A 65,216-nucleotide genomic window follows, 5' to 3' on the forward strand; every position below is an offset into this window, starting at 1 on the left:
AAATATATTACATAAGACATGTGACTTGCACAGCTAGGTCATTGGCTCTTAGCTAAGATGATAGAACTTATAAGCATCAAACAAATATTAAACACATTTGTATACAAATGAAATCATCTGCCTTTGGCTTTTTCCACTTGAGATCCCAATGCTCTGACTGCTCATAAAATGTGTTTGCTTTGAAATGTAAGAGTTACACTTTAACTTACTGATTGATTTCTCCTTGGAGATAAGTACAAGCAATGGGAGATGGAAACAGGAATTTGAAAAGAAGCACTGCATTCCACCAGGATGTCTATGAAATGGATTTCAGTTCTGCTGCTGCTACAGCTGAGCTGTTACTTCAGCTCTGGGAGTTGTGGAAAGGTGCTGGTGTGGCCCACAGAATACAGCCACTGGATCAATATAAAGACAATCCTGGATGAACTTGTCCAGAGAGGCCACGAAGTGACGGTTCTGACATCTTCAGCTTCTATTCTTGTTGATCCGAGCAAATCATCTGCTATTAAATATGAGGTTTATCCTGCACATTTACTTAGAAATGATTTCGAGGATGTTTTCAGAAAACTGCTCGACACATGGATATATAATCTGCCAAGAGATACGTTTTGGGCATATTTTTCACAAATGCAAGAAATGATGTGGGAATATTCTGACTGTATTCAAAAGTTCTGTAAAGATGTAGTTTTGAACAGGAAACTCATGACAAAACTACAAGAATCAAGGTTTGATGTCGTTCTTGCAGATACTGTTGGACCCTGTGGCGAGCTGCTGGCGGAGCTACTTAAAATACCTTTAGTGTACAGTCTCCGCTTCTCTCCTGGCTATGCGTTTGAAAAGCATAGTGGAGGACTTCCATTCCCTCCGTCCTACGTGCCTGTTATTCTGTCAGAATTAAGTGATCAAATGACATTCATGGAGAGAGTAAAAAATATGATATATGTGCTTTATTTTGACTTTTGGTTCCAAGCATTTAATGAGAAGAACTGGAATCAGTTTTACAGCGAAGTACTAGGTAAGTCATGTTTTTAATTGGTAGCATGAGGTTGTAATTCTTAGCGCCTTGGAAGGTGAGTTTGTATAAATACAAACCAGAGGAGTTTGTCTTTTATAAGTGAAATGATGTAAATACAAAATGATCTCTCAATCTCACAAATATTATGGAAAGACTTATATGACAGGGCCAGTTAGAACCCTGTGGTCCGTTATTTAGTACCTTACACTCCACGTAGTCAATAACCACAAATTAAAGCTCTGAGAATTTCTTGAAGCAATTGCATATCTATTCTTTGTGTGTTTCTTTGTAATACTTAAAAAAAAATTTTTTTTTTACTTTTTTCTGGATAAAGTGTTTTAACCTTCTTTTGTTATTTATTAAATCCAGGGTGAAAGTATTACTTTTGATGTGCTTTACTTTTTAGAATAATTTTAAGTCACAGCATATTGAGTCAAGATTTCCTACATAACCCTTGCCCACACACGTGCATAACGTCCCCCATTACGAACATCCCCCACCAGAGTGGTACATTTGTTACAACTGATGAACCTACATTGACACATTATTACCATCCAAAGTCCATAGTTTACATTACAGTTCACTCTTGGTGTTTTACATTCTATAGGTTTTAACAAATTTAGAATGATACGAAAACACCACCATTACATCAGGGTAGTTTCACTGCCTTAAAAATCCTTTCTGCTGTGCCTATTTCCTACATATCCATTTTACTTTACTTTTTCCATTTAAAAAAAAAAGGCATTCAAGGACTGCCTGGGTGGCTCAGTTGGTTAAGCGTCTGCCTTCAGCTCAGGTTATAGTCCCAGGGTCATGGGATTGAGCCCCATGTCGGGTTCTCTGCTCAGCAGGGAGCCTGCTTCTCCCTCTTGCTCTGCCTGCCACTTCCCCTGCTGTGCGCTCCCTAGCGCGCTCTCTCTTTCTCTCTCTGTCAAGTAGATAAATAAGATCTTTTTTAAAAAACACATTAGATTCCCAGAGTCCACAGTCTCTCATGGTTCATTCCCACTTCTGTTTAGCCCCCCTTCATTCTTCCCTTCCTTCTTCTACCAATCTTCCTATTTCTTATGTTCCATAAATGAGTGAAACCAAAAACTAAGGATATACTGTATGGTGACTAACATAACAAAATAAAAATTATTAGAAAAGAAAAGAAAAACTTTAAAAAAAATAAAAATAAAAAGACATTAGAAACTTCACTATCCTTATGAAGCAGACATGTTAAGTGAGGAGTCACGTATTTCTAGTACAACTGTCTATAGAGCATTGAGGATATTATTTTCACTTGTTTCCCTTCTTTAATTTAAAAATGTAAGTGTTTTGTCGTATTACCTGAAAGAGTCCTTCAAAATTGGAAGAAATGGTGGCTATATCCCAGACTCAGGAATCTATAATACGAAGTTTCTAATGATTACATATTCTTTCACCAGGGCTTATAAATCATGATGTAAAGGTCTAAAATCTTGTTGAAGGGTACACACACACATTAATAGTTCACATTTTTTAAAAACTATGTTACTCCATTAAAGAAAAATGACCCAAAACTAACAGTGCACATATGTATTTCCATACTTGATGAAAATATTCCAGTTGTTATTTGCAAATATTATTTAATACACAAATATTATTAGAGCTCCTAATGTGAACCAAATGCAATGGTAAGTACAAAGAATCAAGGCATACCTTCAAAACCTCACAGTTTTCTTGGAAAATCTAGGATCAAGGGAATAACTTGCTAAATTATAAAAATGAGACTTAGTACTCTAGGGAAAGGTGTTTCCATTGGTTAATTGATTGGGGAGCTCAAATAATTGTTTACATTTGCATCTGTTACTTTTGCGGCATTTCAGAGTAAACAAATGCATGTTTAATTTGATACTGGCTTAGGTTTAATGATTGGTTATGATTGTGAATATACTACTGTGATGTTAGAAATGAGTCTCTTACACTTTGTCTTTCATATATACGTATGAATGATATATATATAAAGATGTAAATATATATTTGCCTCATTATACATGTTTGTATCATATATGTGTTCCATTATCAAACTGCAAATATTTTGAAACATTTTTGACTACATTATTCCAAACTCCTTTCAGAAAATCCCCTAGTATATTCACATTGCATTACTCTCATTTCCTCTACCTGTTGCTTTTTGTGGGGTTTTCTACTGATTTATTTACTCTTATTTTTCTATTAAGTTTTAATTTTAATTGCAGTATAGGTAAGAGAGAGTGTTATATTAGTTTTAGGTGTACAATATAGTGATTCAGCAATTCTGGACATCACTCCCTGCTCATCACAACTAGTGCCCTCCTTAATCCCTATCACCTATTTGACACATCCCCCTACCCGCTGCCCCTCCAGTAACCCTCAGTTTGTTCTCTACAGTTAAGAGTCTACTTCTTGGTTTGTTTCTCTCTCTCTTTTTGTCTTTTGCTTATTTCTTCGGTTTCTTAAATTGTACATATGAGTGAAATAATATGGTATTTGTCTTTGACTTATTTTACTTACCATAATACTCTCTAGTTCCTTGCAAATTGCAAGATTTCATTTTTTTAAAGATTTTATTTCTTTATTTGAGAGAGACAGAGAAAGAAAGTGAGTGAGAGAGAGAGGGAGAGAGAATCTGAAGCATACTCCACACTGAGCGCAGAACCCCACTCAGGGCTCCATCCCATGACCATTAGATCATGACCTGAGCCAAAACCAAGAGTTGGATGCTTAACCAACTGAGCCACCCAGGTACCCCAAGATCTCATTCTTTTTTATGGCTGAGTAATATTCATGATAAAAATATACCACTTCATTTTTAGCCATTCATCAGTTGATGGACACTTAGGCTGCTTCCATAATTTGGCTATTGTAGATAATGCTGCTATAAACACTGGGGTACGTGCATCCCTTTGAACAATTATTTTTGTTTGCTTTGGGTAGATACCTAGCAGTGCAACTGCTGAATCATAGGGTACTTCTATTTTTAACTTCTTGAGAAACCTCCACACTTGTTTCTTGTGTCTGTTGGCCATCCGTATGCCTTCGTAGGAGAAATGTCTGTTCATGTCTTCTCTCCTTTTTTAAATTGGATTATTTGGTTTTGGAGTATTGAGTTGTAGAGTTATTGTTTTGGATACTAACCTTTTTTCAAAGGTCATTTGCAAATATCTTCTCCCATTCAGTACGTTGCCTTTTAGTTTTACTGACTGTTTCCTTCATTATGCAGAGGTTTGGTTGTTTTTCTTTCTTTTTTTTTTTTTTTAACTTTGATGTAGTACCAATAGGTTATTTTTGCTTTTACTTCCCTCCCCTCAGAAGATATATCTAGAAAAATGTTCCTATGGCCGATGTCAGAGATATTACTGCCTGTGCTCTCTTCAAGGATTTTTATGATTTCAGATTTCACATTTCGTTTTTTAATCCATTCTGAATGTATTTTTGTGCATGGTGTAAGAAAGTAGTCCAGTTTCATACCTTTGCATGTAGCTGTCCAATTTTCCCAACACCATTTATTGAATATGCTATCTTGTTTCCATTGGATATTCTTTCCTCCTTTGTCAAAAATTAATTGACCATATAAATGGGTTTTCTATGCTGTTTCATTGCTCTATGTGTCTGTTTTTGTGCCAGTACCACACTGCCTTGATGACTAGAGCTTTGTAGTATAACTTCAAGTCTGGAATTGGGATAGCTCCTGTTTTTTTCTTTCTCAAGATTGCTTTAGCTATTTGGGGTCTTTCGTGGTTCTATACAAATTTTATTGCATTAAAAGTATAGATTGCTTTGGGTAGTATATACAGTTCAATATTTGTTCTTCTAATCCATGTGCACAGAATGCCTCTCCATTGCTTTGTATCCTCTTCCATTTCTTTCATCAATGTTTTATAATTTTCAGAGTATAGGTCCATCACCTCTTTGGTTAAGTTTATTCCTAGGTACTTTATTATTTTTGATGCAATTAAAAATGGGATTATTTTCTTAATTTCTCTTTCTTCTGCTTCATTATAATTAGTATATAGAAATGTAACAGATTTCTGTACATCGATTTTGCATCCTGTGACTTTAATGAATTAATTTAACAGTTCTAGCACTTTTTTGATAAGTCTTTAGGGTTTTCTACATATGGGATCATGTCATCTGCAAATAGTGAAAGGTTTGCTTCTTCCTTACCAATTTGGATAGCTCTTATTTCTTTTGTTGTCTCATTGCTATAGCCAGGACTTCCAATATTATTTGGAATAAAAGTGGTAAGAGTGGATATCCTTGTCTTGCTCTTGACCTTAGGGCAAAAGCTCTCAGCTGTTCCCCATTGAGTAGGATGCGCACTATGGGTTTTCCATGTAAGGTCCTTATTTTGTTGAGGTATGCTCCCTCTAAACCAACTTTGTTGAGACTTTTTATCATGAATGGATGTGTACTTTGTCAAATGCTTTTTCTGCATATATGGAAGTGATCATATGGTTTTTATCCTTTCTCTTATGGATGTGACGTTTGGTTTTATCCCTTCAGGAAGACCCACTACATTATCTGAGTTAATGGGGAAGGCTCAAATATGGCTCATTCGAACCTACTGGGATTTTGAATTTCCTCGCCCACTCCTACCCAATTTTGAATTTGTTGGAGGACTCCACTGCAAACCTGCCAAACCCCTGCCTAAGGTAACTGATTCCTGTTTCTTGTTTTATTTGCTCTGAGGCATTTCACTAGTATTCTAGCTTAAAAAGACCATTCCTCAACAATGTTTGTGTGTCCCAACGATATCTGCAGGCAAATCCAATGTTTACTTGCTGTCACTCCAACATTTACACCATTCCTCGTCTGAGATCCCAAGGTTTGACATTTTAAAGCATTAAATTGTTTGTGTAGCCTATGAGAACATGTGTTTTCTGCCACACACCTAAGCTGGACAAAATCTCAGTAAAGAACATTGGGGGAGCAGTGTTCTCATCCTTAGAGCTGACTGACAAAATGAGCACAGAGAAAACTACACTGTGTATATAATAAGGACCATAAATTTTTTTTAATAATTTTTTTACTATATTATGTTAGTCACCATACAGTACACCCCTAGTTTTTGATGTAAAGTTCCATGATTCATTACTTGCATATAACAACCAGTGCTCCATGCAATACGTGCCCTCCTTAATACCCATCACCAGTCTATCCCATTCCCCCACCCCCCTCCCCTCTGACACCCTCAGCTTGTTTCCCAGAGTCCACAGTCTTTCATGGTTCATTCCCCCTTCTGTTTAGCGCCCCCCTTCTTCTTCCCTTTCTTCTCCTACCGATCTCCCTACGTCTTATGTTCCATAAATGAGTGAAACCATATGATAATTGTCTTTCTCTGCTTGACTTATTTTGCTTAGCATTATCTCCTCCAGTCCTGTCCATGTTGCTGCAAATGTTGAGAAATCGTTCTTTCCGATGGCTGAGTAATATTCCATTGTATATATGGACCACATCTTCTTAATCCATTCATCTGTTGAAGGGCATCTCGGCTCCTTCCACGATTTAACTATTGTGGACAATGCTGCTATGAACATTGGGGTGCATATGGCCCTTCTCTTCACTACGTCTGTATCTTTGGGGTAAATACCCAGTAGTGCAATTGCTGGATCATAGGGTAGCTCAATTTCTACCTTTTTAACAGACCTCCACACTGTTTTCCAAAGTGGCTGTACCAACTTGCATTCCCACCAACAATGTAGGAGGGATCCCCTTTCTCCACATTCTCTCCAACATTTGTTGTTTCCTGCCTTGTCAATTTTTGCCATTCTTACTGGTATAAGGTAGTATCTCAACATGGTTTTCATTTGAATTTCCCTGATGGCTAATGATTTTGAATATTTTTTCATGTGTTTGTTAGCCATTTGTATGTCTTCTTTGGAAGTGTCTGTTCATATCTTCTGCCCATTTTTTGATTTATTTGTTTCCCGTGTATTGAGTTTGAGAAGTTCTTTGTAGATCTTGGATACTGGTCTTTTATCTGTAGTGTCATTTGCAAATATCTTCTCCCATTCCATGGGCTGCCCCTTAGTTTTTCTGACTGTTTCCTTGGCTGTGCAGAAGTTTTTTATCTTGATGAAGTCCCACAGTTCATTTTTCCTTTTGTTTCTTTTGCCTTTGGAGATGTGTCAGGAAAAAAGTTCCTGTGGCCAATGTCAAAGAAGTTGCAGCCTATGTTCTCCTCTAGGATTTTGATGGATTCCTGTCTCACATTGAGTCTTTCATTAATTTGGTGTGAGAGAGTGGTCAAGTTTCACTCTTTTGCACGTAGCTGTCCAATTTTCCCAGCACCATTTATTGAAGAGACTGTCTTTTTTCCACTGGATGTTTTTTCCTGCTTTGATTGCTTTATCAAAGATTAGTTGCCCAAAAAGCCGAGGGTCCATTTCTGGGTTCTCTATTCTGTTCCTTTGGTCTATGTGTCTGTTTTTTGTGCCAGTACCATGCTGTCATTGTGATCAGAGCTTTGTAGTACAGCTTGAAATCTGGCAACGTGATGCCCCCAGCTTTGTGTTTCCTTTTCAACAATGCCTTGGCAATTCGGGGCCTTTTCTGGTTCCACACAAATTTTAAGGGCTCTTTGTTCTAGTTCCTTGAAAAACGTCTTTGTTATTTGATTGGGATGGCGTTGAAAGTGTAGATTGCTCTGGGTAGCATAGACATTTTAACTATATTAATTCTTCCAATCCATGAGCATGGAATATTTTTCCATCTTTTTGTGTCTTCTTCAATGTCTTTCAGGAGTGATTTATAGTTTCTAGAACATAGATCCTTTACGTCTCTGGTTAAGTTAATTCTGAGATAACATATGATTTTTGGTGCTATTGTAAATGGGATAGATTCCTTAATTTCTCTTTCTTCAGTCTCATTGTTCATGTATAGAAATGCAACTGATTTCTGAGCATTGATTTTGTATGTAGCCACATTACTGAATTGCTCTATAACTTCTAGTAGTTTGGGCGTGGATTCTTTTGGGTTTTCCATATAGAGTATCATGTCATCTGTGAAGAGAGACAGTTTGACTTCTTCTTTGCCAATTTGGATGCGTTTTATCCCCTTTTGTTGTCTGATTGCTGTTGCAAGGACTTCTAGTACTATGTGAATAATAATGGTGAGAGTGGGCATCCTTGTCGTGTTTCTGATCTTAAGGGAAAGGCTTCCAACTTTTCCCCATTGAGAATGATATTCACTGTAGGCTTTTCATAGATGGTTTTTATGAAATTGAGGAATGTACCCTCTATCCCTACACTCTGAAGGGTTTTAATCAGGAAAGGATGCTCTATTTTGTCAAATGCTTTTTCTGCATCAATTGAAAGGATCATATGGTTCTTGACTCTTTTCTTGTTGATGTGATCTATCACACTGATCAATTTGTGAATGTTGAACCACCCTTGCAAGCATCCCAGGGATGAATCCCACCTGGTCATGATGGATAATCCTTTTAATATACTGTTGGATCCTATTAGCTAGGATCTTGTTGAGAATTTTGGCATCCAACGTCATCAGGGATATCGGTCTGTAATTTTCCTTTTTGATGGGGTCTTTGCCTGGTGTGGGGATCAAGGTAATACTGGCCTCATAGAATGAGTTTGGTAGTTTTCCATCTGTTTCAATTTTTTGAAACAGTTTCAGGAGAACAGGTATTATTTTTCTTTGAATGTTTGGTAGAATTCCCCAGGGAATCCGTCAGGCCTTGACTCTTGTTTTTCGGGAGGTTTTTGAGAACTGCTTGAATCTCTTCATAATTAATCTGTCTGTTTAAAAAAATCAATTTCTTCCTGTTCAGACTTGGTAGTTTATAGGTTTCCAGGAAGGCATCCATTTCTTCCAGGTTGTTTGATTTATTGGCATAAAGCTGTTGATAAAAGTTTCTAATGATCCTTCCCTATTTCATTGGTGTTGGTTGTGACCTCTCCCTTTCCATTCATAATTTTATTAATTTGGGTCCTTTCTCTATTCTTTTGAATAAGTCTGGCCAGTGGCTTATCGATCTTATTTATTCTTTCAAAGAACCAGCTTCTAGTTCTGTTGATCTGCTCTACTGTGCTCCTGGTTTCTAATTCATTGATCTCCGCTCTAATCTTGATCAACTGCTTTCTTGTGCGTGGGTTTTTCTGTTCCAGCTCCAGCTTCTTGAGGTGAGAATATAAAAACTGCATTTTAGATGTTTCTATTCTTCTGAGTGAGGCTTGGATGGCTATGTATTTTCCCCTTAGGACTGCCTTTGCAGTGTCCCATAGATTTTGGACCATTGTGTTTTCATTCTCATTGGTCTCCATAAATTGTTTAAATTGATTTTTAATCTCCTGGTTCATCCAATCATTCTTGAGCAAGATGGTTCTTAGTTTCCAAGTGTTCAAGTTTCTTCTAAATTTTTTCCTTGTGATTGAGTTCCAATTTCAAAGCATTGCAGTCTGAGAATATGCAGGGAATAATTTCAGTCTTTTGGTATCAGTCGAGACCTGTTTTGTGACCCAGACTATGGTCTATTCTGGAGAACGTTCCATGTGCACTCGAAAAGAATGAGTATTCTGTTGTTCTGGGGTGTAGTGTTCTATATATATATATGAGGTCCATCCGATCTAGTATATCATTCAAAGCTCTTGTTTCTTTGTTGATTTTCTGCTTAGATGATCTGTGTATTGGTGATAGTGGAGTGTTGAGGTCCCCTAGTATTAACGTATTTTTATCTATATGTCTCTTTATTCTGGTTAAGAGTTGGCTTGTGTAAGTTGCTGCTCCCCAGTTGGGGGAGTAGATATTTATAATTGTCATATCCACTTGTTGGATACATCCTTTAAGAATAATAGAGTGTCCTTCTCTATCTCTAACTACAGTCTTTAGTTTAAAATCTCATCTGATATGAGAATTGGTACCCCAGCTTTCTTTTGAGGTCCATTGGCATGAAAATGGTTTTCCATCCCTTCACATTCAGTCTGGATGTATCTTTAGGTTCAAGATGAGTCTCTTATAGACAGTAAATGGATGGGTCGTGTCTTTTTATCCAATCTGCAACCCTGTGGTATTTTATGGGAGCATTTAAGCCGTTCACATTGAGAGTGATTATTGAGAGATATGATTTTAATGATGTCATGTTGCCTGTAAAGTCTTTGTTTCTATATATTGTCAATTTCTGTTCTGTATCACAATTGGGGCCTTTCTACTTTTATAGAACCCCCCCCTTAATATCTCCAGAAGGGCTGGTTTCGTGGTTACAAAATTGGTCAGTGACTGGCGATCTTGGAAGGTCCTTATTTCTCCATCAATTCTGAATGACAGCCTTGCTGGATAAAGGATCCTTGGCTGCATGTTTTTCTCAGATAGAGCTTTAAAAATGCCATGCCAATCCTTTCTCTCATTCCAGGTCTGTGTAGACAGGTCTGACGTAATCCTGATACTTTCACCTTTGTATGTGAGAGATTTCTTTGCCTGGCCGCTTTCAATACTGTATCCTTGGATCTAATATTTGCAAATTACACCATGACATGACGTGGCGTAGGTTTGTTGTGGTTGAACTTGGGAGGGGTCCTTTCTGCCTCTTGGACACAAATGCTTGTTTCCTTTGCTAGATTAGGGAAGTATTCAGCTACAATTTGTTCAAATATCTCTTCTAGACCTCTCTCTTTCTCCACGCCCTCAGGGATGCCGATGATTCTGACATTGGAACGTTTCATTGAGTCAGTAATCTCCCGTAACCTACAGTCTTGAGATTGGATTTTTTTGAGCCAAGTTTCTGTTTTAACTTTCTCTTCTACCATCCCATCCTCCAATTCACTAATTCGTACTTCTGCCTCATTTACCCTGGCTGTCAGAGCATCTAGTTTTGACTGCATTTGATTCATAGCATTCTATATTCTGCCAGATTCACTCTCATTTCCACCCTTAGAGATTCTATATTCTCGTTAATATTTTCATTAATATTTTTTTCAAGTCTACACATCATCTTGACCATTGTTACTCTGAACTCCATTTCTGACAATTTGCTTATATCCATATCCATCAGTTCTGTGGCAGAGGCCACAGACTCATTATATTTTCTTTGCTGGGGGCGATTTCTCCTTCTCGTCATTCTGATGAGGAGAGGTTGTGGGGTTGCCCACTGCCCAAATTATTGACCAGGAGCCAGGCAGTGTGCATTGTTTTATAGGGACATTAGGGATGTGGGCTTCTTGATTTTTCAGCCTGCCTTCTGGGGGAGGGGCCTGCCACGCTGATATTCAGGCAACCCTGTTTGGGTAGAGTCGCCCTGTCCCCTGTGAGGGGGCGAAGGGGATGGGCACAATGTAAGCCAGTATTCCCGGGCTTTTGTTCTCTGGCAGCTTGACCTGGTGGTTTTCCGTGGCTCTTCTGAGAATCAGAGCAGCAGTGGCCACATCCTAGCCTCTGTCTCAGAACAGAGAGATCACAGTCCACTCTCCACTGAGCTCTCTTGGCCACCTTAACTCTGTTTCTGTCAGTGCTGCTAAAAACCCTGCAGCGTTCTGGGTTGTGCACCCCACAGCCAGCATTGCAGCCCTCATTTCCAGGGCCCACACGTCTCTGTCCTTTGTGCTTCTAACCCTGCCAGCCGCCCCCTGATCCCATGCGCGCTCCCGAGTTCTCTGTTTCAGTGTGGTTTGCACACACTCCGGAGCGCCAATTTTCAGTCTGGTCGCGTGAGCACTCCCAAACTCCCGGTTTCAGCCTAGTTCGAGTGCACGCTCCGGAGCTCCGGTTTTCAGTCTGGTCACATGCACATTCCCAGGCTCACATCTCAGTCTGCTCTCTCGCGGGTGCCAGTCCGTGAGTCCACCCGCTCCCCCATGCAGGTGGCTACTGCTTCCCGGCACCCGAGCACGGCGGCTCCCTTCCCCTTCTGTTTCTCTTCGATATCTGTGAGAGGATTCACAGCTCCCCGCTTCGTACCTCAATACTCAGCGCTGGAGATGTTCATTTGTAGAGACCCAGATGTATCTTCCTGCATCTCAGGCTGATTCCGTGGGTGTTCAGTATGGTTTGGTACCTATCCAGCTCAACTTGGGACCGGCTGAGAAAGGGGACCCCTACTCCTCCGCCATCTTAACTCCTCCCCTCAGGACCATAAATTCTGCATAGTTAATAAGAACAAAATAATTTCAACCACTTATATCTGAAAAAAACCATAGTATAAAATTGCAAAAGAATTCTGTTAGCGTATAAGATGATATTCTTTACGAAAGAAAGCAATAATGTAATCCATTTTAAGCTGATACCTTTAAGACATAATTGAAAAACAATCATCTTTTATTGAATGATTTTATGATCTCTTCAACATTTTGTTTGTCTGCCTTCTTATTGCTAATAAGATGAAACTAAGATCTTATTTGATGGTTAACCTAATACCAATTTTGATTACAAATGTGTAGGTGTATATAGTACTTTCTCAAGGTCTAAATCCTGAGGCAAAGCTAGCAAAAGTTCTGTTCAGTCTAACCAAGTGTCCATCACAGATAAATCCATATACAAAATGTATTTTATACACAATGGAATATTAGTCATAAAATAGAAGAAAATTCTAACACATACTCCGACGTGGAAATATTTCAGGACATTATGCAAAGTGAAAGGGGGCAATCACAAAAAGACAAATACTGGGTCACCTGGCTGGCTCAGTTCTGAAGTGTCTGCCTTTGGCCCAGGGCGTGATCCTGGCATTCTGATATTGAGCCCCGCATCAGGCTCCTCCTCTGGGAGCCTGCTTCTTCCTCTCCCATTCCTCCTGCTTGTGTTCCCTCCCTCACTGGCTGTCTCTCTCTGTTAAGTAAATAAAATCGTTTAAAAAAAAAGACAAATACTGAATGATGCCACTGATATGAGGTATGCAGATTAGTCAAATTCACAGAAATACAAAGTATAATGATGGTCACTAAAGATGGTGAAGGAGGAATGGGGAATTGCTATATAATGGGTACAGAGCTCCAGTTTAGCGAGATGAAAAATTTCTGGTGATTGTTTACGCAACAGTCTAAATATACACATTATGGAACTGCATACTCAGGAATAGTTAAATGGTAAATTTTGTGTGTTTTTATGACAATTTAAAGATAAAAACAGCCATTACTCTAATAACTCTGATAATATTTGTTATCACTCTTTAGCTGTTTGTAGAAATTCTTTTTTTTTTTTTTTTTTTTTAAGATTTCTTTCTTTATTTGAGGGACAGCAGTGGGGCTGGGGGAGGAGCAGGGGAGAGGGAATACCCAGCAGATTCCTGCTGAGTGTAGAGCCAGACTCAGGGGCTCAATCTCACAACCCTGAGATCATGACCTGAAATGAAATCAAGAGTCAGGCGCAACGACTGACCTACCCAGGCACCCTGTAGAAATTCTTTTCATAGTGTTTGCTGTGCTGTTCCTCTGTTGTGATGGAGTAAATTCTTTCTTCACAGGAAATGGAAGAGTTTGTCCAGAGCTCTGGAGAAACGGTATTGTGGTGTTTACTCTAGGTCGATGATCAAAACCATGCCAGAGGAAAGAGCCAATCGATTGCATCAGCCCTTGCCCAGATTCCACAAAAGGTTACATAAAGTAACTTAGTCCTATACAATTACTTAATGATGTATTAAACTGTGTAAGGGCTATACCCTTTCCTTCATGACACGGAAACCATTATGATAGTTCCAATTGATCTCAGACATAAGCAAAATATACATGCCAAATGCTAAAAGTGTACAGAAGGTGTTTGCGATAACTTTGGCATTAACATTGAGATCAGAAAAAATATATTTAGGAGGTATATATTTAGCAGGGTGAGGGGTAAAGTTTGCTATTATAATGTATCATGGACAGATACAGAAATCACCAAATTCTGTCCTGTCATTCATTTCTTTTCCTATGGGATTTCCAAGAGCACTGAATATCTCATAGATGTTCTCAGAAAGGAGCTAAATTTCAAGTTGTGTTCAGCAGGAACCGATAAAAGTCTGAAAAGCATCATGCAGTTTACACTTGCCGGATGCTCCGAGTTCCTTTCCCTTCCCTAAATTTTGGAGATAAGCCTATTCAGTATGTTGTTCAGAGAAAGGATGGTCAGGGCTCACCAAGCTATGTCTAGGCATCCATCCAGCCTAGATGATTTAGAGAAAGAGAAAACTGACATGACTGTGGAGTGGGCCCTATTAAGAGTAAAAGAGTAAGATAAATGAAAAGGGGGAGATGGGTCCCTCCCTCAAGGTGACCTGTGCTTAGTTATGTGGTTCCAAAAGGACTTTAACTTATCAGAATAATATCTCCTCCTGATTAAGGAAGGAAATGGAAATATATTGAGTCAACCAGAAACAAGCCTAGCATGGGAAAGTTTTAGATCCTCTTTCTACATGAAACAGAGAAGTAAATTATTTTCAGTATATACAAAACACCTGCAGTATTTTGGTTTTGTCAACTACTTTTTAGTTTACTGATATAGTCTCTCTCTTATAATGTTTGCTTAATATCTAAGTTACTTAAACATTCACATAGCAAATATATGTTAACCAATGTAAATTATTATCCAGTTTATGAGGATTGCTGGGAACTCTAAAATCAATCTATTTTGGTACTGGGAATGGAAATTGTTTGGTATAGATCTCATATTAATCAATTGTGTCAATGCTTTGTGATCCACCATTGACGTGTTAACAATCAATTAAGTAAAAATTTGCAACATCCAGCTTTGGATTTTTCAACAGCTACACTGTTATTTCTGGAAGTGCTAACAGGCTCTTCTTTGTAACATTTAAAGAACTTCCAAACCAAGAAATAGTAATAATAATCTGGATTCATGTAAACATGTAATTATTTATATTAATAAATTACTAATAAAAAGATATGTATTTTTGCACAAGCACCAGGATGGCATAATTATAACTTTAAGCGATTATAATAGATAAAACAAAACACATGTGTAGATTTAGTAATTTCCCCTGGTTTGAGGTAGAATTATAATAACTGCCTAAAAATTTCTTAAATACTTGAATTTGTCACTGATTCTCATTTGTCTAATCTCCATGTGTGAAACATCATGATTACATTCATACTTGATTGAATATAAAAAGAAGAACAAAATGTGGGTATTTTATTATACCATTGCTTTAGTAGCCTCATTTTTTAATATCTTTTGTCCTTATTCTCACTCAACTAAAGGGGTCTAACTAGATTATCTCTTAATTTCCTTAAAATTCTATCATGCTAGAACTTCAAAGTTCAACTCATGAAATAAGGTATTGTCTTTAACAGGTTCTATGGAGATTTGATGGCAAGAAACCAGACACCTTAGGGCCAAATACTCGGCTGTATAAGTGGATCCCCCAGAATGACCTTCTTGGTAAGAATCTGGAAGACACTGAATTGAAAGTAATTCAAACAAAATGATAAGAGTTCCCAAGGGGCAAATTGATTGAACATTTATTATTGAAAACCTCAAAAACAAAACTTAACTTCCTTACATTTACTTTGCAGACTTACGGGAGATAAGATACGGCATGTTATTATACACAGTACATTCCTTATGGCCAGAATCAAAGTATCTTTATTTCATGTGTAATTTCTTCTCAAAGGTCTTTTTTTATTTTTAATTTAAATTCAAATAGCCAACATATAGTACATCATATAGTACATTCAATATAACAGTGCTCATCACATCACGTGCCATCCTTAATGCCCATCACCCAGTTACCCTTCGCCATCCACCTCCCTCCACAACCCTCAGTTTGTTCCCCATAATTTAGAGTCTCTCATGCTTTGGCTCCCTCTCTGATTTCTTTTCATCTCTTTTCCTCCCTTCCCGGGATCCTCTGTGCTATTTCTTATAGTCCACATATGAGTGAAACCGAAAGATAATTTCTTTCTCTTGATTGACTTCTTTCATTCAGCATATACTCCAAGTTCCATCCATGTCAATGTAAATGGAAGTATTCATCCTTTCTGATGGCTGAATAATATTCCATTACATATATATACCACATCTTCTTTATCTAGTCATCTGACCATGGTATCTCAAGCTCCACAGTTTGGCTATTGTGGACATTGTTGCAATAATATTAGTACTTGGTTTGCCCTTTCAGATCACATTTTATATATTTGGGATAAATACCTGGTAGTCAATTGCTGGTCATGGGAGTCTATTTTCAACTTGTTGAGGAACCTGAAACTTGTTTCCAGAGTGGCTGCACCAGCTTGCATTCCCACCAACATTGTAAGAGGGTTCCCCTTTCTCCCACATCTTGCCAACATTTGTTCCCTGTCTTAATTTTAGCCACTCTGACTTGTATAGGGTGGTATCTCATTGTGGTTTGATTTGTATTTCCTGAAGTCAGGGTGTTGAGCATTTTATCATGTGTCTGTTGGCCATTTACATGTCTCTTTGGAGAAATGTCTATTCATGTCTTCTGCCCATTTCTTGACTGAATTTTGTTTTTGGGGGGTGTTGAGATTGATAAGTTCTTTATAATCTTGGATACTAGCCCTTATCTGATATTGTCATTTGCAAATATCTTCTCCCATTCCTAGGTCCTTTTTAGTTTTGTTGACTGTTTCCTTTGCTGTGCAGAATCCTTTTTCTGAGGAAGTACCAAGAGGGCATTTTGCTTTGTTTCCCTTGCCTTTGGAGACATGTCTAGCAAGAAGTTGCTGTGGCCTAGGTTGAAGAGGCTGCTGCCATGTTCTCCTCTAGGATTTTGATGGATTCCCATCTCACAGTTAGGCCTTTCATCCATTTTGAGTTTATCGTTGTGTATGGTGTAAGGAAATAGTCCAGTTTCATTCTTCTACATGTGGCTGTCCAATTTTCCCAGCACCATTTATGAAAGAGGCTGTCCTTTTTGCATTGGATATTCTTTCCTGCTTTGTGGAAGATCAGCTGATCATAGAGTTGAGGGTCCATTTCTGGGTTCTCTATTCTGTTCCACTGATCTATGTATCTGTTTTTGTGCCAGTACCACACTGTCTTGATGATTACAGCTTTGCAGTATAGCTTGAAGTCTGGCATTGTGATGCCCCAGCTTGTTTTCTTTTCAACATTCCTTGGGCTATTCGGGGTCCTTTCTGGTTCCATACAAATTTTAGGATTATTTGTTCCAGTTCGGTGAAAAATGTTGATGGTATTTTGATAAGGATTGCACTGAATGTGTACATTGCTCTGGGTACCATTGACATTTTACCAATATTTAGTCTTCCAATCCATGATCATGGAGTATTTTTTTTCCATTTCTTTGCGTCTTTCTCAATTTCTTTCGTAAGTCTTCTCTAATTTTTAGAGTACAGTGCCTTTACCTCTTTGGTTAGGTTTATTCCTAGGTATCTTATGGTTTTTGCTACAATTGTAAATGGGATTGACTCCTTAATTTCTCTTTCTTCTGTCTCACTGAGTCTGTCTCTCACTGATTTCTGTGCATTGATTTTATATCCTGCCATGTTGCTGAATTCCTGTGTGAGTTCTAGCAATTTTGGGGTGGAGTCTTTTGGGTTTTCCCCATAATGTATCATGTCATCTCTGAAGAGAGAGAGTTTGACCTCTTCTTTGTCTATTTGAATCCCGTTTATTTCTTTTTGTTGTTGTCTGATTGGTGAGACTAGGACTTCTACTACTGTGTTGAACAAAAATGGTGAGAGTGGGCATCCCCGTCATGTTTCTGACCTTAGAAGAAAAGCTCTCAGTTTTTTTCCATTGAGAATGATATTCGCTGTGGGCTTTTCATAAATGGCTTTTATGATATTGAGGTATGTTCCCTCTATCCCTACACTGTGGAGAGTTTTAATCGAGAAAAATACTGTATTTTCTCAAATGCTTTTTGTTCATCAATTAAGAGGATCATATATGGTTCTTGTCCTTTCTTTTATTAATGTGATGTATCACATTGATTGATTTGTGGATGTTGAACCAACTTTACAGCCCAGGAATAAATGCCACTTGGTCTTGGTGATTAATCCTTTTAATGCACTGTTGGATCCTATTGACTAGTATCTTGGGGAGAATTTTGCACTCATCTTCATCAGGGATATTGGTCTATAATTCTCCTTTTGGTGGGGTCTTTTTCTGGTTTGGGGATCAAGGTAATGCTGGCCTCACAGAATGAATTTGGAAGTTTTCCTTCCATTTCTATTTTTTGGAACAGCTTCAGAAGAATAGGTATTAGATCTTCTTTAAATGTTTGGTAGAATTCTCTCGGGAAGCCATCTGGCCCTGGACTCTTATATGTAGGGAGGTTTGTGATTACTACTTCAATTTCCTTGCTGGCTATGAGTCTGCTCAGATTTTTTATTTCTTCCTCTCTCAGTTTAGGTAGTTTATAAGTTTCCAGGAGCACATTCATTTCTTCCAGATTGCCTAACTTGTTGCCATACATTTGCTCATAATATGTTCTTAAATTATTTGTATTTCCTTGGTGTTGGTCATAGTCTCTCCTCGTTTACTCATGATTTTATTAATTTGGGTCCTTTCTGTTTTCTTTTTGGTAAGTCTGGCAAGTGTTTATCAATCTAATTAATTCTTTGAAAGAACAAGCTTTTAGTTTCATTGATCTGCTCTACTCTTATGGCATCTATTTCATTGAGTTGTGCTCTAATCTTTATTATTTTTCTTCTCCTGCTTGGTTTAAACTTTATTTGCTGTTCTTTTTCCAGTTCCTTTAGGTGTAAGGTTAGCTTGTGTATTTGAGACTTTTCTAAATTTTTTTTTAAAAAACTCTTGCAATGCTATGTACTTCCCTCTTAGGACTGCCTTTGCTGCATCCCAAAGGTTTTGAACTGTTGTGTTTTCATTTTCATTTGTTTCCTTGAAATTTTTAAATTCTTCTTTAATTTCCTGGTTGACTCATTCATCCTTTAGTAGGATGCTTTTTTATTTCCAAGTGTTTTAGTTCCTTCCAAATATCTTCTTGTAATTGAGTTCAAGTTCAAAAATTTTGGTCTGAAAATATGCAGGGTATAATCCCAAACTTTTGGTAGGTGTTGAAACCCAATTTGTGACTATGTGATCCATTCTGGATAATGTTACATGTGCACTCAGAAGAATATGTTATCTGTTGCTTTAGGATGGAGTGCTCTGTATATATCTGTGAAATTCATCTGCTCCAGTGTTTCATTCAATGCCCTTGTTTCCTTGTTGATCTTCCGCTTTAATGATCTGTCCATTGCAGTGAGTGGGGTATTGAAGTCCCCTACTATCATTGTGTTATCATCAATGTGTTTCTTTAATTTGGTTATTAATTTGTATATAAAATTGGCTACTCCCAAGTTAGGAGCATAAATATTTATAATTGTTATATCTTCTTATGGTATAGACCCTTTAATTAGGATACAGTGTCCCTTTTCATCCCTTAGTACAGTCTTTGGGTTAAAATCAAATTTGTCTGATATAACGACTTGCCACTTTCTTGGATGCCCATTGATTGATAATGGGTTTCCACCCCTCATTTCAATCTGGAGGTGGCTTTGTCTAAATGTGTCTCTTGCAGACAGCATATGATGGATCTTGCTTTTATGCAATTGGATATTGATGTCTTTTGATTAGGACATATCCCATTTACATCAGAATAACTACTGAGATATGAGTTTAGTGCTTTGATTGCTGTTATATTTCTGTAAATTTCTCTGTTCCTTTTGGTATTATTGTTTGACTTTTTTCCAGCCCACTTAGTAATTTATAATCATATTCTGAATTCCAGCTCTGACATTTTACTATATCGATATTGATTAGATCTATGGCAGAGTATTACCCTGGTTCTTTCTTTTGTTGTGATTTCCTCCTTGTAGTCTTTTGCCCAGAGAAAATGGATGAATAGATAACAAAATAAAAATATCAACCATGACCCAAACAAATACACACTAGACAAATGCAAAGAGTCAGAAATGAAAAAAGAAAAGAAACAGAAAAAAAAAGTGGGGGAGAGGATTACATCTCCCAGTGGACAACCACGGTGATCTACTTGGTTCTGGGTGTATTTTGGTCAGTTTGTTAGAAGACACTAAATCCCAAAATTGTAAAGAAAGCAAAACTTATATAAATACACAAATAAAATTCAAACAGTGAAAGGAAGCCAAAAACGAAGAATATATCTATAAAATATAAATTTAAAAATGAAAGTTAAAAAAAATACTTAAAAACAAAGAGTTGATAAAATTAGAAACCAATCGGGGTGCCTGGGTGGCTCAGTCAGTTAAGTGACTGCCTTTGGCTCAGGTCATGACCTCCAGGTTCTGGGATCCAGCCCTGCATTTGGCCCCTTCCTCTGCAGGGAGTCTGCTTCTCTCTCTCTCCCTCTGCTCCTTTCCCATGCTCGTTCTATCTCTCTCTCTCAAATAAGTAAGTTAAAATCTTAAAAATAAAATAAAATTAGAAACTACTTGAAAAGGAAAAAAAGAAAAGGAAAATTCAAAATTGAAAGATAAATGAATCTTGAGAAAAAACTCGAATTCTATGTACTATTTTCCCTAGCCTGAGTTTCGAGTCCTGTGTGCTCCACAAACTTGGTGTCCCCTGTTGTTTCAGCTGGTCTTCTGGGCGGGCCTGCTTCACTGATTCTCAGTGTCTTTGCCGGAATTTGTAACCACCTTGCCAGGGGCCTGGATCAGTATAAGCTGATTCTGATTGTTCTATGTGGCTTTTGTTCCTGAAGCCCTCTGTGCCTCTTTAGAGGAGAAAATAAAAAGGCTGCACCCATTTCCAGCCTGAACTGAAAGATCGAGCCCCTCTCTTCAGTAAACCCTCAGGAATAAGCAGTCTTCACCTCTGTGTGTGCCAAACTCTGCAGATCGAGGGCTGCCCACACTGATCCTCCCTGGGAAGGTGGAGGGTACACGTTTCTGCCCTTTACAGGATCACACACAGAGCGGTTGCCGGTCCTGCACCCTCCCGGCCCTCAAGGAGGTGATCACCACGTTCGCCCTTTACAGGATCACAACACAGAGCGGTCCGTATCCCTCCACAGCGCCTCCAGAGGACGTGGAGGTCACCATGTTTCTGCCCTTTGGAGGACTGCCACACAGAGAGTGGTCACCCAATCATGCTGCAGTATATGGTTTGTGTGAACCGAGCTGAGATCCCCGCTGGTCTCACTGAACATAAGCAGTTTACTGCTCTGCTTAACTAATCTGACAGCTCAGGAACCCCCATTCGGTGACCGTGGGAATCCTGACATCATGCTGTCCCACCTACGATTCTGCCCCACTTCACCACCTGAGCACCTTTCAGGCAGGGCTGTCTCTCCTGGAACCCTGAAGGTTCTGATTTTGCACTCGGGCGCTACATCACTTTCTGGTAGCCGGCTTGGGGAGGCTCCCTTCCCCTGCTGTTTACCTTCTGAATATACCCTCAGATTCATTTCTCTGCACCTCCTACCTTGCAAAAAGTGGTCACTTTTCTTTTTCCAGAATTCGAGCAATTCTTTTCTTACATCTGTGGTTGAATTCATAAGTGTTCAGAATCATTTGATAGTTCTCTAGCTAAATTCAGGGACAAGATGAAATGGGGTCCCCTACTCTTCCACCATCTTGCCTCCCCCGATAATTTTTCAACAATTACCTGGATCATCACTCTGTCTCCTAATTCTCTCAACCTACTCCTATCCTTTCTCATTCTGCATGGGTATTCAGTGCCACTGAAAAATAACGGCCCCTCTTTAATTACCAGCGACTCTACATGTTCTCTAGGAAAACACCACAATCTTGTTCATGAAGTCATCACACACTTCATGATAAAGTGCAGTCTTTCCTTCCCCTGATTTGAGCCACCACCATCATCCCTACATGTTAAACTCGGTGACTTTACCGTGTAAGAGAATATGTTCTAATATGCCACCTCCTTTTTTCTTTTTTTGAACATGCTATTCTTTATCCAGAATGTTCTCTTTCAATTTGTCTGTCCAGCCATCTTGTATTCATTTTTCAAGTTACAAGTACCACACCAATCTTCATTTACCTCTCCAGCAGATTTATGTGCCTCTTGCTCTGAGATCTGAAAGCCATTTTGATGCTGTTTCACGTGTATAAAATATATATGCCTTATTTGCCCAACTCTCGTTTTAGTTCTAAGACTTATGAATTAATAACATGCTGAGATTCATCATCCTAGGTCATCCAAAAACCAAAGCCTTCATAACTCATGGTGGAACCAATGGCATCTATGAGGCGATCCACCACGGGATCCCCATGGTGGGCATTCCTTGTTTGCGGATCAACCTGATAACATTGCTCACATGAAGGCCAAGGGAGCAGCTGTCAGTCTGGATTTCCACACGATGTCTAGTACAGATTTGCTCAATGCTTTGAGGATGGTCATTAATGACACTTCGTGAGTATTAAATTTTTTTCATTAATAGTATTTATAGATAAGTTCTTGTCCACGGTGACTATGAGCTTCATCCTATATTTAAGAGGCAATTTTAAAATTTTATATGATTTAACTGATCTTAAACTACTTTTATTTTCAACCAGATATTTATTTCAAAGTTGCATTTTAACCCCATTGATTTAATGGGAACCAATTACTGCAACAATTTTCTACATGAATAAATGCAAATTATGATAGGTAATTTAAAGAACAAATTTTTAAAAATATGATAGAATCCATAGAATTAAACAGTGAAGAATTTTTGGCTTATGTAAAAATAAGTTTCAATTCAGTACAAAAATTTCCAAAACTATAAATCTCCTTTGCTCAAAAATTAATTTTTATTCTTATTTTAATATATTTATATATTGTAATTTATGTACCACAAATTTAAAGTATAAAAATCAAATATAGTGTTTATGTTACGGAATTATGAAACCATTATTAAATCTAAGTTTGGGACATTTGCTTAGCCAAAGGAATCACATATGACTTAGAAGTCATTTCCCATTCCTCTTGCCTTAAGTAAACATTAAATACTTTCTGTCTCTACAAATGCTGTATTTTCAAATTACTCATATGGTTTCTTGTTAGTTATTTCAGTACAAATGGAATCGCATATGTGTATTATGCTGTGCGGCTATGCTTGCCACACTTGGCATGTTTTTGAATTTCATTCATGTGGTATGGAAATGCTACAATCTATTTATCCATTTATCAAGTTCATGAACCTTTTGGTTTTTTCACATTTAGAATTATAAATATTGCTACACATGTAATCTGTGAACAAAATTTTCCTTTCTTTTGGGTAGACATCTAGGAGTAGAATTGCTGGTCAATATGTTAACTCTGTAGGAACTGCCAAATTGATGTCCAAATGAGACGCACCATTTTACATTTCCACCAGCCCAGTATGGGAGATCCAAGTTCTCCATCATTCAACACTTGTTATCATCTGTTTTATTACAGACATCCTAGTGGGTGTGAAGTGAGTCTCTCTTGTGGTCTTGATATTCATTTCCTTACAGCCAAAGTTATTAAGCATCTTTTCATATACTAGTTGCCATTCATATACCTCTTTAGGGAAATGTCTATTCCAATTCTTTGATACTTTTTAAATTTGATTATTTGTCTCACCTTATTAAAGAATTTGTCTATGTGTTATGGATACAATACATTATCAATATACGATTTATAAATATTTTCTTTCTTCTGTTGACTTGATTTTTCTCTTTCTTGATTTTGTCCTTTGAAGATAAAACTTTTTAAATATGATAAGATAAATAGTGAAGTTTTCTACATTACAGAGGAAAACAACGCATAGGGAATTTGTAGTGCCTAGCACAGCACCCATGAATTCAGTATCTATTACTACTATCAGTATTAACATTACAGTACGAGGGGATCATCGAAGAAATACCAAAAAGTATTACAGAGAAGAAAATAGTAGAACAATCAAATAATAAAAATACTTAAAATAGTCACGAAAGAAAAGAAATATATGGCAGGTTGTACAAATAAAAAGAAAATAGAGTAAGACAGTAGATGAAAATACAACTATGCCACTACTTCCATTGAAGCTAAACAGACTAATTTAAAGACAAAGATTGTCAGAATGCGTTTTAGAAACTACATACTGTTCATGAGACATGTTCACATAGAAGTGTACAAGAAGAGTCAGTACAAAGGTAGGAAAGGATCTATTTTAGCAGTAACCATTTAAAGATGTTGTACCTGTGCTAATATCAGACACTGTAGTCCAGAATGACTACCAAAAATAAAGATATGTCTTTCATAATGATAAATAGATTGATCTTTCAAAACAATACAAATTGCTAATTGGTGACACCTACTATTAAAACATCAAAATGCAGCAGAAGTGGACAAAAGAACAAACACACAAATCCATAGTCATAACATTGTTATTAAACACTTTCTAGTAACGAAAAAGAAGACAGACAGAGAGAAAGAAAGAAAGGAAGGAAAGAAAGGAGGGAGGGAGAGAGGAAGAAAAGAAAAAGAAAGAAAGAAAGAAAGAAAGAAAGAAAGAAAGAAAGAAAGAAAGAAAGAAAGGAAGGAAGGAAGAAAGAAAGAAAAGAAAGAAAAGAAAAGAAAGAGATGGATAAATACCTAAATGTTCTGAAGGACACAATTTAAAAATATAACCTGCCTGACATACATATACATCATTCTATATAAAACAACAGAGAATATACATTTTTCAGGAATGGAATAGATACTGGAATTAACCCTATGCTGGGCCATAAACCAAGAGTAAATTGAAAAATCTAATGTCAAGAGTATATTGTCCAGCCTCAATGGAAGTCACTTAGAAATTGTCAAAAAGAAAGATAACTGAAATATCTCTAAATTTTGGAAATTAAGCAATATACTTCTACATAATTCAGTCAATAATGAAATCATAATCATAAATACTCCTTCTTCTCAGCAATTCCACTTCTATAATATATACAAACAAAACTGTATAAATATGTAAATCAAAAGAAATACACAAGATTTTTATGACAGCTTTAGTGGTAATGGCCAAAAATTGTTAACACAAATGTCCACTGCTTGTTAAATGAAGAAATAATCTGGTATTGCCAAACAATGGAATACTATACAGGATAGCATTAACCAACAACTGTGACACAAAAGACAAAAGGAAATGAGTGCTACCTTATTATTCCAATATATAAATAATAAAAGCTAATCTATGATGACTAAAAGGCTCGGGAAGATGGGGTGCTTCCGGTAGCTTGTGATACTCTATATAAATATCTTAGTAGTAGGTATATTATTACATCCACTTCACAATAATATCTAGCTAATTTTGAATTTATGAGCTATTCAGTTAAGATTACTGAATTTTCTACGTGAATAAATGTTATATGGAAAATATAACATGTTTTCAAATTCTAGGTTTCAAATAGCAACACACACACACACACACACACACACACACAGAACAAATGTCTGACGATGCTTGATAGTGTGGCCCAGAAGCCTTTCTGAGCTGGGACATCCATCAAGAGGTAGAAGCAGCCTTGGAGAGTTGCAGGGAAGAGTGTCCAGCAGAGAGACAGAAGGGACAGAAAGTACAAGGTGCTGAGGTGAGGACCCTATGGCAATTCAGGGAACTGCTAGCAGGTCTCTGTGCCTACAACAGTGTACAGGGACAAAGTGACAGGAGAAGAGGTTGCCAGGGTCTGTATCTGATAAGATCCTATAGTCCACAATGGTTGGATTTTATTCTAACGTAATGAGAAGCCAGATGGAAATTTTGAGCAGGGGGCGTCATGATCTGATATCTGTTTCAAAAGTCACAGTGGCTACATGATGGAAAATAAAGAGTAGAGGGTAGAGGAGTGAAGACAAGGGACCAGTGAGGTGGCATTTTACTCACCATGACACAATTCCCTTTACCGCTTCATGGATCATTCTGTAGTTGCACTCCCACCATCTCATTTAGAGCTGTCACAATGGCCCATATCATTTTCTCTGTTAGAAAAGATTAAACTATCCTAACTTAACTTCCACTTTCACTTTTAAAATATTCATTGATGGGAAACTTCCAATTTAAAAGCCAAATCTCCTAAGAGGACCGAAACAAAAACATAGCACTTCTATAATTCTATGACATTTATCTTGAATCATTTGTATGACACTTTTCAAAAACCTTTCATGGGAATCACAGGATTAGGCAAACTAGCTTCCTTTCAATGTCACTGCCTTTATTTTCTCCTTTAGATACAAAGAGAAATGCCATGACATTATCAAGAATCCACCACGATCAGCCTATAAAGCCCTTGGATCGAGCAGTCTTCTGGATCGAGTTTGTCATGCGCCACAAAGGAGCCAAACACCTCAGGCCAGCCTCCCATGACCTCACCTGGTTCCAGTACCACTCTTTGGATGTGATTGGGTTCCTGCTGGCCTGTGTGGCAACTGCTGTATTTGTCACCACCCAATGTTGTCTCTTTTGTTACCGGAAGTGTGCAAAAGAGGGAAGAAGGAAAAAGGAGTAGTTGTATCTGGGGCCTCAAGCGGTATGCCTCAGAGATGGGACTCCTCCAGTTTATTCCAGCAAGAAGTTGTGGCGTAAGGTTCCCTTCCTCCTCTGACAAAATGACTTTTCACAATTAGCTTCTCAGATCAAACTCTGCTCTCAAGGTTTACTGCCTGTTTGAGAGTTAGAAATATGTCATGCCAACAGAAAACTGACTGGCAATATAGATTAAATAAAATGAAAAGGAAACCGTATGGTATTTATTGAAACTTATTTTCCAAATCAAAAGTCATCCCCTCCAAAATTATTGAGCTTAACTGTGTTTCAAACATTGGGCATGGACACAAGAACATTAAGAAGCTATCACAATATCACTATTATTGTGCAAATATATTTTAACTTAATTTTGGTGCAGAATTTTGTAGTTTTGTGCTGTGCTAGCGAAACTACAGATAGTTGAAATTGTATAAAATGATTTACCCATCCATTTTGTTTTGGGAGACCACTAATTCTCCACAGTAAGATCCAGCCTCAGCCTCACTCCTTACCTAAGGACATGGCAAGTTGTTGGCCTTCATCCACTTGTCACTTTCCCGTGGAATGTATGTGAATTTAGAAATATAACAGCTACCTGTTTCCTATGATAAAACTGAGCTATTGGGGCACCTGGGTGGCTCAGGTGCCTAAGCTCTGACTCTTGGTTTCAGCAAAGGTCATGATCTCAGGGCTGTGGGATGGAGCCCTGAGTTGGGCTCTGGGCTCAGCATAGAATCTGCTGGAAGTTATCTCCCTCTCCCTCCCTCCCTTCTGCTCCTCCCCTGCTCATGGGCATGCTCTCTCTCTAAAATCAATTAATAAAATCTTTTAAAAACTCCGAGCTATTTATGACAGATTTCCTTCATTAGCTTATTCTCTTTACCTCACAGTCCTTTAAAAAGATTCACCTGCGGGCTTTCACACTCATTTTACCCTTTTAGAATGGATATAAAGTCTCACTTCCAGGTTGAACAATATAGAACATGCCCCCTAAAGAACTCACTGAACTTTCACTCTCTCTCTTGTGTGTGTACATATATATGCCTACTTCTTTAAACCAGGCACATCATCACTTAGCTATTACAGATATGGTGAGCAATCCACGTCTTTGTTGAAAGCAATTGAAGTAATTATCATTCCCTAGAACCATGCTTAGTTGAGCATGCCTCATTCTTTCTCTTCCAAGAGCAGTCAGCTTGCTGTTCCATCCTTTCCATTAACATAATAAGGAAACCTTAAATCCTTTAGCATGAAAAAAAGAATACAATCATTTCCTGAAACCTAGGTACAGGATGACTGACCATAATTAATAACAATGCAAAGAAAACAAAAATATGTAAATTTTATGGAAATAGGGAATCAAACTACAAGCATTCTCAAGGCCCTCCTGAAACCTACATATCAGGGAATCCCTTTATGATCCAGTCGTCAGATGAGAGAAAACACCTGTCTTTATTGGTCAACAAGACGATCACTGAAGTCTCACAACATTCTCAGCCTTAGGCTTGAATTTGTTTGCAAAACAAGTTAAAACTTGGATGCGCGGAGGAATTCTCAGAAAAGTTTATCACCAAATTTTCCACACGACTCTTCTAGATAATTGACACATTTTTAACGAAACACACTATAGTGCCGCAGTAGATAAAATATTGTTAAACCATGCACGTAGGCTTAATTAATTTTCCTCAAATCGATCCTGTAACACACGTAACAGATAAAGGTAGGGAATCACTGCAGAGCCAGAAATATGACAAATGAGAAACAAAAAAACAATAGAGGAAACTAAATGGAGGATACGAACGGGCAATTCACAGAAGTAAAATGGCCAATAACATAAGAAAAGCAGTAAAAGGTACGAATTCTCAGGAAAATGTAAATTGAGTCAAGAAGTTGTTTCCCACAGAAGAGACCTCAAACAGAAGAATCTGAGAGGGAAGAGGCCGCCATGGCTACCAGGAGGAAGATCTCGCCTCGTAGGCCCAAGTGGCCCGTCAGGAGGAGCATCTGGCCTCTCTGAAGCAGAGGCTGGTGGCGGGGGTCTGACGACGGGTGCTTGCGGCCCAGAAGGACGCCCGGTGCGGAGGAGATTGTGGCCCTCAGGCCCGCGGGAGCGCTGTCTCAGCCGGGCGTGCCCAGCGGCACCTGGAGACGCCTCCGGCTCCTGCGGGCGGCCGTGCGCTTAGCCGCCCCTGACCCGATTCCGGCCTCGGCAGCCCAGCCCAGGCCCCTGGACCCTGTGGACTACGACGCAGTAGGCATGAACCACCTGGGCCGCCAGTGCCGCAGGGCTGGCACCCCACGGCCAGCCAGTCTGCACAGCCCCAGCCTGGCTGGGCCACCTCGTTCGGCCAACGGTCACGCCTGCACGGGCTGCTTCGCCAGGTCGGCGCTAGAGCTAGTCCGCGCCTGGGACGTGAGGCCCATTGCACAGAGGACCCGCATTCCCGCTACCTGGTGTACGCTCTCCTGTGTGCTGGCCACGTGGCGTCTGCGTGGGCCGCTGCCCTGCGCTAGAGTCACATCGCGCCCACCACTCCTTCAGTGGGCCTTGCCTCTGCTTCGTATCCCCCAACCACTCCAGCAAAGACGGTGATCAACCGTGCTGATCCATGTCTGGGGACTTGGAGTCATGCTGGGGTCCCGGCTGTCAAGCTCTGCAAGGGTTGGGGGATCACTGCAGGCCTGGGCCTCTCTTAACGTGGCAGCCTGTTCCTCGTTGATGCCTTCAGAGAGACACGCTCTGCTGTATTGAGCTGCGGCCGCAGTCCCACTATGCAGCTGGCAGGGAGCAGCGCACTGTGACTGACTGGTGGCACTGTGAAGCAGTCTGTGGCGCTGGAGCCCTGGATCAGTTACACCTAAGGTGAGCTTGTTGTCCAGTAAGGCATTCTTTGGCTTCTGTTTCTACTTCGAGTGGTAGAATATATCCTACAGAAGTAAGTGTTTTAAATAATTAAAATTGTTTTAATTATCTGGGAGTTGTCATTCCAGTAAATATTATGAATTAATGCCAAAGTGAGAGAATTACAGTTAGCAAGATAAGGACATTGTTACCTTTATATTCTGTCAGTTTCTCTTATAAATGGCTGATTTTGTACCCCTAAAATTAGCTTCCGGCCACCTTATGTTGTACACCTATAACATTTTCTAAACTTTCAACTGTGGTTTGGATTGGTTTGGAATCTTCGAGTCCAAGTCCTACCCTTCTGCCCTCCCACTGCCCGATTTTCCTACCAATCCTGGGTTTTTGGCTATACTTTATGGCCAGAACCCCAAATACAATATCGAATTGAAGTGAAATAGTGATCATTCTTATCTTCTTCCCAATCTCAGTGAAAAACTTGACTGTTTCACCAATATTGCATGTTATTGCCTTACTTATACCTGAACACTCTATCAAATTAAAGAAATCGCCTTCTGCTAAAAAGGAAAAAGAATCTGAGAAAACAATTTTATGATGGATAATGCAGATGATGCTTTCAAATAAAATGTAAACATACTGTTTACCTTGCAATTCTACATCGAGAATCAGTCATGTAGAAATACACACGCACATATTTATGTACAGTATGTTCCCTGAAGTACCAAATATCTATCAGGAAACACACCTCCAATGAAAGGCATAATGTGTACAGGAATTCTAGCGAAGATTTGGTTACAGGCACTACTGTTGCATGTTCCCACATCACATTGCTAAATCAACAAGTTCCAGGAAAAACATAAGCATGATACTTTTTGGAAATAAAATAAAATACATATAAATCTTAGAACACAAAGGATACGTTCTGAAAGTATGTAAAGTCAAATGATAGTAATTTAGACATTTATATATGTCCTCATTTTTGACATTTCACACATGGTTTTTATGTATTAATTATACTGAACAAAAATCTGTTAAAGAAATAAACATATTGGTTCAAGATAACAAGTTCCAAGATTTTGATAGTGTGCTATCAGTTCAGTAATGTCATTCAGAACACTTGAATGACCAAAATCTTATTACCATCTATTGTTACAAATTTAGGCCCTTTCTCATGTTCAGCAATGGTGAACTGTTTGGTTTGAACAGAGAAGAGAAATTAGACTGAAAAAGATACTGGATATAATTTATTAAAAAACCAATGGGCGATATACTATGTATTTTTTATTTCAAATTTAAGATCAATGAGGATCGATGTATAATTTTAAACAGTAATGTTGATACAGCTTACCTTTTCATAAATACTGGCTATGAATGTTTGGTATGGAGCAAAGATTTAACACAGGAAATGAGCTGAGATACAGTTGCAATAGTTCTTGCAAGGGATTATAGAGATCCAAAGTACAATATGATAGTAATTTTTGAGTAGAAGTGGAGAGATTTGAAAAGTACACTTCTAAAAAGTATTTGTCCTGTAAATATCTTCTGAATTTTGCTTTGCAAATTGCCTTTGTAATCCATGTAAATTGTATTTTTTTTTAAATCTTATCAGGAAGCCCCTTCAAATTAGAAGCAGAAAGGGGAAGACCTGTGTCATGGGATAGATTTGTTTTCCTGCTATCAATAATCTGTTGACTTGAAACGAGAGGAGACTATTTCGTTGCTGTTTTTTTTTAAGATTTTATTTATTCATTCGACAGAGAGAGAGACAGCCAGCGAGAGAGGGAACACAAGCAGGGAGAGTGGGAGAGAAAGAAGCAGGCTCCCAGCGGAGGAGCCTGATGTGGGGCTCCATCCCAGAACACCAGGATCACGCCCTGAGCCAAAGGCAGACGCTTAACAACTGAGCCACCCAGGGGCCCCCTAGAGACTATTTCTTTAAAAAGGTATGGACAGAAGATTCAAAGCAAAGCATGGTCTACAGAGCTGCAATATCCTTTAATCTTGGTAACGCCCTCTGGTGGTTGTTTTGATGTGTTACCCCGATTCTCCTGTGAGGAATATAGAAATTACTCCCCAGCTGATGGGATTAGAAGCTGACACCTCTCCTCTACTAGCTTTCTTTGAGAGCTGCTTCTGCTGAAGAGAACCATGTAGTCTAAAGTCATGTTTTGTTTTGTTTTTCCCCCTAGAACACCCCGTATCCAATACATGGCCTTCTCATTTCAATTTGGGGTAACTCTTTAAGGTGATCTTCGCTTCACAGCTCCTAGACGGTTGGTTGAGACCTATGCTGAAACTTATCACCACAGTCTTCCCGATCTGGGGATATGTTCTAAGACTCCCAGTGGATGCTTGAAATCTCAGATAGTACCAAACCTCATATAAGCCATTTTCCCTATATATACATACCTGGCAAAGTTTAATTTATAAGCTAGGCAATAATAACTGATAAAAATAGAATATTTATAAAATATACTGTAATAAAAGTTATGTGAATGTGGCCTCCTTCTCTCTCAGAATAACTTACTGTACTGTGCTACCTTCTGGCGATGACATAAGACGATAAACGCCTATGTGATGAGATGAAGTTAGGGAGTGATGCAGGCATTGTGATGTAGCACTAGGCTAGCATATGCCAGGGCAGTTCTAAAATAATACTGTTATCAGAGTAGTTTAGGTTTCTTGAAGGAGTTCAGATCAGGCATGAGCCTGGATGTAGCTCAAAAGCAATGAGAACACTGATCTTATAATTTTAGAAAACAAAAGATTTCAGAGAAGCGGGACTTATTTATTTTTTCTAGGTTAGACATGATTCTGCTTTTTTTTTTTTTTAACCAAGGGTATGCCTGTACACGCCTACTCCAGCTGAGAAAGTTCAAGTTGTTTACCTGATTATTCAGAACCAATTAGATTGATTGCATCACATTCTGAATGGGCAACTGAGGAGACATTAAATTCAGGAACCTAGGTCCCAACATTTCGGCTGTCATTTCCCACTTGAAACTAGAAAAAGGACTAGCCGTTTTGGACTGCTTTTTTGTTTTTCTCTTCTACTCCACAGAGTGTATGTGGATTCATGGTGGTCCATGAATCTCTCTGAGGAGATACAGTAAGTATCCTAATCCCAAATTTTACACTGTTTTTGGTTTGGGAAAAGAGAGAATATGAGTGAAGGCAGGATTTGGAGGTCATTTTATATCTGGAGTTAGAGCTTGTCCACTCAACCTTTACCAATTCTACACTTGGTAAAGGTAGTTGAATGATAGAAAAGCTTCTCTCTGAAGCTATGTGCAGACTTCACACTTTATTTAAAAAACCCATTGGAATGAAGCCTGGTTGATGGATGAATTTAGAAATTCTCTCACTGCTAGTCATACCACCCAAGTTTCATCCTTAGTTTATAACATAAATAAAAATTTCTGAATGCAATCCTAAGCAAGATTTGCAGAATTTAAGCAAATTGTACAAATAATGAAAAACGGGCATAAGAAGATCTGCCTACACATGCATTTTGAAATATTACCTCCTTTTGTAAAAAGCAATGTATAGACATGAAAAAGAGCTTAAAGTTTGCCTGACTTTCCACAGCATCTGGATAAAGGCCACTGAGCATGTTTCTGTTTTCACCTGTGAGATTTTTGATCATTGATCTCAATGAAAACATCACAATACCATCTTCCCCAGAGGTCTGGGCAAATTCTTCCATTTCCTGTAAAGAAAGAATTTGCTTTTCTATGAGGGAAAGTCATCATAGGGATTTTTTAAAAAATGGGTGCATACACTTGTGAATGGAAATGAAGTATTAATACAGTGCTGCCTTCTAATATGCCAAACCATTAAATCTCTTCAGTTGAGATGGTTGATATAAAACCAAATCCCTTAAACTACAGATAAACAAGGCTAGTAGACAAGTTATGGAAATGGACCATATTCAGAAGGATTCATAAGGATTTATTTAATGTATTACTAAAGCATATAACGTACTTTTTATTAAGTATAATTCACTCACATACAGTGCTATGTAAGTCTCAAGTGTACAACAATATTCAACAACTCTGTACATTACTCAGTGCTATCACAATAAGTGTAGTCTCCATCCGTCACCAAACAACCTTATTACAATATTATTGACTATAATCCCTGTGTTGTACTTTTCATCTCCGTGACTTATTCAATAACTGGGAGTTTGTACTTTTTCATCTCCTTTATCTATTTCACCCATCCCCCCCACCTCCCCTGTGGACACCAGTTTTTTCTCTGTGTGTAAGCATCTGGGTTTTGTTTGTTTTTTAGATTCCACATATAAAAGAAATCATACGGTATTTGTCTTTCTCTCTCTGACTTATTTCACCTAGCATAATACTCACTAGGTCCATCCATGTTGTTCTAAATGGCAAGATCTCTTTTTTTATGGCCAAGTAATATTAGTGTGTGTGTGTGTGTGTGTGTGTGTGTGTGTGTGTGTGTGTATCTCACATTTTTTTTTTTTTTAGTTTCTAGTTTTTACTTAAATTCCAGTTAGTTAACATACAGTGTAATATTAGTTTCAGGAGTAGAATTTAGTGATTTATCACTTACATACAACACCAGTTCTCATTACAACAAGTACACTCTTTAATACCCATTCCCAATTTAACCCCTTCATCCACCCCTCTCCCCTCCAGCAACCCTTAGTTTGTTCTCTATCCTTAAGTCGGTTTCATGGTTAGCCCCTCTCTTTTTTCCCCTATGGTCATCTCTTTTTCTTCTTAAATTCCACATAGGAGTGTAATGATATGGTATTTGTCTTTCTCTGACTTATTTAGCTTAGCATAATATTCTCTAACTCCAAAAACATCATTGCAAATGGCAAGATTTCATTCCTTTTTATGGCTAAGATTTCATTTGTGTGTGTGTGTGTTTGTGTGTGTGTCTGTGTGTGTGTCTGTATCTACCACTTCTCTTTATCCATTCTTCAGTAGATGCACACTGGGGCTGTTTCCATGATTGGGCTATTGTACATAATGCTGCTGTAGGTATCGGGGTGGATGTATCCCTTTGAATTAGTATTTTTGTATTCTCTGGGTAAATACCCAGTAGAGTAAATGCTGGACTGTAGGATAGTTCTATTTTTAACTTCTTGAGGAACCTCCATACTGTTTTCCAGAGTGGCTGCACCAGCTTGCATTCCCACCAGCAGTGTAAGGGGATTCCCCTTTCTCCGCATCCTCACCAACTTTTGTTGTTTCTGGTGTCGTTGATGTTACCCATTCTGACAGGTGTGAGGTGATATCTCATTGTAGTTTTGAGCCCTATTTCCTTAATGATGAGTGATGTTGAGCATCTCGTCATGTGTCTGTTGGCCATTCGTATGTCTTCTTTGGAAAAGTATCTATTCATGTCTTCTGCCCAGTTTGAATTGGATTATTCACTTTTGGGGTGTTGAGTTTTATAAGTTCTTTATATATTTTGGTTACTAACCCTTTATCAGATATGTCATTTGCAAATATCTTCTACCATTTCGTAGGTTGCCTTTTAGTTTTGTTGATTGTTTCCTTCATTGTACAGAAGCTTTTTATTCTGATGAAGTCCCAGTAGTTTATTTTTGCTTTTGTTTCCCTTGCCTCAGGAGACATATTTAGAAAGCTGTTGTTATGGTTGATGTCAAAGAGGTTACTGCCTGTGTTCTCCTCTAAGATTTTTATGGTTTCAGATTTCACATTTAGGTCTTTTATCCACTTTGAATTTATTTCTGTGTATGGTGTAAGAAAGTGGGCCATTTCCTTCTTTTGCATGTTGCTGTTCAGTTTTCCTAACACCATTTCTTAAAAAGAGTGCTTTACCCATTCAATATCCTTTCCTGCTTTGTTGAAGATTAATTGACCAAATAGTTGTGGTTCATTTGGTGCTTTTTATGCTGTTCCATTGATCTATGTGTCTGTTTTTGTGCCAATAACATACTGTCTTGATGACTACAGCTTTGACATATAAGTTGAAATCCAGAACTGTGGTTGCGGATACTAGAAAACAGTATGGAGGTTCCTCAAACAGTTACAAATAGAACTATAACCCAGCAATTGCACAACTAGGTATTTAACCAAAGGATATGAAACAGTGATTCAAAGGGGCACATGCACCTCAATGTTTATAGCAGCAATGTCCACAATAGCCAAAATATAGAAAGAGCCCAGAGTCCATCAACAGATGAATGGATACAGAAGAACTGGTGTATATCTACAATGGAATATTACTCAGCCATCAAAAAGAATGAAATCTTTCCATTGGCAACAAAGTGAATGGAACTAGAGGGTATTATGCTAAATGAAATAAGTCAGTCAGAGAAAGGCAAATACCACATGACTTCACTCATATGCAGAGTTTAAGAAACAGATGAATATAGGGGAAGGGAAAGAAAAACAGAATTAGATGAAAATTGAGAGGAAGGCAAACCACAAGAGATGCTGAACTCTAGGAAACAAACAGGATTCCTGGAGGGGAAGAGGGTGGGGGAAGGGATGTTTGGGTGACAGGTATTAAGGTGGGCACTTGATGTAACGAGCACTGGGTGTTTTATGCAACTGATGGACCACTAAATTCTACCTCTAAAACTAATAAAAAAAAAAGAATACATAGCCATTTTTAGTACACTACAGCAAGAAACTTTATTAAATAAATTTATGAACTCAAGTGAAGGTCTGTCACAAGGAAACATATATTCCAAACCTGTTTCTGTAAGCAAGAATGACTACTTTGTATAAACTTTAAGTTTACTTGCCTTTACTATTAGACAATTCTATGAGCTTATAGCTAAGGTTCCTTTCAGCTTTCAGAATCAGCGTCTCTGATATCTCTCTTCTATATTCAAGTTTTCAGTTATTATATCTCTATTATGTCTTTGATTTAATCATCTGATATCTCCATTAGGAAAGAAAATTGCCTAGTTGTGGACGACTTGTCTCTGGGCATGTTTAGTATTACTCCTTCCTTCTCAATGGATTAAACATCATCTGCTAGGTAAACCTAAAATATTGGGGATTACATTAGAATTATCAATATCTGTTTTCTGATGCTAGATTCACTACTTCCCCTTGGCTTGAAAAATGAAGCAAAATGTGAGTGTCCAGTATATTTTTCATATCCAAATAATTTCTAACCATGATTCTGTGAGCACATTCCTTCAAAAACAAAAATGTATGGAGCTTCCTCTATGTTTCCTGTGTAAAGGGGAAATCAACAAATATTACTTGAGAATTTACTCTCTGCCAGGACAGGTTTTAAGTCCTTTATATTTTTAACTCATGAAAGACACAGGAATTCTTGTACAAGAAGAAATAAGGGTCAATTTAATAACAACTACATTTGGACACAGAGTGACATACAAATTCAAGAAGCTTAGTTACAGATTCCTTCACTTGATTCAAGGATTTCTGTTGGGAGTTCAGATCTTTTTGAATATATAAGTAAACAGCCGACTCCTCAAAAGAATACCAAAAAAATTAAAACCTGATCAAGCAAAGGAGGGTTTATTTGATATAACAAGAAGGGAGACCAGCTCTTTGACAGGATTTTACTACGATTTGAGAAGGAAGTCAAGGGAAGATCATTCTAAGGTGTTGGCTCCTGGGTTGATGATCTCAAGGAAAGCTTTGAAAAGCATGAAAACTGTTGGGAATGGGCAAAGTTTATGACATAACTTTGGATTTCTGAACATAGAGAGGTGAGATCTTGAAATTTAGTCTTAGTGAGAAAGCTGTGTTTTAGTCAGTAAACTATGTTAGTTGGTCACAGTTTTTGTTTAACCAAACCTTGAGGACACGCTTGGGGCATAATATCTTTCATCTGCTTTAGAGATATGGCTATAATTCTAACATCTCCTCCCCAGTGGTCTATCAACATATACTCCCCAGCCACTAGAGCTATAAAAGCAGGTCTTATAGGAAGTGGGGTTGCACAGATCTATATGCAGCCACCCAAGACATGCTTCTGTCCATAAGTCCCCTTAATAAACCATTTATTGTCAAGCTGGGTTTGTCAGCCTTTTTACTCTGTCTTATGACTCCTCTGGCCTTTGGAGGTCATTTTGCAAATACCTCCCTTTCCCGGAACACGTGATATATTCAAAATACTGAAAGGAAAAAACCTACAATCAAGAATACTCTACCTGGAAAGGATATCATTCTGAATGGAAAAAGAGATAAAAAGTTTCCCAGAATAAAAAAAACTAGGAATAAATTTAACCAAGGAGATGAACGACCTACTCAAAAATGTGAAACATTGATGAAAGAAATTAAAAATGACCCAATCATTTGATTGTGATCTTCTGTGCTCACAGACTGGAAGATGTAATATTGTTAAAATGTCCATACTACTCAAAGCAATCTACAGATTCAATGCAATCTCTATCAAAACACCAATAGCATTTTTCACAGAACCAAACTAAAATGTCTATGGAACCACAAAAGACCCCAAATAGCCAAAGCAATCTTGAGAAAGAAGAACAAAGCCAGACATATCACAATCCCACATTTCAAGATATACTACAAGCTACAGTAATCCAAACAGCACAGTATTGGCACAAAAACAGACACGCAGATAAGTGGAACAGAGTAGAGAGCTCAGATGTAAACCCACACTTATATGGTCAATTAATCTAATAGGAGGTAAGAATATACAATGGGGAAAAGACAGTCCCTTCAATTGATGGTGCTGAAAAAACTGTACAGCTACATGTAAAAGAATAAAACTGAACCACTTTCTTACACCATACACAAAAACAAACTCCAAATGGATTAAAGACATGAAATCATAAAGCTCCTAGAAGAAAACCTAGGCAGCAATTTCTCTGACATTGTTTGCAATGTCTAGCTATGTCTCCTCAACCAAGGGAAACAGAAGCAAAAATAAACTATTGGGACTACACCAAAATAAGTTTTTGCACAGGGTTGAAAACCATCAACAAAACAAAAAAGCAACTAACCGAATGGGAGAAGATAACCACAAGTGACTTATCCAATAAGGGGTTAATATCCAAAATATATAAAGAACTTACACAAACCAACACCGAAAAATGAAATAATCCAATTAAAAAATGGGCAGAGGATCTGAATAGATATTTCCCAAAGAAAACAAATAGATGAAGGGATGCCTGGCTGGCTTAGTCAGTAAATCATGTGACTCTTGACCTGAAGATCATGAGTTCAAGCCCCACACTGGGCATGGAACCTTCTTTAGAAGAAGAAGAAGAAGAAGAGAAGAAGAAGAAGAAGAAGAAGAAGAAGAAGAGGAGGAAGGAGGAGGAGGAAGAGGAGGAGGAGAAGGAGAAGAAGAAGAAGGAGGAGGAGGAGGAGGGGGAGAAGGAGGAAGAGGTGGAGAGGGATGAAAAGGCAGGGAAAGGGGAGAGGAAGAGGAGGAAAGGAGAAGGAGAAAAAGATGACGACAACAAATAGATGGCCTACAGACACACGAAAAGATGCTCAACATCACTAATTATCAGGGAAATGCAAATTAAAACCACTTGAGATATCACCTTACACCCATCAGAATGGCTAGAATTAAAAGGACAAGAAAGAAGTGTTGGCAAAGATGTGGAGAAAAAAAGAACTCTTTGCCCTGTTGGTGGTACAGCCACTATAGAAAACAGTATGGAGGTTCCTCAAAAAGGTAAAAATAGAAGCAAACTGAGGGTTGCTGGAGTGGAGGGGGGTAGGGGGGTTGGATGGGTGATGGTTGTTGGGAGATGGACATTGGGGAGGGTATGTGTGGTGATGAGTGCTGTGTATTGTGTAAAACTGATGAATCACAGACCTGTATCCATGAAACAAATAATAGATTATGTGTTAGTAAAGGAGGGCACATGAAAAAAACCCCACATATTTTGTGTGTGTATTATATACTGTATTATTAGAATAAAACTAGAGAAAAAAGAAAAGAAAAACCAGTAATTCCACTATAGGGCATTTACCCAAAGAAAACAAAAAACTGATTCAATAAGGTATATGCACTCTATGTTTACTGCAACATTATTTGCAATAGCCAGCATGTGGAAGCAACCCAATGTCCATCAATAAATGAATGGATAAAGAAGATGTAGTATATGTAGACAACGCAATATTACTCCACCATATAAATAAATGTTAACCTGCCATTGGTGATAACATGGGCAGACTGAGAGCATATTATGCTAAATGAAGTAAGTCAGAGGGAGAAAGACAAACACCATATGATTTCACTTATATGTGGAATCTAAAAAACAAAATGAATAAACAAAAGAAGAAAGACTCATAATACAGAGAAGTGATGGTTGCTAAAAAAGAAAAAAAAGGAGGAAGAGAGGGAAAGCAAAATGGGTGAAGGGGAGTGGGAGACAGGCTTTGAGTTATGAAATGAACATCAGGAGGATAAAAGGTACAACATAGGGAATATAGTCAAAGTTATTGTAATGGCGCTGTGTTGTGTAGTGACAAACGGAACCTACGTTTGTGGTGAGCATAACATAGCAGATAGACTTGCTGAGTCACTATGTTGTAACCTGAAACTAATGTAACGTCTGTGTCAACTATGCTTTAATAAAAAAGTAATAAAAAAAGATTTTAAAAAGTCCTCACTACAATATATATATATATGGTGATGGATGTGTTAACTAATCTTGTGGTGTAAACATTTCACAGCATAGACGTGAATCAGGTCATCATGTTGTACACCTTAAACCTGTTATATCAGTGATATCTCAATAAAGTCTGAAAACACAGTTTTAACATAAAACATTATGCTAATCAAAGGAGCCAGTCACAAAAGACAACATGATGTATAATTTCATTTATATGAAATGCTCAGAACGGAAAATATATATGAAAAAGTAGATAAAATGGTGACTAGGGCTGACAGATGCAGAAAATGCAGTTTCATTAGAGGGCAAAGGTTTCCATCTGGGGTGATAAAAGTGCTCTAAAATTGATCATCAATGTGGTTGCACAATTCTGGGAATATACTAGGAACCACTGAATTATACACTTTAAATCTGACATTTGTATAGCATGTGAATTACATGTCAACCACTTTTTATGAACAAAACAAAACACAATCTCTTAAATCATCATATCCTAGAAATATAATTCACCTGTATAATAACTTTAATTCTGTGTCAAGCACACTACAGACAGTGACCTCTCGCCACTGTCCCTGACACCCTTCCAAAATATATTACATAAGACATGTGACTTGCACATGCTAGGTCATTGGCTCTTAGCTAAGATGATAGAACTTATAAGCATCAAACAAATATTAAACACATTTGAATACAAATGAAATCATCTGCCTTTGGCTTTTTCCACTTGACATCCCAATGCTCTGACTGCTCATATACTGTGTTTACTTTGAAATGTAAGAGTTACACTTTAACTTACTGATTGATTTCTCCTTGGAGATAAGTACAAGCAATGGGAGATGGAAACAGAAATTTGAAAAGAAGCACTGCATTCCACCAGGATGTCTATGAAATGGATTTCAGTTCTGCTGCTGCTACAGCTGAGCTGTTACTTCAGCTCTGGGAGTTGTGGAAAGGTGCTGGTGTGGCCCACAGAATACAGCCACTGGATCAATATAAAGACAATCCTGGATGAACTTGTCCAGAGAGGCCACGAAGTGACGGTTCTGACATCTTCAGCTTCCATTCTTGTTGATCCGAGCAAATCATCTGCTATTAAATATGAGGTTTATCCTGCACATTTACTTGGAAATGATTTCGAGGATTTTTTCAGAAAAATGCTCGACATATTGATTTATAATATACCAAGAGATACGTTTTGGGCATATTTTTCACAAATGCAAGAAATCTTCTGGGAATATTCTGACTGTATTCAAAAGTTCTGTAAAGATGTAGTTTTGAACAGGAAACTCATGACAAAACTACAAGAATCAAGGTTTGATGTCGTTCTTGCAGATACTATTGGACCCTGTGGCGAGCTGCTGGCGGAGCTACTTAAAATACCTTTAGTGTACAGTCTCCGCTTCTCTCCTGGCTATGCACTGGAAAAGCATAGTGGAGGACTTCCATTCCCTCCATCCTACGTGCCTGTTATTTTGTCAGAATTAAGTGATCAAATGACATTCATGGAGAGAGTAAAAAATATGATATATGTGCTTTATTTTGACTTTTGGTTCCAAGCATTTAATGAGAAGAGTTGGGATCGGTTTTACAGCGAAGTACTAGGTAAGTCATGTTTTTAATTGGTAGCATGAGGTTGTAATTCTTAGTGCCTTGGAAGGTGAGTTTGTATAAATACAAAGTCAGAGGAATTTGTCTTTTATAAGTGAAATGATGAAATATAAAATGATCTCTGAATCTCACAAATATTATGGAAAGACTTATATGACAGGGCCAGTTAGAACCCTGTGGTCCGTTATTTAGTACCTTACACTCCACGTAGTCAATAACCACAAATTAAAGCGCTGAGAATTTCTTGAAGCAACTACATATCTATTCTTTGTGTGTTTCTTTGTAATACTTTAAAAAAAATTTTTTTAACTTTTTTCTGGATAAAGTGTTTTAACCTTCCTTTGTTATTTATTAAATACAGGGTGAAAATATTACTTTTGATGTGTTTTATTTTTAGAATAATTTTAAGTCACAGCATATTGAGTCAAGATTTCCTACATAACCCTTGCCCACACACGTGCATAACGTCCCCCATTACGAACATCCCCCACCAGAGTGGTACATTTGTTACAACTGATGAACCTACATTGACACATTATTATCATCCAAAGTCCATAGTTTACATTAGAGTTCACTCTTGGTGTTTTACATTCTATAGGTTTTAACAAATTTAGAATGATACGAAAACACCACTATTATATCAGAGTAATTCCGCTGCTTTAAAAATCCTCTGCTGTGCCTATTTCCCACATATCCATTTTACTGTACTTTTTGCATTTTTAAAAAAAGGAGAGGGGCGCCTGCGTGGCTCAGTTGGTTAAGCTTCTGCCTTCAGCTTAGGTCATGATCCCAGAGTCCTATTTGTTTCGTTTTTTAAATTCCACATATGAGTGAAATAATATGGTATTTGTCTTTCTCTGACTAATTTTACTTACCATAATACCCTCTAGCTCCTTGCAAATTGCAAGATTTCATTTTCTTAAAGATTTTATTTCTTTATGTATGAGAGAGAGAGAGGGAAAGTGAATGAGAGAGAGAGGGAGAGAGAATCTGAATCATACTCCACACTGAGCGCAGAACCCCACTGGGGGCTCCATCCCATTACCACTAAATTGTGACCTGAGCCAAAACCAAGAGTTGGATGCTTAAACAACTGAGCCACCCAGGTGCCCAAAGATCTCAATCTTTTTTATGGCTGAGTAATGTTCATGGTATAAATATAGCACTTCATTTTTAGCCATTCATCAGTTCATGGACACTTAGGCTGTTTCCATAATTTTGCTATTGTAGATAATGCTGCTATAAACATTGGGGTACATGCATCCCTTTGAACAAATATTTTTGTATGCTTTCGGTAGATACCTAGTAGTGCAACTGCTGAATCATAGGGTACTTCTATTTTTCACTTTTTGAGAAACCTCCACACTTGTTTCTTGTGGCTTTGATTTTAGCCATTCTGAAAGATGCGAGGTGATATCTCATGGTAGTTTTGATTTGCATTTCCCTGACGATGAGTCATGTTGAGCATCTTTTCCTGTGTCTGTTGGCCATCTGTAGGCCTTCGTGGGAGAAATGTCTGTTCCTATCTTCTCTCCTTTTTTTTTAATTGGATTATTTGGTTTCGGAGGATTGAGTTGTGTAAGTTTCTTATATATTTTGGATACTAACCTTTTCTCAAATGTCATTTGCAAATACCTTCTCCCATTTAGTACACTGTCTTTTGGTTTTATTGATAGTTTCCTTCATTATGCAGAGGTTTGGTTGTTTTTCTTTCTTTTTTTTTTTTTTAACTTTGATGTAGTCCCAATAGTTTATTTTTGCTTTTATTTCCCTCCCATAAAGAAGATATATATAGAAAAATGTTCCTATGGCTGATGTCAGAGATATTACTGTATGTGTTCTCTTCAAGGATTTTTATGATATCAGGTTTCACATTTCATTTTTTAATCCATTCTGAATTTATTTTTCTGTATGGTGTAAGAAAGTAGTCCAGTTTCAACTTTTGCATGTAGCTGTCCAATTTTCCCAACACCATTCATTGAAGATACTATCTTTTTTCCATTGGATATTAATTCTTCCTTTGTCAAAGATTAATTGACCATATAACTGGATTTTCTATGCTGTTGCATTGCTCTGTGTGTCTGTTTTTGGGCCGTACCATACTGTCTTGATGACTAAAGCTTTGTAGTATAACTTCAAGTCTAGAATTGTGATAGCTCCCATTTTTTTTCTTCTCAAGATTGCTTTAGCTATTTGGGGTCTTTTGTGGTCTATACAAATTTTATTGCATTAAATGTATAGATTGCTTTGGGTAGTATATACAGTTCAATATTTGTTCTTCTAATCCATGTGCAGAGAATGCCTTTCCATTGCTTTGTATCCTCTTCCATTTCTTTCATCAATGTTTTATAATTTTCAGAGTATAGGTCCATCACCTCTTTGGTTAAGTTTATTCCTAGGTACTTTATTATTTTTGGTGCAATTATAAATGGGATTGTTTTCTTAATTTCTCTTTCTTCTGCATCATTATAATTATATAGAAATGTAACAGATTTCTGTACATCGATTTTGCATCCTGTGACTTTAATGAATTAACTTAAGAGTTCTAGTAGTTTTTTGGTAAGTCTTTAGGGTTTTCTACATATAGGATCATGACATCTGCAAATAGTGAAAGTATTGCTTCTTTCTTACCAATTTGGATAGCTTTTATTTCTTTTTGTTGTCTCATTGCTATAGCCAGGACTTCCAATATTATTTGGAATAAAAGTGGTAAGAGTGGATATCCTTGTCTTGCTCTTGACCTTAGGGCAAAAGCTCTCAGCTGTTCCCCATTGAGTAGGATGTGCACTATGGGTTTTCTGTATGAGGTCCTTATTTTGTTGAGGTATGTTCCCTCTAAACCAACTTTGTTGAGACTTTTTATCATGAATGGATGTGTACTTTGTCAAATGCTTTTTCTGCATATATGGAAGTGATCATATGGTTTTTATCCTTTCTCTTATGGATGTGACGTTTGGTTTTATCCCTTCAGGAAGACCCACTACATTATCTGAGTTAATGGGGAAGGCTCAAATATGGCTCATTCGAACCTACTGGGATTTTGAATTTCCTCGCCCACTCCTACCCAATTTTGAATTTGTTGGAGGACTCCACTGCAAACCTGCCAAACCCCTGCCTAAGGTAACTGATTCCTGTTTCTTGTTTTATTTGCTCTGAGGCATTTCACTAGTATTCTAGCTTAAAAAGACCATTCCTCAACAATGTTTGTGTGTCCCAACGATATCTGCAGGCAAATCCAATGTTTACTTGCTGTCACTCCAACATTTACACCATTCCTCATTTGAGATCCCAAGGTTTGATATCTTAGATATCAACATTAAAGTGTTTACTTGGCCTATAAGAACATGTGTTTTCTGCCAGACACAAAAGCCGGACAAAATCTCAGTAAGGAACATTGGGAGAACAGGGTTCTCAACCTTATAGCTGACTGACAAAATGAGCACAAAGAAAACTATCCCGTGTATATAATAAGGACCATAAATTCTGCATACTTAATAAGGACCAAATAATTTCAACCACTAATATCTGAAAAACATCCATAGTATTAAATTGCAAAAAAATAAAAAAATAAAATAAAATTGCAAAAAATTCTGTTAGTGTATGAGATGATATTCTTCATGAAAGAAAACAATAATGTAATATGTTTTAAATTGATACCTTTAAGACATAATTGAAAAACAATCATCTTTTACTGAATGATTTTATGGTCTCTTCAACATTTTGTTTGTCTGCCTTCTTATTGGTAATAAGATGAAACTAAGATCTTACTTGATGGTTAACCTAATATCAATATTAATTACAAATATGTAGTTATATATGGTAACTTTCTCAAGGTCTAAATCCTGAGGAAAAACTAGCAAAAGTTCTGTTCAGTATAACTCAAATGTCCATCAACAGATAAATACATAAACAAAATGTTTTTAGGCACAATGGAATATTAGTCATAAAATAGAAGAAAGTTCTAACACATACTCTGACGTGGAAATGTTTCAAGAGACTATGCAAAGTGAAAGGGGGCAATCACAAAAAGACAAATACTGAATGATTCCACTGATATGAGGTATGCAGGTTAGTCAAATTCATAGAAATACAAAATATAATGATGGTCACTAAAGATGGTGAAGGAGGGAATGGGGAATTGTTATATAATGGGTACAGAGCTCCAGTTTAGCGAGATGAAAAATTTCTGGTGATTGGTTACCAACAGTGTAAATATACACATTATGGAACTGCATACTCAGGAATATTTAAATGGTAAATTTTTTGTGTATTTTATCACAATTTAAAGATAAAACTAGGCATTACTCTAATAACTCTTGATAATATTTGGTATCTATCTTTAGCTGTTTGTAGAAATTCTTTTTTTTTTTTTTAAGATTTCTTTATTTATTTGAGAGACAGCAGGGGGGCTGGGAGGAGAGGAGCAGAGGGAGAGGGAATACCCAGCAGATTCCCTGTTGAGTGTAGAGCCAGACACAGGGCTCAATCTCACAACCCTGACCTGAGATGAAATCAAGAGTCAGACGCTTACCTGACTGGGCCACCCAGGCACCCCTGTAGAAATTCTTTTCATAGTGTTTGCTGTGCTGTTCCTCTGTTGTGATGGAGTAAATTCTTTCTTCACAGGAAATGGAAGAGTTTGTCCAGAGCTCTGGAGAAAACGGTATTGTGGTGTTTACTCTAGGGTCGATGATCAAAACCATGCCAGAGGAAAGAGCCAATACGATTGCATCAGCCCTTGCCCAGATTCCACAAAAGGTTACATAAAGTAACTTAGTCCTATACAACTACTTAATGAGTCTATTAAACTGTGTAAAGGATCTAATTACCCTTTCCTTCATGACACGGAAACCATTATGATAGTTCTAATTGATCTCAGACATAAGCAAAATATACATGCCAAATGCTAAAGTCGTACAGAAGGTGTTTTGACGATAACTTTGGCATTAACATTGAGATCAGAAAGAAATATATTTAGTAGGTATATATTTAGCAGGGTGAGGGTAAAGTTTGCTATTATAATGTATCATGGACAGATACAGAAATCACCAAATTCTGTCCTGTCATTCACTTCTTTTCCTTACAGGATTTCCAAGGGCACTGAATATCTCATAGATGTTCTCAGAAAGGAGCTAAATTTCAAGTTGTGTTCAGTAGGAACCGATAAAAGTCTGAAAATCACCACACAGTTTACACCTGCCGGATACTCCAGGGTCCTTTTCCTTCCCCTAAATTTTGGAGATAACTCTATTCAGAATGCTGTTCAGAGAAAGGATGGTCAGGGCTCACCAAGCTATGGCTAGGTGTTCATCCAGCCTAAATGATTTAGAGAAAGAGAAAAACTGACATGACTGGTGGAGTGGGCCCTATTAAGAGTAAAAGAGTAAGATAAATGAAAAGGGGGGAGATGGGTCCATCCCTCAAGTTGACGCTGTGCTTAGTAATATGTGGTTCCAAAAGGACTTTAACTTATCAGAATAATAACTCTTCCTGATTAAGGAAGGAAATGGAAATATATTAACGAGTCAACCAGAAACAAGCCTAGCATGGGAAAGTTTTAGATGCCTCTTTCTACATGAAACAGAGAAGTAAAATATTTTCAATATATACATAACACCTACAGTATTTTGGTTTTTGTCAACTACTTTTTAGTTTACTGATATAGTTTCTCCTTATGCTAATGTTTGCTTAATATCCAAAGTTACTTGAACATTCACATAACAAATATATGTTAACCAAAGTAAACTATTATCCAGTTTGAGGATTGCTGGAGAATTCTAAAATCAATCTATTTTGGTACTGGGAATGAATTGTTTCGGTATAGATTGCATATTAATCCATGTTGTCAATGCTTCGTAGTCCATCATTGATGTGTTAACAATCAGTTAAATAAAATTGTGCATCATCACAGTTTTGGATATTTTTCAACAGCTACACTGTTATTTCTGAAGTGCCAACAGGCTCTTTGTAACATTTAAGGAACTTCCAAACCAAGAAATAGTAATAATAATCTGGATTCATGTAAATATGAAATTATTTATATTAATAAATTGCTAATAAGAATTATGTATTTTGCACAAGTAGCAGATTGCATATTTAGCTTTTTGTACATCAAAAGATGTAAAACTCTAATAAAATAACTCATGGAACAAGTGGATATAAGTGAACTCCCTTCTGTAACACATAAAAAGAAATAAATAGGTTAATATTACATTGGAAGATGAAAGTAATTATAATAGATAAAACAAAACACATGTGTAGATCTTAGTAATTTCCCACTGGTTTGAGGTAGAATTATAATAACTGCCTAAAAATTTCTTAAATACTTGAATTTGTCACTGATACTCTCATTTGTCTAATCTCCATGTGATTACATTACATTACATAATCTCCATCATGATTATGTAAATTCATACTTGATTGAATATAAAAAGAAGTAACAAAATGTGGGTATTTTATTATACCAGTGTTTTAGTAGCCTCATTTTTAATATATTTTGTCCTCATCATCACTCAGCTAAAGGGGTCTAACTAGATTATCTCTTAATTTCCTTAAAATTCTATCATGCTAGAACTTCAAAGTTCAACTCATGAAATAAGGTATTGTCTTTACCAGGTTCTATGGAGATTTGATGGCAAGAAACCAGACACCTTAGGGCCAAATACTCAGCTGTATAAATGGATCCCCCAGAATGACCTTCTTGGTAAGAATCTGGAAGACACTGAATTGAAAGTAATTCTAAACAAAATGATAAGAGTTCCCAAGGGGCGAATTGATTGAACATTTATCATTGAAAAACTCAAAAACAAAACTTAACTTCCCTTACATTTATTTTGCAGTCTTCAGGGGGAAAAGATAAGATACAGCATGTTATTATACACGGTCACATTCCTTATGGCCAGAATCAAAGTATCTTTATTTTAGGTGTAATTTCTTCTCAAAAGTAATTTTTTTTTTTATTTTTTAAATGAAATTCAAATAGCCAACATGTAGTACATCATCAGTTTCAGATGGAGCATTCAATATAACAATGCTTATCAAATCACATGCCCTCCTTAATGCCCACAACCCAGTTACCCCAGCCCCCATCCACCTCCCCTCCACAACCCTCAGTTTGTTCCCCATAATTTAGAGTCTCTCGTGCTTTGGCTCCCTCTCTGATTTCTTTCCATCTGTTTTCTCTCCCTTCCCTGGGATCCTCTGTGCTATTTCTTATGTTCCACATATGAGTGAAACCGTATGATAATTGTCTTTCTCTGATTGACTTCTTGCATTCAGCATAATATCCTCCAGTTCCATCCATGTCAGTGTAAATGGGAAGTATTCATCCTTTCTGATGGCTGAATAATATTCCATTGCATATATATACCACATCTTCTTTATCTAGTCATCTGTCCATGGATATCTTAACTCTTTCCATAGTTTGGCTATTGTGGACATTGTTGCTATAAATATTGGAGTGCAGGTGCCCTTTCAGATCACTACATTTATATCTTTGGGATAAATACTTAGTAGTGCAATTGCTAGGTCATAGGGGAGCTCTATTTTCAACTTGTTGAGGATCCTCAAACTTTTTTTCCAGAGTGGCTGCACCGGCTTGCATTCCCACCAACAGTGTAAGAGGGTTCCCCTTTCTCCACATCCTTGCCAACATTTGTTGTTCCCTGTCTTATTAATTTTAGCCACTCTGACTGGTGTGGGGTGGTATCTTATTGTGGTTTGCGTTTGTATTTCCCTGATGTCAAGGGATGTTGAGCATTTTATCATGTGTCTGTTGGCCATTTGCATGTCTTCTTTGGAGAAATGTCTGTTCATGTCTTCTGCCCATTTCTTGACTGAATTATTTGTTTTTTTGGGGGGGGGTGTTGAGATTGATAAGTTCTTTATAGATCTGGATACTAGCCCTCTATCTGATATGTCATTTGCAAATATCTTCTCCCATTCCCTAGGCTGCCTTTTAGTTTTGTTGACTGTTTCCTTTGCTGTGCAGAATCCTTTGGTCTGGAGGAAGTACCAAGAGGGCATTTTTGCTTTGTTTCCCTTGCCTTTGGAGACATGTCTAGCAAGAAGTTGCTGTGGCCTAGGTTGAAGAGGTTGCTGCCTTTGTTCTCCTCTAGGATTTTGATGGATTCCTATCTCACAGTTAGGCCTTTCATCCATTTTGAGTTTATCGTTGTGTATGGTGTAAGGAAATAGTCCAGTTTCATTCTTCTACATGTGGCTGTCCAATTTTCCCAGCACCATTTATGAAAGAGGCTGTCCTTTTTGCATTGGATATTCTTTCCTGCTTTGTGGAAGATTAGCTGATCATAGAGTCGAGGGTCCATTTCTGTGTTCTCTATTCTGTTCCACTGATCTATGTATCTGTTTTTGTGCCAGTACCACACTGTTTTGATGATTACAGCTTTGCAGTATAGCTTGAAGTCTGGCATTATGATGCCCCCAGCTTTGGTTTTCTTTTTCAACATCCCTTTGGCTATTCGGGGTCCTTTCTGGTTCCATACAAATTTTAGGATTATTTGTTCAAGTTCTATGAAAAATGTTGATGTTATTTTGATAAGGATTGCACTGAATGTGTAGTTTGCTCTGGGTACCATAGACATTTTACCTACATTTATTATTCCAATCGATGAGCATGGAATATTTTTTTTCCATTTCATTGTGTCTTCCTCAATTACTTTCATAAGTCTTTTGTAATTTTTAGAATACAGATCCTTTACCTCTTTGGTTAGGTTTATTCCTAGGTATCTTATGGTTCTTGCTACAATTGTAAATGGAATTGACTCCTTAATTTCTCTTTCTTCTATCTCATTGATTCTGTCTCTCACTGATTACTGTGCATTGATTTTATATCCTGCCATGTTGCTAAATTCCTGTATGAGTTCTAACAATTTTGGGGTGGAGTCTTTCGAGTTTTCCACATAAAGTATTATGTCAACTTTGAAGAGAGAGAGTTTGACTTCTTCTTTGTCAATTTGAATGCCTTTTATTTCTTTTCATTGTCTGATTGGGGAGACTAGGACTTCTATTACTATATTGAACAAAAATGATGAGAGGGAGCATCCCCATCATGTATCTGACCTTAGAAGAAAAGCTCTCAGTTTTTCCCCATTGAGAATGATATTCAGTGTGGGCTTTTCATAGATGGCTTTTATGATATTGTGGTATGTTCCCTCTATCCCTACACCGTGGAGAGATTTAATTGAGAAAAATACTGTATTTTCTCAAATGCTTTTTCTGCATCAATTGAGAAGATCATTTATGGTTCTTGTCCTTTCTTTTATTAATGTGATGTATCACATTGATTGATTTGTGGATGTTGAACCAACTTTACAGCCCAGGAATAAATGCCACTTGGTCTTGGTGATTAATCCTTTTAATGCACTGTTGGATCCTATTGACTAGTATCTTGGGGAGAATTTTGCACCCATGTTCATCAGGGATATTGGTCTATAATTCTCCTTTTGGTGGGGTCTTTTTCTGGTTTGGGGATCAAGGTAATGCTGGCCTCACAGAATGAATTTGGAAGTTTTCCTTCCATTTCTACTTTTTGGAACAGCTTCAGAAGAATAGGTATTAGTTCTTCTTTAAATGTTTGGTAGGATTCTCTCGGGAAGCCATCTGGCCCTGGACTCTTATATGTAGGGAGGTTTGTGATTACTACTTCAATTTCCTTGCTGGCTATGGGTCTGTTCAGATTTTTTATTTCTTCCTGTTTCAGTTTAGGTAGTTTATAAGTTTCCAGGAGTACATTCATTTCTTCCAGATTGCCTAACTTGTTGCCATACATGTGCTCATAACATGTTCTTAAATTATTTGTATTTCCTTGGTGTTGGTCATAATCTCTCCTCTTTTATTCGTGATTTTATTAATTTGGGTCCTTTCTGTTTTCTTTTTGGTAAGTCTGGCAAGTGTTTATCAATCTAATTAATTCTTTGAAAGAACAAGCTTTTAGTTTCATTGATCTGCTCTACTCTTATGGCATCTATTTCATTGAGTTGTGCTCTAATCTTTATTATTTTTCTTCTCCTGCTTGGTTTAAACTTTATTTGCTGTTCTTTTTCCAGTTCCTTTAGGTGTAAGGTTAGCTCGTGTATTTGAGACTTTTCTAATTTTTTTTTAAAGAACTCTTGCATTGCTATGTACTTCCCTCTTAGGACTGCCTTTGCTGCATCTCAAAGGTTTTGAACTGTTGTGTTTTCATTTTCATTTGTTTCCTTGAAATTTTTTAATTCCTCTTTAATTTCCTGGTTGGCCCAGTCATCCTCTAGTAGGATGTTCTTTTATTTCCAAGTGTTTGAGTTCCTTCCAAATATCTTCTTGTAATTGAGTTCAAGTTCAAAAATTATGGTCTCAAAATATGCAGGGGATAATCCCATTCTTTTGGTATGGGTTGAAACCCAATTTGTGACTATGTGATCTATTCTGGAGAATGTTCCAGATACACTCGAGAAGAATGTGTATTCTGTTGCTTTAGGATGGAGTGCTCTATATATCTCTGTGAAATTCATCTGCTCCAGTGTGTCATTTAATGCCCTTGTTTCCTTGCACTCTTCTGCTTCAATGATCTGTCCATTGCAGTGAGTGGGGTATTGAAGTCCCCTACTATCATTGTGTTATCATCAGTGTGTTTCCTTAATTTGGTTATTAATTTGTTTATAAAATTGGCTGCTCCCAAGTTAGAAGCATAAATATTTCTAACTGTTACATCTTCTTACTGGATAGACCCTTTAATTATGATATAGCGTCCCTTTTCATCCCTTACGACAGTCTTTGGGTTAAAATCGAATTTGTCTGATATAACGTTTGCCACCCCCAGCTGATGCCCATTAGCATGATAAATGGTTTTCCACCCCCTCACTTTCAATCTGGAGGTGCCTTTGGGTCTAAAATGTGTCTCTTGCAGACAGCATATTGTTGGATCTTGCTTTTTTATGCAATCTGATACCCTGTGTCCTTTGATTAGGGCTTTAGCCCATTTACATTCAGAATAACTACTGAAAGGTATGAGTTTAGTGCTATTGTATTAACCTGTAAAGTTACCGTTTCTGTAGATTGTCTCTGTTCCTTTCTGGTCTGTGTTACTTTTGGACTCTCTCTTCACTTAAATGATTCCCTTTAATTGTACTTGCAGGGCTGGTTTAGTGATCACAAAATCTTTTAGTTTCTGTTTGTCCTGGAAGCTTTTTATCTCTCCTTCTATTTTGAGTGAGAGCCTTGCGGGATAAAGTACTCTTGGTTGCATATTTTTCTCATTTAGCACCCTGAATGTATCATGTCAGTTCTTTCTGGCTTGCCAGGTCTCTGTGGATTGGTCTGCTGTGAGTATAATGTTTCTACCCTTGTAGGTTACAGAATTTTTGTCACAAGCTGCTTTCAGGATTTTCTCTTTTTTGCCAAGATTTTCAAGTTTCATTTTTAGATGTTGAGGAGGTGACCTATTTTTATTGATTTTGAGGGGGGTTCTCTGTGCCTCCTGGACTTGCATGCCTGTTTCCTTCCCCAGACTAGGCATCTTCTCAGCTATGATTTGCTCAAATATACCTCATGGCCCTCTTTTTCTCTTCTTCTGAGACCCCAATAATTCTATTATTGTTTTGCTTTATGGTAGCACTGATTTCTCAAAGCCTCCCCTCATGGTCCATTAGCTGTTTTTCTTGCTTTTCTCTGGCTGCCTTCCTTTCCATCATCTTGTCTTCTATATCATTGACTCTCTTCTGCCTCATTTACCCTGCTGTAAGAGCATCCATTTTTTTTTAAAGATTTTATTTATTTATCTGACAGAGAGAGACAGCCAGCGAGAGATGGAACACAAGCAGGGGGAGTGGGAGAGGAAGAAGCAGGCACCCAGCGGAAGAGCCTGACGTGGGGCTCGATCCCAGAATGCTGGGATCACGCCCTGAGCCGAAGGCAGACGCTTAACGACTGCGCCACCCAGGTGCCCCAAGAGCATCCATTTTTACTGCACCTCAGTTAAAGCATCTTTAATTTTGGCTTGATTAGATTTTATTTCTGCACTAAGAGATTCTCTAGTGTGTTTTAGGCTTTTTTCCAGCCCACTTAGTAACTTTATAATCATTATTCTGAATTCCAGCTCTGACATTTTACTTATATCCATATTGATTAGATCTGTGGCAGATAGTATTACCTCTGGTTCTTTCTTTTGTTGTGATTTCCTCCTTGTAGTCATTTTGCCCAGAGAAAAATGGATGAATAAGATAACAAAATAAAAAATATCAACCATGACCCAAACAAAATACACACTAGACAAATGCAAAGAGATCAGAAATGAAAAAAAGAAAAGAAACAGAAAAAAAAGGGGGGAGAGAGATTGCAATCTCCCAGGTGGACAAGCCACGGTGATCTACTTGGTTCTGGGTGTATTTTGGTCAGTTTGTTAGAAGACACTAAATCCCAAAATTGTAAAGAAAGCAAAACTTATGTAAATACACAAATAAAATTCAAACAGTGAAAGGAAGCCAAAAACGAAGAATATATCTATAAAATATAAATTTAAAAATGAAAGTTAAAAAAAAAAATACTTAAAAACAAAGAGTTGGAATAAATAAATAAAATCTTTAAAAAAAAAAAAAAAGAGTTGCTAAAATTAGAAACCAATTGGGGTGCCTGGGTGGCTCAGTGAGTTAAGTGACTGCCTTTGCCTCAGGTCATGACCTCCAGGTTCTAGGGTCCACCTTGCATTTGGCCACTTCCTCTGCAGGCAGTCTGTTTCTCTCTCTCTCCCTCTGCTCCTTTCCCATGCTCGTTCTATCTCTCTCTCTCAAATAAGTAAATAAAAATCTTAAAAAAATAAAATAAAATTAGAAACTACTTGAAAAGGAAAAAAAGAAAAAAGAAAAGGAAAATTCAAAACTGAAAGATAAATGAATCTTGAGAAAAAACTCGAATTCTATGTACTATTTTCCCCTAGCTCTGGAGTTTCGTAGTCCTGTGTGCTCCACAAACTTGGTGTTCCCCTGTTGTTTCAGCTGGTCTTCTGGGCGAGGGGCCTGCTTCACTGATTCTCAGGTGTCTTTGCCCAGGCACATTTGTACCACCCCTTGCCAGGGGGCCTGGATCAGTATAAGCTGATTCTGATTGTTCTCTGTGGCTTTTGTTCCCTGAAAGCCCTCTGTGCCTCTTTAGAGGATGAAAATAAAAATGGCTGCAACCCAATTTCCAGCTCTAGAACTGAAAGATGGTAGCCCCCTCTCTTCAGTAAACCCTCAGGGATAAGCAGTCTTCACCTCTGTGTGTGCCAAACTCTGCAGACTCTCGCGGGGTGTGCCCACACTGATCCTCCCTGGGAAGGTGGAGGGTCACCACGTTTCTGCCCTTTACAGGACCCACATACACATACATGGACCTGCACCCTCCTACACAGCCCGTCCAGAGGAAACGTGGAGGGTCACCATGTTTCTGCCCTTTGGAGGGCTGCCACAGAGAGAGCGGTCACCCAATCATGCTGCCGTTGGCAGTTTATGGTGAACCGAGCGAGAGTCCCTGCCCGGTCTCACTGAACATAAGCAGTTTCCCTGCTCCAATGCTTGGAAATACTGCCGGCTCAGGAACTCCCGTTCTGTGATGGCAGGGATCCTGACACCATGCGATCCCACCTAGGATTCTGCCCCACTTCACCACCTGAGCACCTTTCAGGCAGGGTTCTGATTTTGCACTCTGGGACTACATTACTTTTCAGTAGCCGGCTTAGGGAGGCTCCCTTCCCCCGCCATTTATCTTCTGGATATACCCTCAGATTTTTTTCTCTGCACCTTCTACCTTGCAAAAAGTGGTCACTTTTCTATTTATAGAATTCAGGGAATTCTTTTCTTACATCTGTGGTTGAATTCATAAGTGTTCAGAATCATTTGATAGTTCTCTAGCTAAATTCAGGGACAAGATGAAATGGGGTCCCCTACTCTTCCACCATCTTGCCTCCCCCGATAATTTTTCAACAATTACCTGGATCATCACTCTGTCTCCTAATTCTCTCAACCTACTCCTATCCTTTCTCATTCTGCATGGGTATTCAGTGCCACTGAAAAATAACGGCCCCTCTTTAATTACCAGCGACTCTACATGTTCTCTAGGAAAACACCACAATCTTGTTCATGAAGTCATCACACACTTCATGATAAAGTGCAGTCTTTCCTTCCCCTGATTTGAACCACCACCATCACTCCTACATGTTAAACTCGGTGACTTTACCATGTAAGAGAATATGTTCTAATATGCCACCTCCTTTTTTCTTTTTTTGAACATGCTATTCTTTATCCAGAATGTTCTCTTTCAATTTGTCTGTCCAGCCATCTTGTATTCATTTTTCAAGTTACAAGTACCACACCAATCTTCATTTACCTCTCCAGCAGATTTATGTGCCTCTTGCTCTGAAATCTGAAAGCCATTTTGATGCTGTTTCACGTGTATAAAAATATATATGCCTTATGTTGCCCAACTCTCGTTTTAGTTCTAAGACTTATAATTAATAACATGCTGAGATTCATCCAATCCTAGGTCATCCAAAAACCAAAGCCTTCGTAACTCATGGTGGAACCAATGGCATCTATGAGGCGATCCACCACGGGATCCCCATGGTGGGCATTCCTTTGTTTGCGGATCAACCTGATAACATTGCTCACATGAAGGCCAAGGGAGCAGCTGTCAGTCTGGATTTCCACACGATGTCTAGTACAGATTTGCTCAATGCTTTGAGGATGGTCATTAATGACACTTCGTGAGTATTACAATTTTTTTCATTAATAGTATTTATAGATAAGTTCTTCTGTCCACGGTGACTATGAGCTTCATCCTCTATTTAAGAGGCTAATTTTAAAATTTTAATATGATTTAACTGATCTTATATCTACTTTTATTTTCAACCAGATATTTATTTCAAAGTTGCATTTTAACCCCATTGATTTAATGGGGAACCAATTACTGCAACAATTTTCTACATGAATAAATGCAAAAGTTATGTAGGTAATTATAAGAACACATTTTTTAAAATATGATAGAATCCATAGAATTAAAGAGTGAAGAATTTTTGGTTATGTAAAAGAAGTTTCAATTCAGTACCAAAAATTTCCAAAACTATAAATCTCCTTTTGCTCAAAAATTAATTTTTATTCTTATTTTAATATATTTATAATATGTAATTTATGTACCACAAAATTTAAAGTATAAAAATCAAATATATGTATTATGTTACGGAATTATGAAACCATCATTATAATCTAAGTTTGGGACATTTGCGTTAGACCAAAAAGGAATCACATATGACTTAGAAGTCATTTCCCATTCCTCTTGCCTTCAGTAAACATTAATATACTTTCTGTCTCTACAAACTGCTGTATCCTGGATATTTCATACAAATGGAATCGTACAGTTTATGGTCTTTTGCGTGTAGTTTCTTTCACTTGGCATGTTTTTGAATATCATTCATGTGGTAGTTTTGTATTGCTGAATAATATTCTATGATATGGAAATGATACAATCTATTTATCCATTTATCAATTCATGAACCTTTTGGTTTTTTCCACATTTAGGAATTATACATATTGCTACACATGTAATCGTGTGAACAAAATTTTTCCTTTCTTTTGGGTAGACATCAAGGAGTAGAATTGCTGGTCATATGTTAACTCTGTGAGGAACTGCCAAATTGATGTCCAAATGAGATGCACCATTTTACATTTCCACCAGCCCAGTATGGGAGATCCAAGTTATCCACATCATTACCAACACTTGTTATCATCTGTTTTATTACAGACATCCTAGTGGGTGTGAAGTGGTCTCTCCTTGTGGTCTTGATTTGCATTTCCCTTACAGCCAAAGTTCTTAAGTATCTTTTCATATACTAGTTGCCATTCATATAGCCTCTTTAGGGAAATGTCTATTCCAATTCTTTGATACTTTTTAAATTTGATTATTTGTCTCACCTTATTAAAGAATTTGTTATGTGTTATGGATACAATACATTATCAGATATATGATTTATAAATATTTTCTTTCTTTGATTTTTCTCTTTCTTGATTTTGTCCTTTGAAGATAAAACTTTTTAAATATGATAAGATAAATAGTGAAGTTTTCTACATTACAGAGGAAAACAACGCAAGGGAATTTGTAGTGCCTAGCACAGCACCCATGAATTCAGTATCTATTACTACTATCAGTATTAACATTACAGTACGAGGGGATCATCGAAGAAATACCAAAAAAAGTATTACAGAGAAGAAAATAGTAGAACAATCAAATAATAAAAATACTTAAAATAGTCACGAAAGAAAAAGAAATATATGGCAGGTTGTACAAATAGCAAAGAAAATAGAGTAAGACAGTAGATGAAAATACAACTATGCCACTACTTCCATTGAAGCTAAACAGACTAATTTAAAGACAAAGATTGTCAGAATGCATTTTAGAAACTACATACTGTTCATGAGACATGTTCACATAGAAGTGTACAAGAAGAGAGTCAGTACAAAGGTAGGAAAGGATCTATTTTAGCAGTAACCATTTAGAAAGATGTTGTACCTGTGCTAATATCAGACACAGCAGTCCAGAATCACTACCAAAAATAAAGATACGTCTTTCATAATGATAAATAGATTGACCTTTCAAAACAATACAAATTACTAATTGGTGACACCTACTATTAAAACATCAAAATGCAGCAGAAGAGGACAAAGGAACAAACACACCCAAATCTATAGTCATAACATTGTTTTTAAACAACTTTCTCAGTAACGGAAAAAGAAGACAGACAGAGAGAAAGAAAGGAATGAAGGAAAGGAGGGAGGGAGTGAGGAGGAAAGGAAAGGAAAGGAAAGGAAAGGAAAGGAAAGGAAGGAAGAAAAAGAAAGAAAGAAAGAAAGAAAGAAAGAAAGAAAGAAAGAAAGAAAGAAACACCTAAATGTTCTGAAGGACACAATTTAAAAATATAACCTGCCTGACATACATATACATCATTCTATATAAAACAACAGAGAATACACATTTTTCAGGAATGGAATAGATACTGGAATTAACCCTACGCTGGGCCAGAAACCAAGAGTAAATATGAAAAATATAAATTGTCAAGAGTATATTGTCCAGCCTACTGGAATTCACTTAGAAATTGTCAAAAAGAAAGATAACTGAAACATCTCTAAATTTTGGAAATTAAGCAATATACTTCTACATAATTCAGTCAATAATGAAATCATAATCATAAATACTCCTTCTTCTCAGCAATTCCACTTCTATAATATATACAAACAAAACTGTATAAATATGTAAATCAAAAGAAATACACAAGATTTTTATGACAGCATTAGTGGTAATGGCCAAAAAATTGTTAACACAAATGTCCACTGCTTGTTAAATGAAGAAATAATCTGTGGTATTGCCAAACAATGGAATACTATACAGTGATAGCATTAACCAACAACTGTGACACAAAAGACAAAAGGAAATGAGTGCTACCTTATTATTCCAATATATAAATAATAAAAGCTAATCTATGATGACTAAAAGGGTCGGGAAACATGGGGTGTTTCCGGGTAGCTTGTGATACTCTATATAAATATCTTAGTAGTAGGTATATTATTACATCCACTTCACAATAATATTCTAGCTAATTTTGAATTTATGAGCTATTCAGTTAAGATTACGTGAATTTTTCATACGTAATAAATGTTATATGGAAAATATAACATGTTTTCAAATTCTAGGTTTCAAATAGCAACACACACACACACACACACACACACACGCACAGAACAAATGTCTGACGATGCTTTGATAGTGTGGCCCAGAAGACTTTCTGAGCTGGGACATCCATCAAGAGGTAGAAGCAGCCTTGGAGAGTTGCAGGGAAGAGTGTCCAGCAGAGAGACAGAAGGGACAGAAAGTACAAAGGTGCTGAGGTGAGGACCCGTATGGCAAATTCAGGGAACTGCTAGCAGGTCTCTGTGCCTACAACAGTGTACACGGGACAAAGTGACAGGAGAAGAGGTTGCCAGGGGTCTGTATCTGTAAGATCCTATAGTCCACAATGCATAGTTGGATTTTATTCTAAACGTAATGAGAAGCCAGATGGAAATTTTGAGCAGGGAAGCGTCATGATCTGATATCTGTTTCAAAAGTCACAGTGGCTACATGATGGAAAATAAAGAGTAGAGGGTAGAGGAGTGAAGACAAGGGACCAGTGAGGTGGCATTTTACTCACCATGACACAATTCCCTTTACCGCTTCATGAGGATCATTCTGTAGTTGCACTCCCACCATCTCATTTAGAGCTGTCACAATGGCCCATATCATTTTCTCTGTTAGAAAAGATTAAACTATCCTAACTTAACTTCCACTTTCACTTTTTAAAATATTCATTGATGGGAAACTTCCAATTTAAAAGCCAAATCTCCTAAGAGGACCGAAACAAAAAACATAGCACTTCTATAATTCTATGACATTTATCTTGAATCATTTGTATGACACTTTTCAAAAACCTTTCATGGGAATCACAGGATTAGGCAAACTAGCTTCCTTTCAATGTCACTGTCTTTATGTTTCTCCTTTAGATACAAAGAGAATGCCATGACATTATCAAGAATCCACCACGATCAGCCTATAAAGCCCTTGGATCGAGCAGTCTTCTGGATCAAGTTTGTCATGCGCCACAAAGGAGCCAAACACCTCAGGCCAGCCTCCCATGACCTCACCTGGTTCCAGTACCACTCTTTGGATGTGATTGGGTTCCTGCTGGCCTGTGTGGCAACTGCTGTATTTGTCACCACCCAATGTTGTCTCTTTTGTTACCGGAAGTGTGCAAAAAGAGGGAAGAAGGAAAAAAAGGAGTAGTTGTATCTGGGGCCTCAAGCAGGTATGCCTCAGAGATGGGACTCCTCCAGTTTATTCCAGCAAGAAGTTGTGACGTAAGGTTCCCTTCCTCCTCTGACAAAATGACTTTTCACAACTTAGCTTCTCAGATCAAACTCTGCTCTCAAGGGTTTACTGCCTGTTTGAGAGTTAGAAATATGTCATGCCAACAGAAAAACTGGCAATAATTAAATAAAATGAAAAGGAAACCGTATGTGTATTTATTGAAACTTATTATTCCAAATCAAAAGTCATCCCCCTCCAAAAATTATTGAGCTTAACTGTGTTTCAAACATTGGGCATGGACACAAGAACATTAAGAAGGCTAGTCACAATATCACTATTATTGTGCAAATATATTTTAACTTAATTTTGGTGCAGAATTTTGTAGTTTTGTGCTGTGCTAGCGAAACTACACATAGTTGAAATTGTATAAAATGATTTACCCATCCATTTTGTTTTGGGAGACCACTAATTCTCCACAGTAAGATCCAGCCTCAGCCTCACTCCTTATCTAAGGACATGGCAAGTTGTTGGCCTTCATCCACTTGTCACTTTCCCGCGGAATGTATGTGAATTTAGAAATATAACAGCTATCTGTTTCCTATGATAAAACTGAGCTATTGGGGCACCTGGGTGGCTCAGGTGCCTAAGCTCTGACTCTTGGTTTCAGCAAAGGTCATGATCTCAGGGCTGTGGGATGGAGCCCTGAGTTGGGCTCTGGGCTCAGCATAGAATCTGCTGGAAGTTATCTCCCTCTCCCTCCCCTCCCCTTCTGCTCCTCCCCCTGCTCATGGGCATGCTCTCTCTCTAAAATCAATTAATAAAATCTTTTAAAAACTCCGAGCTATTTATGACAGATTTCCTTCATTAGCTTATTCTCTTTACCTCACAGTCCTTTAAAAAGATTCACCTGCGGGCTTTCACACTCATTTTACCCTTTTAGAATGGATATAAAGTCTCACTTGCAGGTTGAACAATATAGAACATGCCCCCTAAAGAACTCACTGAACTTTCACTCTCTCCTCTTGTGTGTGTACATATATATGCCTACTTCTTTCGAAACCAGGCACATCATCTCTTAGCTATTACAGATATGGTGAGCAATTCCACGTCTTTGTTGAAAGCAATTGAAGTAATTATCATTCCCTAGAACCATGCTTAGTTGAGCATGCCTCATTCTTTCTCTTCCAAGAGCAGTCAGCTTGCTGTTCCATCCTTTCCATTAACATAATAAGGAAACCTTAAATCCTTTAGCATGAAAAAAAAGAATACAATCATTTCCTGAAACCTAGGTACAGGATGACTGACCATAATTAATAACAATGCAAAGAAAACAAAAATATGTAAATTTTATGGAAATAGGGGAATCAAACTACAAGCATTCTCAAGGCCCTCCTGAAACCTACATATCAGGGAATCCCTTTATGATCCAAGTCGTTCAGATGAGAGAAAAACACCTGTCTTTATTGGTCAACAAGACGATCACTGAAGTCTCACAACATTCTCCAGCCTTAGGCTTGAATTTGTTTGCAAAACAAGTTAAAACTTGGATGCGCGGAGGAATTCTCAGAAAAGTTTATCACCAAATTTTCCACACGACTCTTCTAGATAATTGACACATTTTTAACGAAACACACTATAGTGCCGCAGTAGATAAAATATTGTTAAACCATGCACGTAGGCTTAATTAATTTTCCTCAAATCGATCCTGTAACACACGTAACAGATAAAGGTAGGGAATCACTGCAGAGCCAGAAATATGACAAATGAGAAACAAAAAAACAATAGAGGAAACTAAATGGAGGATACGAACGGGCAATTCACAGAAGTAAAAATGGCCAATAACATAAGAAAAGCAGTAAAAGGTACGAATTCTCAGGAAAATGTAAATTGAGTCAAGAAGTTGTTTCCCACAGAAGAGACCTCAAACAGAAGAATCTGAGAGGGAAGAGGCCGCCATGGCTACCAGGAGGAAGTACTCGCCTCGTAGGCCCAAGTGGCCCGTCAGGAGGAGCATCTGGCCTCTCTGAAGCAGAGGCTGGTGGCGGGGGTCTGACGACGGGTGCTTGCGGCCCAGAAGGACGCCCGGTGCGGAGGAGATTGTGGGCCCCAAGGCCCGCGGGAGCGCTGTCTCAGCCGGGCGTGCCCAGCAGCGGCACCTGGAGACGCCTCCGGGCTCCTTGCGGGCGGCCGTGCGCTTAGCCGCCCCTGACCCGATTCCGGGCCTCGGCAGCCCAGCCCAGGCCCCCTGGACCCTGTGGACTACGACGCAGTAGGCATGAACCACCTGGGCCGCCAAGTGCCGCAGGGCTGGCACCCCACGGCCAAGCCAGTCTGCACAGCCCCAGCCTGGCTGGGCCACCTCGTTCGGCCAACGGTACACGCCCTGCACGGGCTGCTTCCGCCAGGTCGGCGCTAGAGCTAGTCCGCGCCTGGGACGTGAGGCCCATTGCACAGAGGACCCGCACATTCGCTACCTGGTGTACGTCTCCTGTGTGCTGGCCACGTGGCGTCTGCCGTGGGCCGCTGCCCTGCGCTTAGAGGGTCACATCGCAGCCCACCACTCCTTCAGTGGGCCTTGCCTCTGCTTCGTATCCCCCCAACCACTCCAGCAAAGACGGTGATCAACCGTGCTGATCCATGTCTGGGGACTTGGAGTCATGCTGGGGTCCTCGGCTGTCCGCAAGCTCTGCAAGGGTTGGGGGATCACTGCAGGCCTGGGCCTCTCTTAACGTGGCAGCCTGTTCCTCGTTGATGCCTTCAGAGGACACGTCTGCTGTATTGAGCTGCGAAGCCGCAGTCCCACTATGCAGCTGGCAGGGAGCAGCGCACTGTGACTGACTGGTGGCACTGTGAAGCAGTCTGTGGCGCTGGAGCCCTGGATCAGTTACACCTAAGGTGAGCTTGTTGTCCAGTAAGGCATTCTTTGGCTTCTGTTTCTACTTCGAGTGGTAGAATATATCCTACAGAAGTAAGTGTTTTAAATAATTAAAATTGTTTTAATTATCTGGGAGTTGGTCATTCCAGTAAATATTATGAATTAATGCCAAAGTGAGAGAATTACAGTTCAGCAAGATAAGGACATTGTTACCTTTATATTCTGTCAGTTTCTCTTATAAATGGCTGATTTTGTACCCCTAAAATTAGCTTCCGGGGCCACCTTATGTTGTACACCTATAACATTTTCTAAACTTTCAACTGTGGTTTGGATTGGTTTGGAATCTTCGAGTCCAAGTCCTACCCTTCTGCCCTCCCACTGCCCGATTTTTCCTACTCAATCCGTTGGGGTTTTTGGCTATACTTTATGGCCAGAACCCCAAATACAATATCGAATTGAAGTGAAATAGTGATCATTCTTATCTTCTTCCCAATCTCAGTGAAAAACTTGACTGTTTCACCAATATTGCATGTTATTGCCTTACTATACCTGAACACTCTATCAAATTAAAGAAATCGCCTTCTGCCAAAAAAGGAAAAAAGAATCTGAGAAAACAATTTGTATGATGGATAATGCAGAATGATGCTTTCAAATAAAATGTAAACATACTGTTTAACCTTGCAATTCTACATCGAGGAATCAGTCATGTAGAAATACACACGCACATATTTATGTACAGTATGTTCCCTGAAGTACCGAAATATCTATCAGGAAACACACCTCCAATGAAAGGCATAATGTGTACAGGAATTCTAGCGAAGATTTGGTTACAGGCACTACTGTTGCATGTTCCCCACATCACATTGCTAAATCAACAAGTTCCAGGAAAAAACATAAGCATGATATTTTCTTTTGGCAATAAAATAAAATATATATAAATTTGTATAAACACAAAGGAAACATTCTGAAAGAATACATAGAATGTCAAATGATGGTAATTTAGACATTTATATATGTCCTCATTTTTTGACATTTCACAACATGGTTTTCATGTATTAATATACTGAACAAAAAATCTGTTAATGAAATAAACATATTGGTTCAAGATAACAAGTTCCAAGATTTTGATAGTGTGCTATCAGTTCAGTAATGTCATTCAGGTTAATCTCAATCAGAATACCTGAATGACCAAAATCTTATATACCATCTATTGTTACAAGTTTGGGCCCTTGTTTCATGTTTAAGAAATCTTTCTTCTAAAATATATAGTAATAAATATGGTAGAATGTTTATTAAAAATTTCAAGAGAGGTGAAGATCTAAACTCACAATTCTTAACTATTTTACTTTGTTTTTAATGTCAATATTTCATGAATTTTACAGTAGCTTAGTGACCTCTGCTGGCTTCAAAAAGATTATATTTATGGTGATTTTGAAACATGACTACAAAAACTATGAGAATCCTCTCATCATGTCTCTTCTTGAACTTTGTCAGGCCTTACATGGTCTCAGCACAAAGAATGCAGCAGGAGTGATGCAGCTTAACTTTCAAGGCTCTAATAGAAAAGGCAATACATTCTTTGTCTCTCTCTTTCTCATTCACCTTCTTTCCCTCCCTTGCTCTCTGTCCACTCACTTTAGAACCCTGTGCCACATTCCAAGTGGTGGAGACATTACAAAGAGGTTCCTTAGAATCCCAGTTGTTCCAGCTCCACAGCAATTTGAGTATTTCCAAATTATCACTAGATGTGTGAATAAACATCCTTCAGATGATTACACCTCAGCCACTATATGACTGTAACCCCCTGAAAAACTCAAACCAACCCAAAGAACCTGCTAGCTGAGACCAGCTGACACCCAGAACTATGAGAGCTAATAATAAAAAGATTATTGATGTTGTAGGACCCTGCATATGAGGGCATGTTGTTACGCAGTGAAAGACCTCTGGAATGATATTTCTACATTTTTAAAAAATTAAACATTTGTGACAATATTACAATTAAATAGGTTTGAAAAATGGGAAGCTACAAATGTTACA

The 65,216-nt window shown here is 37.9% G+C and overlaps 2 protein-coding genes across 4 annotated transcripts; both read left to right on the forward strand.

Moving 5' to 3' along the window:
* The first annotated feature begins 267 nt into the window (after positions 1-267).
* UGT2B4 (UDP glucuronosyltransferase family 2 member B4) lies at positions 268-26,370 on the forward strand. The gene is given in 11 exon segments (XM_040625251.1): positions 268-1,015; positions 5,525-5,673; positions 13,428-13,455; positions 13,458-13,484; positions 13,487-13,519; positions 13,522-13,556; positions 15,253-15,340; positions 22,085-22,174; positions 22,177-22,303; positions 25,189-25,195; positions 26,101-26,370. Coding segments are annotated over 11 exon segments (1,578 nt in total). The 5' UTR covers positions 268-291.
* Positions 26,371-40,713: 14,343 nt separating this feature from the next.
* LOC103679183 (UDP-glucuronosyltransferase 2B31) lies at positions 40,714-60,657 on the forward strand. Of its 3 annotated transcripts, none has more exons than XM_040625491.1 (6): positions 40,714-41,437; positions 44,415-44,563; positions 46,070-46,201; positions 48,059-48,146; positions 55,958-56,177; positions 60,001-60,657. In XM_040625491.1, exons 1-6 carry the CDS (start codon positions 40,714-40,716, stop codon positions 60,278-60,280), a joined length of 1,593 nt encoding a protein of 530 aa, XP_040481425.1. In that variant the 3' UTR covers positions 60,281-60,657. The 3 variants fall into 3 exon arrangements, with proteins under 3 accessions (XP_040481425.1, XP_040481428.1, XP_040481426.1); XM_040625494.1 differs by having other exon boundaries at positions 40,714-41,185; XM_040625492.1 differs by lacking the exon at positions 46,070-46,201.
* Positions 60,658-65,216: the final 4,559 nt, after the last annotated feature.

Source organism: Ursus maritimus, unplaced genomic scaffold, assembly GCF_017311325.1.
Source record: "Ursus maritimus isolate PB19 unplaced genomic scaffold, ASM1731132v1 scaffold_8, whole genome shotgun sequence".
NCBI classification, from domain to species: domain Eukaryota; kingdom Metazoa; phylum Chordata; class Mammalia; order Carnivora; family Ursidae; genus Ursus; species Ursus maritimus.

Bases quoted from the DNA above. Each gene is read 5' to 3' on its own strand.
- LOC103679183 (XM_040625491.1), top strand. From the start codon at position 40,714: ATGTCTATGAAATGGATTTCAGTTCTGCTGCTGCTACAGCTGAGCTGT. The intron at 41,438-44,414 runs GTAAGTCATGTT...TTATCCCTTCAG, and splicing joins GTTTTACAGCGAAGTACTAG to GAAGACCCACTACATTATCT. The intron at 48,147-55,957 runs GTAAGAATCTGG...ATCCAATCCTAG, and splicing joins CCCCCAGAATGACCTTCTTG to GTCATCCAAAAACCAAAGCC.